Here is a 72,089-nt window from a genome sequence, read left to right on the forward strand (position 1 = left end):
GAGTGATGGAGCTACTAGGGTGGTTGGGAAAGCCATGATAAACGGGTGGATCTGGAGAGTATGGGGGATCATCTGGCACTATGACCGGTGTTTGGGTAAGAGTAGTATTTAGGAAGTTAGGTGGTGGCGGGGTGGTGCCTTCCCAGTCATCCAAGCCTGATACATGTCCGCCATGTGCTGTCTTAACATCTTTACCTCTTCAACCAACCCATTGTCATGTTCAAACAACTGCTTCCGGGCACCGGTATCAACCAACTCAGTTCTGTTGTTGTCTGCCATTGCCTTTTGACCTTATGTTGTAGAGAAGAGTTACCACTTTTAAAAAAAAACATAAACCAACCAACCTTCTGCTATGAATATAACAAAATGAAGCCATCATGTTAGCGTTAGGGCATTTAACATAAGATAATCTCACTTTACGTGCAATGCACCTAACCACAGTTATCGGTTCTAAAATGACTTCGAGGGTACAAAGGTCAGTTGGCATCATCCCAATTTATTCATTTCAACCTTCTCTTTTCTTTGTCTTTCTAGCACTTCTTGGCTTGCCCATTTTCCTTCATTTTTTTTATAATCACTCTTTTCTTTCTCTCATATCTCACATCCCACAATTGCACCTCTTTTTTTTTGTTTCCTTCTTTTTTTTTCCTTTTTCCCTTTTTCTTTTCTTTTAACAGTAAAAAAAATAATTCGATCGAACCATATGTAGGTTGCCTACGTATCATGACGCCGCATGAATCAGATCTTTGCGTAGTTTTGGAAGATCGGGAATAAAGTAAACAAACTAACGTTTCCATTTTTTGGTTCTTTTTTTTGAAGGAAATCTAAAGAATAAACCACAAAAAGACATTTTGAATCCTCATTTGATATCCTGACGCAAGATCTCGAGCAAGCAATGAAAAAGATAAAACATAATGTTTTTGGATTTCAATTTTGATTGCCTAAAGGAAAAATTCCAATGACAAACAAAAAATAAAGTATTATTTTTTTTATGTACAATATCCAATAGTTCTAATGAAAATAAAAGATTTTTTTTTTATTTTTCACTAATTTCCGAAAGAAACACCTCACAAGAAAATCTTTTGGATTTTGGAATTAATGTCTCAAAGAAAACTTTTAAAGAGGTACTAAAAGAAAATTCTTTTTTTTTCTTTTTTTTTTTTTGAATTTTGGTCCTAATATACTAAGGGAAGTATTAAAAAAAATTCTAGATACTAACTTCCTAAAATAAAACCACCTCAAACTTTTTTTTTTCTTCTTGATTTCTAGGAGTAGTATTTCTAAAGAAAATTCTAACGAAAATATAAAAATGCAAAATATTTTTTTTTATTTTGAGTTACACCACACCTTTTCAAATACAAAATAAAAGTACAATAACAAAAAACTTGACATTGTTGTATAAAACTAGAAAGTAAAAGACGACGTAAAAAACATACTCCAAACATAAAAATAAAATAAAAATAACAAATATAAAAAATCTCCTTAAGCAACTCCTGAATGCGGTGGTCCTGGGGTATCTGTCATGCTCAAACTCCGGTAAGTGAATCCACACCTGTATGAGAAAACTTAAACCAACACTATGTGAGACAATAACATTCCCTACTAGACACATGCAAGACATGATTGAGGCTATTTTTGCAAAATGACTTATTTGGTCAAAAAGTGATTAGAAGTGCAAAATTTGGCTAAGACCCCGCAAAGCCAAGAACCTAAGATTTACTAGGAAGACCGGACCATATGTGGGTTGCCTACGTATCACGTCCCGAAAGACGAGAATCAGGTATGCGTAGTTCGGACAAATTGGATACGGGCAAGAAAAAAAACAACTATTTTTAGAGAAAACCTTTTTTTTTTGTCTTTTTTTTTTGAAAAATGATGAAACATACAAAATCTTTTTGGATTTTCTTTTTCCTTCTTTTTTTTTGATTTTTGATTTTTCGAAAAATGATGAAAAAATGCAAAATCATTTATTTTTTGAATTTTCAAGCTCTCTTATTTTTTTTTCTTAACAAAATTGTGACACAAAACATAATTAGGCCCCACTCGCTTTATCTTCACACTTCACCCTCTCTTTTTCCTTTATTTTTTCTTTTTTTCCATTTTTTTCATTTGCACTCAATTATCGTTGGTCTGCCAAATGACCCTTTTACCCTTGAAGAAATGCAACATGTAGCACATAGGATGAATCAAGATGGTTTGTTATTTTGTGTACACTTGTCCTAGACGAACCCAACCCCTGTGTTGAGTCCCCTAAGTCAAATGCACATGATGCAGATAAGCGTTCCTGCTAGGGATCCGACATGAGGCTTTGTTATACTAGGTTTAAAACCTGGGTTTATTTGTTCTAGACCTGGCTTACCCGAGCGGACAACTCGAGCCGAGGAGGGGCTGCATACCGGTAACCAAAGGATCATCCGACTTTGCAACTTGTCCGAGCCTCGTTCTATTTGGGATTTGACACTAACAGAAAGAAGTCACGACCAACGTGCACTCCTCAGGAGAGAGAAAAGAGGGGTTTCGTAACAGTTTATATATACAGTTCATATAATATCAAAGCGATAAAAAGCAACATTTAGCACATTAGGCCCAAACATGTGAATAAAATCAGATAATAAATAAAGCCAAATACAACAATTCATCTAAGCTCGAATTCTTGAACCATGAATCAGAGATTCTGGGTTCGTTCCCCAGCAGAGTCGCCAGAGCTGTCACACCTCCTTTTTTTATCTACACCCCGTAAAGGGTATAAATATAAGGGAATTTTTCCAATTAAAGGACAATCGAAACGAGATTTATTGTTTTTTTAAATAAAATTCAGAGTCGCCACTTGGGAGATTTATGGTGTCCCAAGTCACCGGTTTAATCCCAAATCGAGGAAAAAGTTTGACTCTGTTTAATAGTCCGCGAACCAGAAATTCGAGTAAGAAATTCTGTTAACCCGGGAGAAGGTGTTAGGCATTCCCGAGTTCCGTGGTTCTAGCACGGTCTCTCAACTGTTATAATTGGCTTAATTATCTGATTTTAATACAGGTTTTAACCTATGTGCAATTTTAACTTTTTAACCGCTTTTATTTATTTTTTAAAGAAAATTGCAACGTTATTAAAACACGTCTCGAACCACGTCACATAAATGCACCTGTGGTTTTTGACATATTTTAACATCGTTGAGATTTGGATTTGGGTCACATAAATGTGCACCCGAATTTAGGAAAATAACTTTATTAAAATGTCGCACTTAAAGCAACTACATGTTGCAACTTTGCGAGGGCCCTGAAAATTAAACTAAATGGCACGCCGCGAATTTAAGGACTGAAATACTAACTAAGCGAGGATCATGCATTTGAGGTTTCATTTGGCACGACATCTCAATTCCAATTCTAAAAGGGAATTCAAACACAATTTTAGAGAGCCATATATTGCTAGAATTATATACTATGGCGCGCATCAGTTATTAAAGAAAAAGCACTCCACTAAGTGAACTACAGATATTCATATATAACATTCAACTATTAAAGAACACAAAATACTCGGATCTAAGTCTAGAGCTATTAAACGGATACCTCTACAGTAACTACAATCCAATTCCTGGTTCAAATTCTTTCTTGAGTCTAATTAAATCAACCCAACAATTTACGTTAACAAACTCTAAGCTAACATTCACATGTGACTTCTTAAAAGAGAACAACATAAACACATGGGAGCAAATTTTGATTAATCAAGAGAGCAAGCAATTAAGAAACTCAAACAAACAGTAATATCCTACATTCAGTGAAATTTTGCAGCTGAGGGCATATATCAATAAGCATGAATATAATGAGAATGGGAGGAATGAACCTTTCTCAAGCTTACGAACATATCAATAAGAACTAGTTGGCTTACAAAGGAGACGGGAAATTACCCCGACAAGATTGAGCGCAAATGACATCGTCGGCCCACGCCGGAAACCTTATCGAACCCTGACCGGATTGCCTTGCCACACCCGTTACCCAGACCTGAGCGTCTGCTCCTCCCTCGATATCTCACTCTGTTTTCACGACACCTCGTTGCTGCTGTCTTATGGGAAACGACGAGTGGTTGGTTCTTTGTAAAGAAGGGCTGTCATGGTGGTTATGAAGGAATCGCGACTTAGGGCTGGTTTGAATCGTGAGGTCGCTGGTTGGTGTTGGCTGGTCGTTTGTGACGTGTTCGTCGGAAATGGCAACTTCGCAGTGAACGGAGGTCCAGCGACGATGGTGAGCTGGGTGAGGTCGCTTGGTTCTGTTTGTCGCGTCTGGAACTCGTTAATCCGACGAGTTGGTGAAGCTCGTTTTTCCGGCGAGTTTCAGGCAGAGACGGGGTTGTTTGACGATTAACGTTCAGGGATCGTCAGTGTTTTCTCTGGCGAGCTGGGTTGTTCCCAGTTTTGTGGGCTGTTGGAGAAGCAGTTCTGGAAAAAAGGGGGGTTCGTTGGAGAAGATGGAGTCGGGGGTGGGGGGTGGGATCGCTTTCGCACAGCCTTTTTAGCTGCTGCTTTCAACTTTTGTTCGTTCTCAGCCTTCTTCGTTATTCATGCGCAACTTTTGCTGCTTTTTTTCGTTCCTTTTCGTTCAACTTTTTTGTTTTCTTTTTGCTCTTCAGCGTTTCATTTTCATGCGCAACCTTCGTTTCATACCCCCCTCCTCGTTAAGTGTTAGCTTGTTTATATATACATAGGTCTAGGTTAGTTTTTGTAGGGTTTTTAGGTTAGTGGGTATGAGCCTAAGATTTATGGGCTTGACAATTGTGGGCTAAGTCCAAAATTAGGCATAAAGATGGGTTGCTCGAGCCCAAGCTCTATTCTTTCGCTGCGAACGAGATTAAAAATACGGGCCCATTTGTTAATTATTCGTACTATTCAAATAATTATTAAAATAAAACTAACCATTAAAACAAATCTATTTTTGGTATTTTCAAATATCATATTAAAATAAAAATACGATACTATTTTTGTATTTTTTTAAGATTAAAAATGACTATAAAACATTAATGAACCTATTTTTGTAATTTTTGTTTTCTTGTAATAAAATAAAGTAAAAGAGTCAAAATTACTTAAAATATCTATATTATGCCTAAATTAAATATTTACGCGCTAAAATATGAAAAATCTTGGGGAGGGTCAAAAATCACATGTCTACAGCTCTGTCCCTTCTTGTATATATTTTCATTAATATGGTGCTTATTTTCATTATGCGTATACATTATCCTTCCCAGACTCCACAATGTTGGATAATACTGATATGCTGTTGTTGTTGTATCTATAGAAGAAATTAAAAATAATAAAAATTGGGGTAATTAGTATATTAAGATGAACCATGAAGAAATACATAGTTGTAACAAATAAATCATTATCTATGACTATGATAATTATTAAAAAAGAACCTACTTGAAATTGATTTTTCAAATATTCTTCACTCCCACACGCTTAAAAGAGAGTGTATCCATATTCTTTACTATTTCAACATCCAGGAGATAATGACTCTCAAAAACTAAGTTCAAGAGGATAATTAAGATCATGCCAATTTTAGGGGTGTAACTAATAATCTATGCCAATTTTAGGAGTTTTTAGGTATCCCCTCCCCCCCCCCAAAAGAGAGAGAGAGATCAATCTGAATGTGCTTGGGGCTCCTTTGGATTCAACTATGTACTCGAAATCAAGCATAGCAATGCATACCATTTTTATATATTAAATGACACACTCACTTAAATTATAGTATGAGTGTATGTATTATCTCAAGGGAGATAAAAACAAAATAAAAATACAGTGATTAATAATTTGGAAAGAAATAACTAAAATAACCCCTTATATTGAACAAACACTTTTATTAAAAAGTAAGTAAAATATGTATTGAAATTGTTTTATTGCTATTAATCCTTGTCTAGTCTTAGACCAAATGACCTAACTTTTTCAAGGTCGTGAATATATCACCAATAGTTATAGTGATATAGATAAGATTTTTTTACCCTTAATCAAATATTCTATACTTTTGAGAATGAAAAAAATAAGTTAAAAATATTTTTCTTTTAATGATTCTCATCGATATGTGTTTTGGATATAGGATGGGAAATCAAAACAAAAAAAAGGTTCTTGAATATTTATTAACCATGATTGTAAATCATCCACACAATTAAGGGCATAATTGTAAAAAACAAAAAGGATACAATGAGGGCATGATTGTAAAAAATAAAAAGGATACAATGAGCAGAAAGTAAGAGGCGGTAAAACGAGGGAAGGGGGTAGACAGAACCGCAACCAGTTCAACAATTTCGATTTCCCAAGTTAGAGAGAACAGCCTTTGCTACTCAATTTTAGTTTTTATTTAAATAACCCACAAAAGAAAACATAAATGAAAATAATAAATGCACGTAGATACTAAAATTAAAATAAATACTACTAGTAGCAATAAAAAGAAAAGGAAAATAAAATAAGAATCGGATGCAAAAGTTGAATGAAATGTGGCACAATAAGAGGGTTGAGATCCGCATACGTTCCCTCTCTCTCTCTCTCTTATCTCATCTCATCAAGAGAAAAAGAAAAGAGAGAAGAAAAACAAATTAAAAATCCTTTTTTCTTCTTCTTCTTTCCCTCTCTTCTCTCTATTCTCTCTCTCTGGGGTTGCCTCTTTTTTCTTTTGTCCCTTATCAACAAATACACTCTTTTCTCTTACCCTCTTTTTTTGGTTCTCTGATTCTCCATTGAAGAATCACCACAAGAAGCAGAAGAAGAAGACAGCAAGATTCGGCAAACTCTCTGTTCAATATTTGTTTTTATTTTAATTTAGGAAAACCCTAACCCTAGTTTACTTTTTCTTTTTTATGGTGGCGCGGGGTGTTTGGTGCAGTTTTGGGATCTTTTATTTGTCACGGCTGTTGTTTCCTTTTTTCTGGCCCTGATTTTTTGTGTGGGGTTGTTTCGATTTTAGTTTGGGTTTTTTGTTGTTTGGTTCGATTTTGGTGGTTGTTGGGGTGTGGTGGAATTTTTAGCTTGATATTTGTGTGTGTGATGCAATTGAGGAGAAAAAGAATAGATGCCGTCGGAGCCATTACCTTGGGATCGGAAGGATTTCTTCAAGGAGAGGAGGCAGCACGATCGTTCAGAACTGTTGAGGGGTGGGCCCCGCTGGAGGGAGCCTCCGCCGCGCCACCACTACGGTTCTTCTCGTTGGGTTCCCGCTGATTTTCGCTCTACTAGAGGTGCCCCTCCTGGTAAGTTTTTTTTTTATCTTCTTTCTTTACTGCTGCCCCTTAATCTAGGGTTTTTATTTTATCGTCCTTTGGGTCAGTTTATCGCTTTTGTAATAAATTTCTCGATCTAGAAATTCGTGCGGGTCTTATGGCTTTTGTTTTAGATCTATAATTATTTGGTTCTTTGGGGTTTGAGTAAATATGGTTTCTACGGTATATATGAACTTATGTCTAGGGCTGATCTGTTGCCTAAACTGCACAAAAGTTGACTTTGGGTTTGGTTTTTCTCCTTAATAGTGTGTAGATCTGTGATTTTCTTGCTTTATCTGTCGGTCTATTGTTTTGCACAAGTTAGAAGTTCATGTGAAATTCCTCTTTTTGCCTTCTAAAATTATGTATTTTGTTTGCATCTGTTGATTTTTGCCTCCTTTTTTGGTTACCTTATTTTTGGGGGTTTGAATTTTTTCTGCTGAAGGTCATGGTAAGCAGGGTAGTTGGCACATGTATCCAGAAGAATCCGGACATGGTTTCATGCCTTCTCGTTCCAATGAAAAGATTGTGGAAGATGAGAGCTGTCGGCAGTCTCGTGGGGATGGTGGTGGGAAGTATGGCAGCAGGAGTAGTAGCAGGGAAAATAGGTCTTTTGGTGGTCAGAGGGATTGGAGAAGAGGTGGTGGTCTCTCTTGGGAAGCTGCTGCATCCCCCAGTGGTCCTGTAAGACAGCATGATACTGCTACAAATGATCAGAGGCCAGCGGATGTTGTGGTCCCACACAATTCTGAGCATGTCAACAATACATGGGATCAGTCTCACTCTAGAGACCAGCACAATAAGAGTGGTAGCGCTAATGGAACAGCAAGCACGGGCCAAAGATTTGAGAGGGGGAACTCGCTGGGGTCAATTGAATGGAGGCCACTGAAATGGGCTCGGTCTGGAAGTTTATCGTCCAGGGGATCATTAAGTCATTCAGGCAGCTCGAAAAGCATGGGAGTCGATTCTAACGAGACAAAGCCGGAGTTGCAGCCTGGAAACTCAAAAGCTCTGCAATCTCCTACAGGGGATGCAACTGCATGTGTAACTTCTGCTGCCCCTTCTGAAGAAACTTCTTCCCGGAAGAAGCCGCGCCTGGGTTGGGGTGAAGGACTGGCCAAGTATGAGAAGAAGAAAGTCCCCGAGGATAGTGCTGCTAAGGTGGGAGCTTGTATCTCTGGTGATAGTGTGGAACCTGGTCATCCTCACCCCTTGAACACGGCAGATAAAAGCCCAAGGGTTGCTGTTTCTCTGGATTGTCCCTCTCCTACCACACCTTCGTCAGTTGCTTGTAGTTCTTCCCCAGGTATTATTCTCAAGTAATTCCTTATTGTAATGCTGTTAAATAGGTGCACGCTGTGGATTTACTCCCATCCTTTCTGTAGTGGCAAATTGCCAAAATATAAAAAGAATGCCCAAAAAACATGTAGTGGCAAATTGCCAAAATATAAAAAGAATGCCCAAAAAACATGTAGTGGCAAATTGCCAAAATATAAAAAGAATGCCCAAAAAAACAAATAATTGACAGGGAAAAGAAGACTGGAAAGTATACATTAACCTTATCCAAAAGAAAGAAAGAAGCACGCTGGAAACGATGGGATCAAAGTAGTTGTTTGTGTGTTAAAGGATCTGAACTGTCAGGAACTGTACTTAGGCTTTTTCTTTGATCTGCATCTTGGACACATTTTCAGTCTTAATTTGAATTGTACTTCGGAAAATGATTATGTAGTTCAATATAAGTGTAATATCCCCACTTTCAAAATTTAATTGGATAGGGTGAAGGTCATGGATTTCTGATTTGATTTAAAATCATCGAACTTTTGCATTTGCAGGCATAATATGTAATGCAATCTTCACCTTTATGAATACATTAAAAGGCAAGTTTCACAAATTTGCTAGTAACTAGAATGGTAGAGTTATTTTACTTGGTATGCTCCTAATTCAACAAATCCCACTATCTATTGCTTGATACTTTAGCTCTTTCTGATATTTTTGGCTTCTCCGCAGACCCAATATGTGTAGCGGTTCACTAACTTATAACATTTGTTTGGTGTGGGAGCATATACTTTGCATCATGACTACTGCATATCCCTGTCTTGAAAGATTTGATACTATTTTGTGGAGCTTTTGTAGTAGTCAAGAAAGATTTAGCTTCTATTGCTCCCATTCGTTGGTTTGCTGAAGGATCAAGACATGCATCTGATTATCTATGTTTCTTATCTGTATTATGGTTTCGTAGCAGAATCCTTCCTAGAATCTCCTTTCTCTGACTCCATTTATTAGAGAAAATTCGTATGTTCTAGACATAGGCTTGCCTTTTTATTTCTGTCCCTGTATTGTCTTTTTAAGTGGGTTGATATGATATTATGGTTTTGCAGTTGAATACCAGATAATGAGACTAGTTAACCTTTTTAAGTACAAGAGATTAAGAAAAGATGAAAATTATTCACATTTTGTTTTTAACAGGTCTTGAGGATAAACAACCTGTCAAGGCAACAAACATTGATCAGGATGTTGGTAATTTATGTGGCTCCCCCAGTATCATCTCCCAGTATCACTCTGAGGAATTTGCTTTTAACTTAGAGAATTTTGATCTTTCACAAATCTCCAATTTGAACTCTTCAATCAATGAATTGTTACAATCTGAGGACTCAAGTTCCGTGGACTCTGGTTTTATGAGATCAACGGCAGTGAACAAGTTGCTAATTTGGAAGAACGATATTTCAAAGGTGCTAGAAAAAACTGAAGTTGAGATTGATTCACTTGAGAATGAACTGAAGACATTGATATCTGAACCTGAATATACCCAGCTTGTTCCATCTGGGTCCTGTTCTCCACGAAAAGAGTGCAACTCAAACTCTCATGAAGATCAAGGCACTACTAATATAGCTTCTAGACCTGCTCCATTGCAAGTTGTTATACCGGAAGATGTAATTGGAGAGGAAGGGACTAATATACAGGAAAAGGAGCACGCTGAGGTGAAAGTTGAGGACATTGATAGTCCAGGCAGTGCAACTTCAAAGTTTGTTGAATTACCCTCAGAGAAAGATGTGGCACCTATTGGTGCCATGAAACATGTTGGTGGAATGTTGATTTCAGATGACAGTAAGTCTTTAAGTAATAATGTGAAAGTGTGCAGTTCCACTGAGGACAAAGCGAAGTCTAGAAGTTCAGATGTGAAAGTGTGCAGTTTTAGTGAGGATATGGCAAGGGACACACTTGCCTGCGTGGAGAGCTTCCAGCTGACTACCCGTTGTTCTCGACCTGTTTCTGATGGCAGTTTGAACTGCGGAAAAGATGCTTTATATAATTTGATATTAGCTGCCAACAAAGACACTGCATACAGAGCATTTGATGTATTCAAGAACCTACTGCCTGCTGGCAAATGCAGTTTTGATTTTTCAAGTGTGTCTTCTTTGCAAATTGATCATGCGGTTAAGGAAAGATTTGCTAGGAGGAAGCAGTTTAAACAGTTCAAAGAAAAGATCATTGCCCTCAAGTTTAGGGTACATCAGCACCTTTGGAAGGAAGATATGCGCATGCTTTCTGCGAGGAAGTTTCGTGCGAAGTCTCAGAAAAAGTTTGATTTCAGCCTGCGCCCTGTGCAGATAGGACATCAGAAACACCGTTCTACAGTTCGTTCACGATTTTCGACTACTGGTATGTTATTTCCTTTATTTTTTCTTCTGCACCATGAACCCCCTTGTTTTTTTTTTTTCTGTGTCAAAATAACCCGCTGTTAGTTTATTTGCTATGCTATGAGTGTACATTTTCGGCATTATAATCCCTTTATTTTATGCCTATAGTTGTGCTTGATGAAAATATGTGTTTGAATGACTTTATCAGTCTCTTGGCGCGTATCTTTTATAGATTCAAAAAATCTGCTATACCAAAGTCGAAGAAGTTTCAAGATAGGGATATTTTGGTGCCGTGCTGCAACCTTACACTCTTCTTGCCTCATTTTGGTTTCACTATCCATTGAGATGAACTTTAAGTGTGATACTTTTGTTTAATGTGTTGGTACAACATTCAACATTGTGGTTCAGAGTTAGGGTGTAGTTAGATGAATCAAAGTTAAGCTGCTATTCTATAATTTGGAATTAATTGTACTCAATTTGTTGTTCGTTGCCCGGAGGGTAATCAGACAATGTTATAGCTCCTACGAACTAGGTTCCGTGCCATTTCCGGTGGTCCTCGTTTTACTAGTTCATGGCATTGGCCCTCATGAATTAGAATCTATTTTGATAATCTAGACAGTTTCTACTTCGATTTTTTTTTTCAATCTTTACCACAATTTTGCTCTTTGATTTGAGAGGTACTTATTTTTTTAAGTTTTAAAATGTGGAATTCTATTTTTAAGCGTTCTTGTCTCTTTACGTGCTGGAGGTCTGATCCATAAAAAATGTTTATTAGGTTCTTGCTAAGTTGCTTGGACTCGGGTGCGGTACGGGTGCAGATCTAGAGGTTGAATCCTACATTTTGTAAATTTTAAGATTCATGGGTACGGATCCAAATAAAGGTCCGGGGATTTGGCTGTATCTTAAATAGAGCTATAAAAATATGCGTAAATCATGAGACATTATGTGGAGAACGTACATGTAGCTTGTAGAATCCGTATTATTCTCAAGTTGTAGGTAGCCATCTAGAAATCCACAGTAGCTTTTGTCCTGAGAAATCAAAATGCCAAATCTTTTCTCTAATTTTTCCTTAGATTGTGGTCTTTGGTCAAAGTACCAATGTTTATTGACCATATCCGGTACGTATCCCACACCCAAGACATTTGCAATAGCTTTCGTGGAGGACTAAAATGGGGCGATGTTTGAAATACTCTTGTATATTTAGTCATGTCTTGCAGGTTGTGCGTGGCTGTCTAATGCTTTCAATAAGTAGCACATTGTAAATTCTTGTTGGAATTTAGATATCTACAATCCCACTTCATGATTTTTTTTGTTTCTCACGTTGTAAGTAGTATTTTAAAGCAAAAGCACATAAGAAGATGGTCATGTGTGATTATATGTTAGTTGTTTGTTTCCAATTTAGCTAGTTCCTTAATTTTATTGCCGAGGGGATAACTGGGGATGACTGACTGGTTCAGGCGTATAAGTGACAACAGGCTAGCAACCCGAAGAACCCAGTTTTATATCCCAACTACAACATTCAGTGTGAGAGAGCCCATCTGTACCAGCTTCCATGGCAGGTTTACCCTTGCTTGTGGGAGAGCTGCGTGAAGCTGTCTTGGACGCAAAAGAAATTACAACTTCCTTGAGATATGCATACTATGTAAATATGTGTGAAGCTGTTTTCATCTTTTTCTTCTTTAGCTTTAGCAATATCCCAGTGGCTTTGTTTGCCTTCATGTTCGTTTTCTTTACAATACTGATTTTAAAAATGTCCATTGCCAATGCAGTTGGAAACTCAAGCCTGGTACCCTCGTTGGAAGTATTGAACTTTGCAAGCAGGCTGCTCTCAGATCTTAGGGCGAAGGTCTACAGGAACACGTTAAGGATGCCTGCTTTAGTTTTAGATCAGAAGGAGAGGGCGATGTCAAGGTTTATTTCAAAAAATAGTCTGGTGGAAGATCCCTGTGCTGTTGAGAAAGAAAGGTCTGTGATCAATCCATGGACATCAGAGGAGAGAGAAATTTTTATTGACAAACTTGCTACCTTTGGGAAAGACTTCAGGAAGATCGCTTCTTTTCTTGATCATAAAACAACTGCTGATTGCATAGAGTTCTATTACAAGAATCACAAATCAGATTGTTTTGAGAGAACAAAGAGAAAACCAGATTATTCTAAACAAGCAAAAGTTTGTTCTGCAAATACCTACCTTGTTGCTTCTTCTGGGAAAAGATGGAACCGTGAGGCTAATTCTGTTTCTCTTGATATCTTAGGTGCTGCATCAGCAATTGCAGCTAATGTTGAGGATAGTATTGAGATTCAGCAAAAGTGTACGTCAAAGTACTCAGTTCGAATGGTCACTGAGCACAAGACGTCCAGACACAATGAGCTGGAGAGGTCAAACAGTCTTGATGTATGTCATAGTGAAAGAGAAAGAGTGGCTGCTGATGTTTTGACTGGTATCTGTGGTTCCTTATCATCAGAAGCTATGAGTTCCTGCATTACAAGTTCAATTGATCCTGCAGAAGGAAACCAGGAATGGAAGCACCAGAAAGTGGGTTCATCGACCAGATTGCCCCTGACTCCAGAGGTTACCCAGAGTGTTGATGATGAAACCTGTTCAGATGAGAGTTGTGGCGAGATGGATCCTACTGATTGGACGGATGAAGAGAAATCAATCTTCATCCAGGCCGTGTCAGCTTATGGCAAAGATTTTGTTATGGTATCAAGATGTGTTCGAACGAGATCCCGGGAGCAGTGCAAGATATTCTTTAGCAAGGCCAGGAAGTGTCTCGGACTGGATGAGATTCTTCCTGGACCTGGCAATTTGGTGAGGCAGGATGTTAATGGTGGAAATGATCCTGATGCTTGTGTTATGGAGACTGAGCTGTTCTGTAATGAAAAATCAAGTTTGAAGTTGAAAGAGCTATCTGATTTATGTGTGAGTGCAGGGATTTCAAAGCCTGATATGACCAGCTCTGATGATAAAGATGGGGCTGGAGAACTGGATTCAGTAGATACTGAACTTGTGTCAAAGAATTCAGTTCAGGTAAATTGTCATGTGGATAAGCAAAGGGTGGAATTTAACAGGCATTGTGAGATTCAGGGTGCTTGTACTGAAAATGGTCTAGGGGATGAAAATATGGTTACGGTTTCTCAGGAAGGTGGTGTTCAAATTGATGGAGATGTCTCTGAGAATGGTCCGGATGACATATTGTGTGCCAATAAAGTTTCTGGCGAGCATTCAGGGGAAGAAATAAAGGGAGTGGTGCCTGAACATGATTTGAAAAATAGAAAGGCAGATAGCGCTGAAGTAAGTAGGTCAAACTTCTCTTTGGAAGATACCAAGTCCAATATGGTTTCGTCCGGGAGTAATTCACATCTTGCTGCTGTTAGGGGAGCTGAATTGTGCCCTCTTAATGGATCTCAGAATATGACTCTTCTGGAATCTGATTCTGAGTGTAAGCCTGGTGTCAATTACTCGGGAAGCAATATTTCAGTTCAGAGGAAAAAAATGCCTCGAGCTTCTAATGCCGTTTATTTATCAGAACTAGAACTTGAGAATGTTGGTGATCAGCAGCGTGAGAATGCTACTCAGTCAGCTGAGCAGCCCTTGCCGAGTACCTCACAGATAGCACATATTGAATCCAGGCAGATTCTTGGCAGCTATTCATTGGGGGAGTCAGCCACGAAGGAGAGTGGAGATGGCTGCAGTACATCAGCTGCATTGCAAGAAATCCAGAAAGTGGGTAAGAATCTACGTTCAGATACAACTGGTTTCTTTCTCCAGAGGTGCAATGGTACTAACCGAGAACAGACAGTAGGAGGTAGCTCATCAAATGTTGATAAACCTTGTAGGAATGGTGATGTGAAATTGTTTGGACAGATTCTCAGTAAACCGTGCCCTCAAGCGAATACCAGTTCCAACGCGCAGCAGAGTGATAGTAGCAATCAGCAGTTGAAAGTTTGTAGCAATATGTCCAGTGCAAGTCACAGTTTAGATGGGAATTCAGCCACTGCCAAATTCGAGCGCAATAACTTCCTGGGCTCTGAGAATCATCAAGTAAGAAGTTTTGGTTTCTGGGATGGAAATAGAATACAAACAGGGTTTTCTTCGTTGCCTGACTCTGCTATCTTGCTGGCAAAATATCCTGCTGCATTTGGTAATTATGCGATATCTTCCAGCAAAGTGGAACAACAGCCTCCTTTGCATGGGGTTGTGAAGACAGCCACTGATCGGAGTTTGAACGGTGTCCCTGTCTTTCCGACTAGAGATGTAAGTAGCAACAATGGAGTAGCAGCAGCAGATTATCAAGTGTACAGGAGTCTAGATGTGCAGCCTTTTACTATAGAAATGAAACAGAGGCAAGATGCGGTGTTCTCTGAGATGCAAAGAAGAAATGGGTTCGATGTGGTGTCCAGTATGCAGCAACAGGCAAGGGGTGTGGTTGTTGGTAGAGGAGGGATTCTGGTGGGAGGGCAGTGCACCGGCGTCTCTGATCCGGTGGCTGCAATCAAAATGCATTATGCCAAAGCGGAACAATTTAGTGGGCAGGCGACAAGCATTATCAGAGAAGATGATTATTGGTTAAGTAAGGGTGATATCAGCAGGTAGTTGATCGCAAGGGAGGCCAGTGGATGGTCTCCGTGGCAATTCTCTTTTTGCCACAATGTACAATAGTTTTTGTAATTTTAATTCAGGAAACTTATAGGCAGTAGACGGTAGTAGTTGCCGTCTTTTTTGTTACAGAATTCTAGGTGTCTGTAATATTTGCCAGTAGCTTTGTATTTGTTGTATTTGATGGAAATACAGCAATAATTTATCAGAAGCTTGGGAGGTGGAAGAAATTCAGTATCTTTTGCTTCTTCTTACAGCGTTTCTCCCTTTTTATCTATTTCGTATTTTTTATATTGCTGTTATTTTATTATGATTCTATTGATGGTATTAATATATCGTCTCTTGTTACTTTCTTGAGCCGAGGGTCTTCTAGAAACAACCTCTTTGCCCCCGGAATAGGGGTAAGGTCTGCATACATATTACCATCCCCATACCCCACTTATGGAACTATACTGGACCGTTGTTGTTACCTACACGTTATTAATTTTTTGTGCTGATTTTTTCCTGTTGGTGTTTGATATTGTTATTAAGGGGTTGCTGATGTTGTTCTGGGGGCGGTTATTTCTAACTGCAGAGGATTGATTACAAGGAAGGTTAGATTTAAGTTGAACATTAGTTTGCCTGTGGGAAGAGAAGCTTGTCTCTAGTGGATTCTTCACTTCGGATGATGATTGCATTTGGATAGATACTGGTTAGTGACAGCTGGCCTCTTTGACAGGTGAGATTAAAGGATAGGTTAAAAAAAAACACGGGGTCTCTTTTTAGCTGGGTCCCACCGCACCTATCACTGACTTTTGTTTCTTGGTTCGCCCCGTGATGACGGGTGTGATTAAAGTCAATAATCGTTTTCACAGGCCCAGCCGCAAAATATCTGGTAAAGATCCCACTAAATTTTTTTTTAATCTGGTCTAGATTTAAAAATTCCCCATCTCTTCTTTCCAAAATCTTTTGACCAAAGAAAACGGAAAATAGAAAAAACACGCTTCTAAGTTATAAACTTACAAGTCACATTAATCAACATTGTGTGTGCCATGACTTGAATCTTTTAATCATTCCAACGGTATCTGCAGGCCATAAGCTTGACTACCTAGTAGCAGGGGCACGCACGGAATATACTTCTAGCTGGAATTTGGCTGATTCGCCTTGCCTTCTTCTCGTGTTTGAAGGATAGATGGTAGCGGTGCTGTAATCTGGATAAGCTGCAAGATGAACAATTACTGTCAATAAGTTTGCTTTGAATTGAAATGCATAGCAACGTAGCCTTGTTTAAAACAATAATTACACATGATCCGCTTTTTATAGAGCCCATACAAAAGCTTCGGAACTTGACAGAGATCCATAGAATAAAGGTAATTCAACTATTGTTTGCAAAAGAGGATGTTGAATTTGGTCACCGATCCACAATTCCCATTACCATCGAAGGAGTAAATCACCAAACGACTCCAAGAAGTATGCACTTATACTTCCACCCTCACCTTACCAATTGTTTAAACGGAAAAGGGCCAAATTGCCCCTTTGCTATTGGAAATAGAACAATTATACCAGTTTGATTATAGTCCCAAAATTACCCTCGCCGTTAGTCAAATGGCTCGTTTATGCCCCTAAAAACTGACGGAGCTCTAGGTCTGATTTTAATCCACTAAAATAATATTTTCTTGCTGACATGTATTTCCAAAATCCATGGGAGGGGTATTTTATTCCAGCATATGGCCACATGGAAAGGAAATTAAAATATTTGGAAAGTCTTCCTCGTTTTCCCCTCCATGGCTGTCGAAACTTAAAAGAAGCAGGAATACACAAAAAATTGAAATCTTCATGCAGAATGTCAGTACATATATATACATATATATGAATAAAAACTAAATAAGCAATTGATAATAGCATTAAACCAATAATGGCTCAATTAGCTTAGAAGGGTAGTCAGAAACATATCCAATTCTTGGTCCAGCACCAGCTCCACCTTTTCTGGTGTTTCCGCTGGTGCTGTAGTGCCAGTTGTTCATCAGAGCATTTGAACCAAATGTTTCAATTCCTTTGAAGCTTTTTGTTCAGGATTTGGGAGTTCTTCAAACTTTGTTACTTTCTTCCTTGAGCGAATAAGATTCAGTAACAACAATTCCTTCCATATCAATTTCAATCTTCCTGTTTCCTTCGTCTCCGGAGCAGAAGATTTCTCCCTGAGTCCGGGGAAAGATATCGATTCAGGTTTGGGTGGTGGCGGCTTCCTTCTCCAGCACGAGAACATCAGAGACGACAATCTTTTGGGTTGTCATCGGCATATCTCAAAAGCTAGTTTATCGGCCCTCTTTGGGATATATACTACTATTAACTATGTTTTAGATATATTATTTATTCAATTTTAATAAAAATTTAAATAGATCATATATTCATATGTTTCTCCATTTACTTATATAGTACTCCATTCGTTCCAATTTATGTGTCTTACTTCTCTTTTAGTCTCTTCAAAAAAGAATGCCTCTTTCTATGTTTAGTAATTCCTTAACTCCAACTTTCCACATGGCATATTTAAGGCCACAAAATTCAAGGGCATTTTGGTACTTACACACATCTTTAGTTTAAGAACACAAGATTTAAAAATCTTTCTTACTTTCTTAAACCCCGTGCCAAGTCAAAATAACATATAAATTGAAATAGAGGGAGTAAATGATTTAACGTATAGAGTTTTAGCTTATACACGAAAGATTAAATTATTGATTTTTACAAGAATAAAGTTTAAGTTCACAATCTAATGATGAAATTGGACAAACCATCAGAATAATTAATAGTTTAATTCCGACTTCTTGCACTAGTATATTTTGTACGTATTAAACAGACCAAGTAGAGATAAATATTTTATACTGACTTAATAAAATAATCCTCTGGTCCATTAAATATAATTATACTCTTAATCTTGATATAATAATTATTAGTTGTGTATATTATTTATTATTCTAATTTATTAAAAGGCGAGATTCTTTTGTGAGTCAATGTGCTTGGTAAATTAGACAATAATGATATATATTGGCTATGTAATGATTAGTTGAAGGAATTCATGTCTCCATATTGAGATTGATGATACACCTTAACTCATCGATGAATTTTGTATCCGATACATAAAATAAGTTAAGTAAAAGTCTACAGAAAATAAGTAATAAATTAAATTGGCATTGATTAGTATATGAATCTTAACATGAGGAATTAAATAGATTTAATGGAAGAAATTTTAAAATTGAACTAAGTGCAATTACGAATTTTTAGTGGAATAACGCGTGATTTATTATGATAGAATTAATTCAAATATTACGAATTAATTCCATTATACAAAGGCTTATTAATTGAATTATGTGTTCCCTGTTGCACCTGAATATTAGGAAATAAAAGAAATTCTTTTCGTGGTGAAAAAGAAATTCCAATAGGTTTTGGAAAAGGGCGTTAAACCCTTAAAATGTGTATTATAAATACATGAGTTTTTCCCTCTAGAGGTCAGCGTTTTCTCTAGCCGTAATTGGGACATGTTTTCCTAGTGAAATTCGCTCACTCGAATTTTGCTATTTTTGGGTATTATCTGGGTAACACGGGTGAAGATCGTGGAACTGCTGGATCATGATCTTGCCGGTGAGGAGCAAACTTGGTGGTGCTTTCGCTGACCATCCGCGAAACTAGAGGGCTACTTCATCGACAAGTTGTGCTCGTGCTTCAAGAGGTAACCTGTATAACTTTGTATATGCTAATTGTCTAGATTACATGTGATTTTGATACTGGATTGCTTCTGCTTCATATAATAACCCATCAGGCCTTATGTGATGAATCTCAAAATCATATGAAAGACAAAAAGTGAGATGTTTTTATTTTTTTGAAATATTTTGAGTTCCTTTCCATGTAGACTTTTGCTGAAACAAAATATATGCGCCTAATTGATTTTGGAAACTATAGATTTTGAGAAGAAGAAAAAGCTTCTTGTATTTCAGTGTGTTTCTTACATCCCCAAGTAAAAGTATTTATATACTAGGTCCTATGACTATTTTAAGAAGGGAAATAAATTACAATTCAATCAGAATCAAATCTCTCATAATAATTAAAGCAATCAACATAATTAAATCTTTTCCAATCATTAAGCCAATCAATACCCCCCTCAAATTAGTGCAAAGATGACGCACATGCCCAACTTGCAAACCAGTGTATGAAAAGTCCGTTTTGTTTATTGAGACCCTTGGTAACACATCAACTAGCTGCTTTTCTGATGATACATGAAGTGATGAAACAAGCTCAAGACACAAATTGTAAATTTTCCTTTGATGATCAATTTCAACATGCTTTATTCGGTCATGCTGGACTAGATTATGAGCTATTCTGATGGAAGCCTTGTTGTCACAATATAAGAAATGTTTCCGCTTTTCAGAGAGTCTCAATTCTCTAGTAATTTTAGTAACCAAAGAAGTTCACAAACACCATGGGCCATAGCTCTATATTCCGCTTCCGCACTTGATCTAGCAACTACACTTTGCTTCTTGCTACTCCAAGTAACCAAATTCCCTCCTATGAGAGTACAGTAATCGGATGCAGATCTTCTATCATCTAAAGATGCAGCCCAACCCGCATCTGTATAGGCTTCTACCTGAAGGTGACCATGTTCGGAGAAAAGCAGACCTTTGCCTAGAGCAGACTTTAGATACCGTAAAATGTGAAAGACAACTTGCATATGAGGATCTCGAGGATCATGCATAAACTGACTCACCAAGCTGGTTGAATATGCTATGTACTCTAGTTTGTAACTTGTGATTATTTTCAATGGGCGATTCCGCTAGTTTGCAACCTGTCATACCAGTTTCTTTCAAGGGATCCAAAATATACTTTCTTTGAGAAATAAAGATTCCTCTTTTTGATTTAGCAACCTCAATTCCAAGAAGTACTGCAATTTTCCTAGATTTTTTATCTCAAATTCCTGTGCCAATAGCTTCTTCAGTCAGGTCATTTTCCCTTTGTCATCTCCTGTCATTACTATGTCGTCAACATAAATTATGAGAAGAGTGAATTTATCCTTTTGATGTCTTATGAAGAGAGTATGGTCATCATTGCTTTGTTGGTAGGCGAAGGAGATCATTGCTTTGTAGAATCTATCAAACCAAGCTCTAGGGAATTGATTCAGTCCGTATAGGGCTTTCTTCCGTCTACACACCTTTCCTTGACTTTGTTCAGTATCAAATTCGGGAGATATCTCCATATACATCTCTTCTTCCAAGTCTCCATGAAAAAATGCATTCTTCACATCAAACTGTTGTAAGTCCCAATCAAAATTAGCTATACAAGACAAGTTTCCTGATAGTGTTTATTTTTGCAACAGGGGCAAATGTCTTTTGATAGTCCACTTCATAAGTCTGAGTGAATCCCTTAGCCACCAATCTTACTTTGAATCTTTCAATCAGACCATCAGACCATCAGACCATCAGCTTTTTGCTTCACAGTGAAGACCCATTTACAACCAACCAACTTCTTATCTGGTGGTGAAGTGACAAGTTCCCAAGTCTCATTTTTTTGACAAGGCCTTCATTTCTTCAATCATAGCTTGCTTCTATTTAGGATCTGCAAAAAAAGTTTCCCTCCAATTCTGGGGAATAGACACAAAAGAAATAGACAAGGCAAAGGCTCTATAAGGAGGCAAAGAATTACAGGAGACAAAATTAGATAAAAAAATATTTGGTAGTGCAAGATCTGACTCTTTTTTGTGAGCAATAGGTACATCTAACGCATTAAAAAATGTAGTTAATTCACCGGTAGAAGAAGGTTCAGCTTCTGTAGATTGCATGATGGCTTCTTCTACTCTATTTCTTCTTGAGTAAGTTTTCAAGTCATGCCTATCCAAACGCCCAATAGTCTCCCCCTGAATTCTTTCTCCAATTTCACTTTCCCATGTGACAATATCATCAAGAGGTCTAATAATGGAACTAGGTAGAATCACCTCTTCCTCCTTACCGCTCTTCCCCTGAAGAGGTGATGAGGTAATACTGAAATAGGGCTCAAATTCTCAAAAGGTAACATCCATGCCAACAAAAGATCTCCTAGAGGGAGGATGATAACATTTGTAACCTTTATGTGTCGGAGAATATCCAATGAGAACACACTTTATAGCTCTAGGATCAAGTTTCCCAGAATTCCTAGTGTGGACAAAGCAAACACACTCAAAACTTTGGAGGAACTGTATATTCATTCTTACCCTTTAAAGCTTCCATGGAACATTGAAAATTGAGGGTTTTAAGTGGTATTCTGTTGATAAGATAGGCAACCACTAGAATAGCTTTTTTGGCAAATACATGGTGAACATAAGAGATCTTGCTAATTCTAACAAATGCTATTTTTCCTTTCAACGACCCCGTTTTTTGCACCAGTGAAAGGACAACTAGTCTGATGGACTATCCCATTGGACCCAAATAAGCACCAAATCTTTTATCCGTGTATTCGCCGCCATTGTCACTTATCAAGCTTTTTATTTTGGCATCAAACTGAGTACAAATCATCTTATGAAATGATTGAAAACGAGAGAAAACTTCAGTTTTGGCTTTTAACAAATATACTCAAGTCATCCTAGTGCAGCAACCAATTAAAGTAACAAACCATCGACTACCAGACAAAGAAACAGTTTGGGTAGGACCACATACATCAGAATGAATAGTCATAAAAGGAGTTGTGCTTCTATTATCACTCACATGATAAGAGTTTCTAGTATGCTTGACACATTCACACGCATCACAGAACAAAGATTAAAATTGAGTCCTTGAAAATAAATCGGGATATAACTTCTTCAAATCAAAGAATGATAGGTGTCCTAACTGGCATAGCCGTTGTATTATTTCTTGGTTGACATCCTTACTTTCCCTAAAAAGACTTGACCAGAGTTTTAAATTCCATCTAATATATATAAATTATCACGTAATCTACCACTGCCAATCCTTTTCCCTGTTTGAATATCCTGAAAAAATACAATGAACGGGGAAGAACTCGATTTTACAATTTAGAGTTTTAATGATGGCACTAACAGATAAAAGATTGACAGGGAACTCACGGACATGAAGCACAAATGATATTTTAATATTAGGAGTACTGTTAGATAGTTATGTGTAAATAGTTCTAGTCTCATATGTAGTAGGAGTGGAATATGTATTATATATAGGGACCATTGCATCATTGTTAATAAATAGATTTTTCATCTGTACATTCTCACATGGTATCAGAGCTTTAGTGAGAAAATTATCGTTGTGCGTCTTTCAACGACATCCGGGAAGAAAGATCTCATCGCCGTGCAATTTTCCGACAACTTCATCTTGTTCCCGGGGTTCATCACTGCTACAGTGGTACTGTGCATATGCCAGTACCACCATCAAATCCGAAACCCTTGTGCGACCAAACCCCTAAATTTTAGTCCCATCGGAACAAAAAAAGTCCGTCACCGTGCGTCTTTCTGGTTGACGACTCAAGATTAATTTGCGTTATCTCCTCATCGGTAAGTGTTGTGCGAAAACCGACACTACTATCTTGTTCGAAAAAGTCGGGCGACAAAACCCCAGTCATTCACTCCGGCAGAAAGTCCATCATGCGCCTCCACGCGCCGCTCGAACTAGGGTTCCTGCGAGCTACAGTAACTTTTCCAACCAGTTTTTGACAAAACTTCTTCAGGACAACTTACTCGTCCAGTGATTTCAAGTCTACCCATATAAATTACATCAAATTTTGGCAATATTTATTTTTTCCGGCGTGAACAATGCACTTTTTTTTCAACGTGAACAGTGATTTCCAGAAAAGTTCTGTTTCTGGTGTTGTTTTAGAACCTATTTTATAATGTGGAATTCGGCTTAGTCTCACTATTTTCAAATTTTTCCGGCGAACTTTCGACCAACTTCTATTTATCAACAACCATTTGGTTTTGATGCTCAGGGAGAGTCTAGTGGCCTTGTATGTCGAATGATCAGCTTACAAATATTTTCACCAAGTCCCTCACTGGTCCACGTATAAGTTACATATGTAACAAGCTCGGTACATATGATTTGTATGCACCAGTTTGAGGGGGAGTATTAGATAGTTATGTGTAAATAGTCCTAGTCTCATATATAGTAGGAGTATAATATGTCCTAGTCCTATATGTATTAGGAGTAGAATATGTATTATATATAGGGATCATTGTATCATTGTTAATAAATAGATTTTTCTCCCGTACATTCTCACAAGTACAAACGACAGAACTTGTTCCACGATTGGTGTGAAAGAACCATTGGCTATTTTAACATTATCTCTTTTGAGACACGGAGAATAGTTTGGAAAAGAGCTTGTCATGTGTCTAATTGCACAAGAATCAAAAATTCAAAAATTAAGGTGAGCAGCAAAGGCAATACTTGATTGCACATAATTAGATGTGGCAACATTAGTGGAGTCAAGTTTGTCTAGGAGGCGACGAAGAAGTTGAATTTCATCCGAAGACAAGATTTCTTCAAAAACTGTCTCCTTGATTGCCTCCATATTTTCTGCCTAACCAGAAGAAAATCTGAAGAAAATTGCTCAAAAATAATCTGCCTCGCCAGAAACCAAATTTGTCTCGACAGAACCTTAACTCCGGTGAACAGAAAAATCAAAACTGGTAGGGATAAGCTCGGAATGTTTCAGCAACCCAACAACAACAACAACCCAGTAAAGTCCCACTAAGTGGGGTCTGGGAAGGGTAGTGTGTACGCAGACCTTACTCCTACCCCGATAGGGCAGAGATGCTATTTCCGATAGACCCTCGGCTCAGGAAGATGGAAATAAAATAAGAAAACAAGAAAAGACAATTCATCAGTAACATCAACATAGCCATAGAAATAATGACAACATCCTAAAAACCATAAAATAGATGACATGCAATAACAATAACCCGCAACTAAGGTCCAGAGCTATGGAAAACAGTAAGGTTAGTGTGAACTCTACATTAACAACAAGCCGTCTTGGACCAACCTACTCAAACTTGCTTCATCCCCGGAATGGAGAAGGAGAAGCTCGACTACCACTCTATCCTACAACCCTAATGCTCGACCTCCAGACCTTCCTATCAAGGGCCATGTCCTCGGAAATCTGCAATCGTGCCATGTCCTGCCTGATCACCTCTCCCCAATACTTCTTAGGTCGTCCTTTACCTCTTCTTGTACCCCATAAAGCCAGAAGCTCGCACCTCCTCACCGGAGCATCCGGGCTTCTCCTCCGCACGTGCTCGAACCATCAGAGCCTCGCTTCCCGCATCTTGTCATCCACAGAGGCCACACCTACATTCTCCCGAATATCTTCATTCCTAATCTTATCTATCTTAGTGTGCCCGCACATCCACTTCAACATCTTCATCTCAACTGCCTTCATCTTTTGGATATGAGAGTTCTTAACTGGCCAGCACTCTGCCCCATACAACATGGCCGGTCTAACCACCGCCTTATAAAACTTACCTTTGAGTATCGGTGACACTTTCTTGTCACATAAGACTCCAGATGCTAGCCTCCATTTCATCCACCCCACTCCTATGCAGTGAGTGACGTCCTCGTCAATCTCTCCATCCCCTTGAATACCCGACCCAAGGTACTTGAAACTACCTCTCTTGGGGATGAGTGTGATCCAAGCCCCACATCCATGCCTACTTCCCTCGACTCGGCGTTGAACCTGCACTCCAGGTACTCTGTCTTAGTCCTGCTCAATTTGAAACCCTTAGACTCGAGAGCCTGTCTCCAAACCTCCAACCTCTCATTAACACCGTCCCACGTCTCATCAATCAGGATTATGTCATCAACGAATAACATACACCATGACACTTCCCCTTGAATATGGTGTGTTAATGCATCCATTACTAAGGCAAATAAGAACGGGCTAAGCGCTGATCCTTGGTGTAACCCCATAACAACCGGGAAATGCTCCGAGTCGCCTCTCACAATCCTTACCCTAGTCTTAGCTCCATCATACATGTCCTTGATCGTTCTAACATAAGCTACCGGCACACCTTTTACCTCCAGACATCTCCATAGCACCTCCCTAGGGACCTTGTCATATGCTTTCTCCAAGTCAATAAATACCATGTGCAGATCTTTCTTCCTATCCCTGTACCGTTCCACCAACTTCCTAATAAGGTGGATAGCTTCCGTGGTCGAGCGACCCGGCATGAACCCGAACTAGTTGTCAGATATAGACACTATCTTCCTCACCTCCACCACCCTCTCCCAAACTTTCATGGTATGACTTAGTAACTTGATACCTCTATAGTTGTTACAACACTGAATATCACATTTGATCTTGTACAACGGAACCACTGTACTCCACCTCCACTCATCCGGCATCCTCTTCGTCCTGAAAATAACATTAAACAGCCAGTCAGCCACTCCAAGCCTGCTCTACCCACATACTTCCAGAACTCAACCGGAATTTCATCTGGCCCGGTCGCTCTGCCCCGACTCATCTTACGCATAGCCCCCACGACCTCCTCCAACTTAATACGCCTACAATACCCAAAGTCTCGGAGACTCTCCGAATGCCCCAGATCCCCTAGCACTATATCACGGTCCTCTTCCTCATTTAGAAGACCCTGAAAGTACATCTGCCATCTCTGTTTAATCTGGGACTCCCCCATCAAGACTCTACCGTCCTCGTTTTTGATGCACCTCACTTGATCCAAATCCCGAGCCTTCCTCTCCCTCGCTTTAGCCAATCGAAACAACTTCTTATCCCCGCCTTTTCCCCCAATTCCTCATATAGTCGGCCAAACATTGTATTCTTAGCCTCCTTTCTTACTATCTTGTACCTCTCTCTATTCGCTCTCATCTCCTCCTCGCATGTGCTCCCTACCAACTTCATATACGCTTCCTTCTTCGCCTCCACTTTGCCTTGGACTATGTCATTCCACCACCAGTCGCCTTTCAGCAACCCCAACATAAAAGAAAATTCCAACCAAAAACTGACAAGGAGTTTATGTAGCGAACAGCCACCAAGAGAAAGAAAACTCGACCTCTTTGATAAAAACGAAACCTTAATGCTGCGAGGGAGATAATTCATATCAAAAAGGCAGCAATGGCTCTGATACCATGTAGAATTTGAGAAGAAGAAAAGCCTTCTTGTATTTTCATGTGTTTCTTACATCCCTAAGCAATGATATTTATACACTAGGTCCCATGACTATTTTAGGAAGACAAATAAATTACAACCAATTAGAAGAAAATTAAATCTCAGTTAGAATCAAATCTTTCCTAATAATTAAGACAACAACAAAAACCCATGTTTGCAAGTAAACATTATTTTAATGGGTTAAAATCATAGTTGGAGTTTTTAGTTTTTAGGGGCATAAATGAGCCATTTGACTAATGGCGAGGGTACATTTGGGACCATATTAGACGAGGGCATGATTGCTCTATTTTTAATAGTTTAGGGGTAATTTTGGCTCTTTTCCCTTGTTTAAATCTCTAATCAATCATATTTGTTTTTGAATGATCCTTCCATACACCAACCAGCCAAATAATAGCAATTTTCCAATCTCTCATGTGGATGCATTTCGAGGCTAGAAGGGTAATTTTACAAAAGAAACAAAATAATGGAAAAAAATGAAAGGCCAAACTTGGAAAAAAAATAGGCAAAAGAAAATCACATTGAAAAAAGGCATTTGGAGCCATCCCTCCCTCTCTCGGAGCACCACTATAACCTGACATCCACCCTCTTTTACCTCGCCAGTCTCCTTCCCACACTTCATCCCTACTAATTGCCCTTCCACAACCCTTTCATTTTCTCATTCCCCACGCGTGGCATTCGCTCCGAATACAACATCAAACAAAAAATCTTGACATCTATAAGAGTAAAAGCAAAGACTAAGACTACTGCTTATACCCTTCAAGCATATCAAACTCAGCTATGAAGCTGGTGGGTGATTAGTGTGCTAAATTAAACAAAACTTAGGATCCGTACATGTCCTAGCTTCCCACCATCCCTATTCAACAATAGAATATCCTAGAAACTGACTTGGCCTTTGGGTCAATCCGTGGGAGCTTGCAAGTGATGGTTGGCAATCGGCGTCGATTTTGGCTCCTCTCTAAACTTCTCAAAACTGCACATTCCCCTCCTGCCCCCACCTTGCAAAATACACAGCTCCTGACTTCTAAAAATTGCACATTTGTTTTCCATATTACATTAGTTTATGAACTCTCATCAAATTACTCATTAGCCATCTCCTTTATTATACCTCTTCTTATATTTGGAAGTCAAAAGGAAGAATATCTATCTCACTGAGACCATTCGCACGCTACTTATACAATTAGATGTTCCGTCCTTGTAACTTTTGAACAAAGATGTTTTATACCTTCTATTGGCTGATATCACCTTCTTGAAATTTAGCCTCATCTGATACCTCCCTTTGAACATCTCAACACCTCCATGGTTTTACCAGCAATACCACTAGAAGATTCTACATTTATCCTCCATCTCTCTTCACAACATAGATACTGTTGACCTTGTTTTTTTTTGTTTGTAAAGATCAACACTTTTGACTTATCCTCATTGCTAGCGTCCTATGCTATGTTTGGATGATTCACATCTTGCATCGGATCCTTCGCCTACAGCTTGTCACCTACACATAACTCACTAGTGGTTATTTACAAAGGTATCCTACTACTCGTAATTGTTGTGACCGTATATATTGTTGAGTAAACATTGTTTGTCATTACCCGTCATGCCTTTTTGGGTCGTATTTGTCCTTTATTTCAATGCTAAATCTAGAGAAGAAACTTTTTCTGATTTCGTCCGGTCACAATTTATGTTTTAGATATGTTAGATTTACACTCTAGTGATATCTTGGAGCTCATTCCTACTTCTAGGTAAATCAATTGTTGGTTGCCAATGTGTGTTATGTTAGTGAAGGTTAATCTTTAAGGACAGGTTAATCGGCTTAAGGCACATTTGGTTGCCAAATGTTATGCACTGATTTTTGTACTAGCTATAATGATATATTCTCTCCCGTGGCTAGGATTGCTTCTATTAGTTTTTTCCTATCCATCATTGTTGTTTGTGATTGGTCTCTTCATCAACTGACATCAGAAAATGCATTTCTCCATCAAGAACTTGAAGATAAGTATACACGGAGAAACCACCAAGTTTTGTTGCTCAAACGAAGTATAGTGGTCTTGTGCTTTGATCACTATATGATTTGAAACAATCACCTCAATCATGGATTGGCAAGTTAGCACAGTTATTAAGGAGTTTGGCATAACCCACAATGAAAGTTGATCATTCAGTGTTCTTGTGCTTTGATCACTATATTTGGTAATGTATGTGGATGAAATGCGTGTAAGGATTTGGAGGCATTACCAAATTGAAACATCATTCAGTCAGTATTCTTGTACCATGATCTAGGCAAGTTACATTGAGGTATTCCTAAGCACTCACCACAATCCCGATTAGGTATTGCCAATTCATAGAGGGAGTATGCTCTCGATATTCTTGAAGACATAGGCATGACAGATGTTACGCCTATTGACATCATGTGTATGTTAAGCTTATAGCGGGTGAAGGGGAGCATCTTCGTTTTCCAGGAGGTTGATCAAAAAGTTAAACTATCCCATCATAACTTGACCTGGTATTATGTTCTCAATAAGCATTGTAAATTAACTCTTGGATTCTCTGTGTGCAGTGTGCACCTATTGGGATGCAGTGATTCGCATCGTTCATATAAATCTACTCCATGAAAAGTAATGCACTATGAGGATTGAGAAAACTGTTGCGTACACGGGCACATTGAGCAGATCAATTTTAAGACGTTATACTTCCAAATAATGCTTTCTAACTGGTATCTTGGTAGAGTAGAAACAAAATGTGGTTTCAAGATCCAATGCAAAAGCAGATTATTGAGTCATAGTACTACAACTTATGAAATTCATATGAATGATGAATTAATCGACTAAGAAAGCTGAAGTTCAGAGAGAACGATTGGATGGACTTATGCGTAATAATCAAGTCAATTCATATTGCATTTACTCCAAAAGAGAGGACCCCAAGCACCCAGAAATCATTTGTTATTTTGTCTTTTCTCTCGGGACATAATACATATTGTCACACAACTTATAAGGTCAAATCACCAAGTCCCTCGACGGTCTTTGAGCTAATTATAAACATAGATTTCAATACACCATCTTGAGGGAGAGTGTTATATAGGTTGTATAAGTGCTCTACATCGGGAGATGTAATTGTATACTTTGAAAAGCATGAATATAAAACAACCCAGGTATAAGACATTTGTCTCATGCTTTCTCCCAAATCTCTCTCCCATGTCTCTTATTTCTCACCAAGCAGTTTGAGGGCGATAGACAAGTCATTGTTTAGATTATCAACAGTAATTGGAAGGATTATTTAGAGTCAAATGCAAAAAATTGAGGATCAAATGAGAATAATTGACAGAACGAGAATCAGATCATGACTAAGGTCATACTCTTGGGACTCGTTTGGAAAACTTCCCTTCTTTAGGTTTCAAGGGAGAGGTTAGATTCATTTAATCTGTGCATATTGAAGGCCTTACATGCAAAATTTTGTCCAATAAAACGAGCAATTAGTGGGGCTTAATGGAGCAATATATTGAATTTACTTGTTTAATCTAGGTAGCAAAACTTTTATTCATCCATAGCTTTCATTTTAAAAGAATTATTAGAGGATATATGGCTAACTGCTAAACATCAAAACAAGCATCTTAGTTAAGTATTCCTCTGATCAGTTATGTAAAACTGCAAATGACTAACGTACAATTTTTATTTTTTTGTGGCTAGGTAATGACTAGAATTGAAATTACTGGCTTCTAAAACAATATTGTGAAAAACAACTAACCTCATTTGTGATTGGGTGTATAAGAACTATTTGATGTGCATGCAGGTTATATCCACAGTCTCCAGGAACAGGATTCTCAGGTCTTTGATAGCCGCTAATGAAAAAGTAAAGCCAACTAAATTCAGGTCACGATATTAGCAGCATCAGCAACTATTGTTATTATTTAAAGTGATTAGACAAAACAAAAAAGCTCAGGTATTTTCTGTCTCAATTTTAAGTAATTTGACTATCTTCAAAATTAGCATAAAGAATAAAGCTTCTTTTCGTCAAAATAGGCATAATTTATATGCTTTTAGAGAAATCTGTAAGCTTGTTGTCCATAACTGTCATGAAAAAGGGCTGTTGATTACTACTTCCTTGCTTTAATATGATAAAGCTGTGGAAGCAGGGTACTATAAATAGCACACAAAACTAGTATTTACTACCATGAAAACAATAAGATGTCTGACCGAGGGACTAATTAATATTTTAAAAAAATGCGACAAACAGAACTCTAATTCCATACCCATCTTTCTCAAAACTTTCATCCATTAATTCAGGATCAAAGCACTTTGGTTGCCCGCCAGAAACATAAAGAGGATCACCTGGTAAGATATACAATATTTTATTAATCATAAAAAGAAAGGAACCAACAGAATAGCTGCTTGACTACATAACAAGAGCAGAAGAACTGCTGTAGCATTCAGAGAAATGTTACAAGAGCAGTCCAGCCAAAAACTAATCGATTTTGGTTGGTTAGTTTGTTCAAGGTATACAAATTAAGATTTCAGAACCAATCTCTTTCAACAGACCCAGTAGGTCTATGAAGGCAGTAGGATTATTACCTAGAATTCAGCTTCGACAGATCTACAGTTAGCTCAGGCTAACATTCTTAGCTTTTGCATTGACCAGATAGTACAGGGGGATACAGGGGGAGCATACACATTATAAAATCTGAACACAAGATACTTGTTGAGGAAATTACATAATGGATGATACCATAAGGAAATGGTAATTGTTCCTTTTTAAGCTTGGAAGTGTTTGTCAATGGAATAAGCATCTAAACCTGCAATTTTTATTGTTTTTTGATAAGGTAAAGGTTTATTAATTAATGTACCAAGATGGTACCAAAGGAAAAATAAACCTGCAATATTATAACTATTTGATAAGCCAATCATATTTGCTTGGCTATAACCCAGAGGATGAAAACACATTCCAACCCCCCATCGTTTCAATCACATATTTTCTAGAAGTAGAGGGCCTCATATCATCTTCATCAGAATGATCATTGGCATTTCTGTAACAAAAGAAGATGCAAAATCCACAGACTTAGTTGAGGAAGTATTCCAAGATCATTCTCTTATCATAACCCAATGTATAGTCTGAGGTTCTTCAATCACCTTTTCTCCATTACTCGTGCACTAAGGTAGATATTACTGATATGGTTTCATAGAACTAAGAACTATGAACGTGTGCGTTGCACCAAACCAGAGTCGAAGTACTGGTCAACATATGGTTTGGCCATCTGAAGTTGGTGAACTTTATGTGTCATCTATTCTTTTTTTTTTTTGGGCATTTCTTTTAACAGACAAACTGAGTTCTACTTCTATTTTTCTTTTTATCTTTTTGTGATGGAGGAGAATGTCTTATAAAATTTCAGATTACCAATTAGTGGAAGTCCAATGAAAGAGAGGTGGATACGGATTTGGTGTGGCCTTCCAGATTGAATTTCAACCTGTTCATAACACACAACATGTAGGAAAGAAAATATTAAGGTTCCATCTCCTTCTCCAGGGTAGGGAAGGTTAAGGAAGGTGGCTATAGTAATAAATTTCTTATGTCTTTGACTTCTATTACCTGGACCAATGTGCTGTTATTCTCTAAATCTCTTTCAAGAACGCGAACACTGCTCAGAGCTGGCTTCCCTGGAAACGAAGTTCAGAAGGAATTTAAGCCAAAAATAGTGTCTTTTGAAGCACCACTGGAAATGGTAACAACTGAAGGAATCTTTATAAAAACTAATCCAGGAGACTGTTTATCCAAAATAAACAAATTTGAAAACCTGAAGGAGAAGCAACATACAACCCTTTAGCAACTCCAGGATATTTAATCGTCCCAATTGGTTGCTTGATGACAACCTATCAGTCAAAATTACTTTTAATTTCCAATAACCCAATGGATTGGCTACCCTAGAACAGACACTCCAACGGACAAAATGAAACCAGACAAACTGAGGCGAGAAAAAGTGTTAGAAGGTTACAATGTAAAACACGCATAGAAGGATAAAAGGGGGAATGTAAGTGAGAATAATGCTATAATAATACCTCATCCATATCAATCACACCACTTACAAGCGCCCGATATATCTTGCTAATTTTCCTCATTTTCTTGCACTCTGAGTTGGTGTATCTATACAAATAAAGTTCACCATCTTTAACATAATGAAGGTGGCGATAAAAGCTTCTCATTAAGAGTAAAATGGGAAGTTTAAGTTAAATTGTTTCCAAATTTAGAATGCTATTATTCTTTTTGAAACGGACTAAAAAGGAAATGTTGCCACATAAACTGGAACGGAGGGAGTATTATCTTGGGACTGAAAAGTGTTTTATGTTGATAGCCAGTGACAATATAAAGATAGTACGCAGACTAGCATATGTTTCCACAATTTTCTCCAATCAAGAGAGTTTTGCATGCTTAATTAACAATCTCTTTCAGAACATTAATAACATTAATAAGACAACTCGATGCATCAGTGTCCGACACTGGAACATAGACATCAAGCTGCCTTTATTATTTTATCACTCTGAATGAAATTAGCAATAGCAGCATAAGGCATGTCAGGAAAATAGGGCATGTATAATTGGTGAAGCAGATTCAACATACTTGTCTTCAACAACCGACGTCCCCTCAGCAAAATATGCCGCAAGGCGAGATTTAGCGAGCTTTGTTTTCGCACAGAGAAGTATTCCTGGAACATCTCAGAAAAGGAATAAGATTGTTTTTTCTTGCTTGGTTTCAGAAAAAGAAGACAGGGAACTGTCAAAATGAAAATTTTATATTGTTCCAAAGTTTTCATAATTCCAGAAAGAAGCTCTGTAGCATGATGACTCGACTTCGTATCGGTTGCTAGATCTCGAGAATACGATCATGATTAAACTACTACTAGGTCCTATTAAGAAAAAGGGGGAGACAAAATTCACATTTCTTGAAAACTAAAACTAGGCAAGAATAACATGCTGCCATGACGGAGCACAATTAAAGCTCCATCTTTTGGAAATTACATACAGAATACCATGGAGAGTTTCTTCTAAGATGGACTAATATACTGACTTTTAGATCACGTAAAAATTCGAGAGCGAAGCTGGAAGCCAACAATCAAGACACTGATTGTCACATTGAACGACAATTAGCATTGAAGGGACAAAAACTATTTCAAAAACCATATCATTATCACTTCGCTTCAATGTTGTCCAGAATCGGTGATTAATGTGTTTCTGTTTTCTTTGCTGGATGGAGGTGAAAGATAGCTTGAATGTTAATTTTTTTACATTTAGATTTAGTATTTCCATTCAGTTATTCAAATATAAAATTCCCTACTACCATTGATACAGGTTTATGTAATTCTGTTCTTTTTCAGTAAAGGAGATACCATGACATAACATTAAAGCCATCTTTCATATTTTACTTGTAGCAGAAATTCATTCTTTATTCAATAAGTAAACTTGGAGCAGAAATTCATGTACCCGTGATAACTCACCTGATGTACCCCTTCCTAGGCGATGAACTGGGACAGGATGTGTTTTTCGACAACCCGAGGAAGAGGTTGTCAGCTTGCTCACATGCCATTGGAGTTGTGTCAAGACAGTCCGCTGCTGGAACAACCCTCCAGGAAGGACTTGCAAACCAGAAGGTTTATTTAGAGCAATCTGAAATGTGAGAATCCATAACATGAATATACCCTTGGCCCGTATAGGACAGTGAGAGAAATTCTCTACGAGCTATGCTACAATATGCTCTTTGTTTCACTTGTATTTGTTTCATTCTCTTTATGTATCCACTTACAAGATTTCCAACTGCAGGCTTATTTATTTTAACTTGTTAAAATTTAAATTTTTCGTTCAAGACCAAAACAGGGCCTGTAGAAAGAAGATCTATGAGTTTACAACTAAGCCTCAATTCAAACAAGTAGGGTCACAATATAGATCCTTTATATCAATTATGGTCCATTTGGGCCTATTTTATTCCAATACTGGAATTTGCCTTTAGACTGAATACTCGAAACCTAGGAATTCTTTCAAGGGAAAAGGTCCGAATTTACCCCTTTACTATGGTATATAGTTTACGTTTGTCCCCCATTATACTTTCGTCCAAATCCACCCCTACCATTAACAAAGTTTGCACAATTGCCATTTGCCCTAACGTCCCTCCACCGTGGCATCTGACTCCTCTAATATTTTGTCCATGTCAGCAGCCAAGTAAGCAGGTTCCACTAATTAATCCAACCCTTTTTTTATTAAAAAATTCTCATCTTCTTCTCCCTCTCTTAACTCATAAACCCACACACTCCAAAACCTCCAAAAGATAGTTCTCATCTTCGTCTCCCTCTATTAAATGTTCTCATATTCTTCTCATTTCTTGTTATTTCTTTTCTTCTCACCAAACACTCACCTAACCAAAAACCACTACTGGCCGGTGACAAATGGCTAGAAACACACTTGAAATACAGATTTAGACCATAAAACATCATATCCGAGCGAAGGTGAACCACTATAGCCATGAAAGACGATTTATGTTAAAAACCAAGGCCAAAGCCAAAGCAAAAATAGAGCTCTGCCTACCAACAAAGAAGGTAAAAACTCAAAAGATTAACAGTTGCGTTGTTGAGTTTTGACCTTAAAGTGCGCTCAAAATCGGATTGTTGTCGTCTTGGTTTGGATTAATTTTGAAAAAAAATTAAAAACCCATTTCGGGTTTCCAAGTTCACGGATCTGAAAATTTAATGGATGTTCAGCGTTTATTGCTTAAATCTTCTAGAAATCATTTATTTGTGTTAGATTCGGAGCTTAACACTTATTTTATCAAGATTTAAGAGAAGAAAACTTGAAACCTCCATTTCTAAATAGTGAGAAAAGTTGAAGAACTCATCAAATTCTTCGAAATCTGGAAAAGTCGTGAAAAAAATGAGAATCAATAGTTGTTGTTGTTTTGGGAAATATGAAGTTACTTGAATCTGATTTGGGTGTTGTTTGGTTGTAATGGTAGCTGGAGCCTTGGAGGTATTGGTGGCTTTGAGTGGGGGTGGAAGAAGAAATGGTTGGGGAAGAGGATGGCGAGGTGGCATTTGGTCGTGTGACTTGGAGGCTGACATGGAAAAAATAAAGTGGGTCAGCTGCCACGGCAGAGGTTCGATAAGGATACGTGCAAATATTTTAAGTTCATTAATGGTAGGGACAAATAGTATAACGGGTGGCACAAGTAAACAATATAGTATAGTAGAGGGGCAATTTGACCTTTTCCCTTCTTTAAATCTCACATTTATTCCTACACGAACATACAAATCCCTAACCAAACTAAAAGGATTTTTGGCAAACACAAATCCTGTAAGTGTAGCAACAATGACTAAGCCTTAATTCCATATTGTTCGCATTGCGTATGGATATATGCTTCCATTGTGCTATGTTCTTTGCTAAATCTGTATGGATGTGAAGGGATTGTAGGTCCATTGAGACAATGTCCCTCCATTTGATTTTAGGTCTACCTCGGTTCTTTTGACAAATCATCTTAGTGACACACCTCCGGACATTTGGAGGTGTACACAGGATACAATCAAAGATCTTAAGCGGGTGTATCTAATTTTATCCTCTGTGTATGCTGCACTTTCTATGGGATGTGATTACTTGTAATTTTTCTATTGTTGTAAGATAGTACATCCATCTTGACATAAGCATTTCTACAATACTCATCTTATGGATATGTCAAACTTGAGAGGCCCTATATTCTATCTACATTAAATCTATAGTCTATGCTTCCCTAAAAGGCTAACCCTAAATATCTGAATTGGTTGCATTCAGATGCCATAATCCCGTCTAATCTCACATCAAGTTCATTCTTCTTCCCTGAACTAGTAGTGTATATATATTCTTATTTTTACTTATCAAAAAACTCTTGCTATCTGGAATATTTCTCAATAATTCAAACCATTGATTGACCCTTTCGAATATTGTTTGCAAATGGTATTCACGGTGGAATCCCATCATATATACTACTCCCTCTGTTCCAATTTATGTGAACTGTTTGACTGGGCACAAAATTTAAAAAAAAATGAAGACCTTTGGAATTTGTGATCATAAACAAGTCAAAAAGAGGCCAGCATATTTGTGTGGTTATATATAAAAGCTTCTCATTAAGGGTAGAATTGTAAGTTTAAGCTAAATTGTTTCCAAATTTAGAAAGGGGTCATTCTTTTTGGAACGGACCAAAAAGGAAATAGGTTCACATAAACTGGAACGGAGGGAGTATCAGTTAATCTATAAATAGGATAAACTAGTATAGACACAAAGTAGATCCCTGGTGTAAAGCCACGATTATGATATCATAAATTGACTAGTTTTGTGCTGGTCGTCAATCTACAAACTTCTTCTAAAGAAGCAAAGTAAGGTACTATGAAATATAAACTTCCAAAGCTCAGTGATAAATGCCCCTTTAGTTAAGTGATCACATCACTGGACAGGATTTTGCAGAAGATAACAAGAATTGCATCTAAAGTTTGAGTACCATAGAAATACCAAGGCGGTTCTTTAATTTTTTCCTGCCAATCAAGTTTCATATAAAACCTCGACAAAATGGTTAACCAGCAGCCATTTTACCAAAATTACAAGGAAATTGAGTAACTCCTTCGATTTGTTACTTACCTTCTCAAAAAAAATTGAGGAAATCGCCTTTATTTTTTTTTTATTTTTTTTTTTTTTGGGGGGGGGGGGGAGGGAAGGGAGAAGAAGGAGGATAGATCTAGTGCAAAGATTTCAGTCTTTTACTTTAAGGTTGGTTAAGTCTGGAAAGAAATGCCATCATTTCCTCCTTCGTGCATTTTTGAATTGCTCAAGCCCAATATGCATCTAGGCGTCTTTAACTTTTCTATTATTCACCTATGTACTTGCATGGACATCAATTTTTCCTCTTGAATTTCCTAGTTTTTCCAGATATTTTTCTATTAACCAATACAAACCTTTTTGGACGAACATACAAAAAGTCTCAAATTCATCAATGATACAAAGAGCTAAGCAGTGATGTCAGTCCGACACTTCGATTGGCAGTGTCAATAACCAACATCATAATAATCGAAGATTCTTCCTGGAGTGATTAATACGATCACATTAATAAGTTATAAAACTTTGATAATAAAACAGAACCTCAATTTTAATTTACCAAATAGTTATCTTCAAATAGTACTTGTAACAAGTAAGGTGCATCAGGTTCTCTCCAAGGAAGTCGATGATATACTAGTTCTGTACCAGCTCTGCTCATCCAAAAACTACACTTCAGAATTCAGATATTGAATCACGCAACATAACGTAGGCTAAGTATTGCGAAAAGGAATTCAGTTTACAGAAGTGACCTGAGTTCAGTATCTGGTATAGTAACAACTTTACCGTCAACTGTTATCTGTAACAATTAAACATGACCAAGCTTCATAATCTCAATAGTCCATGTGCATTAAACATCCAATTTAACCATTTTCCTTGAGCAATTTACCTGCTTATTTTGAATTCTCTGCAACCAACTGCTTTACAAATTAGTGTCTAAATCTTCAACAATACTGCACAAAAAAATTATTAATTTTTTTTATAAGCTTACCCTTGTAAAGGAGCTGAACTTTTGTACTTTCTGGAGTAGAATTCGATCAGTGTAAGACCTGTAGATTTTGCACAAAAAAGAAAGCCTAAATTACTTTAAGAAAAAAGTTTGTTGGAAAATAGGTGCATTTTTTGTAAGTATACCAGCATCGATGCGTCGGACAATGTCATGGTAAGTTAATCCGTCATTAAATTCCCGCCAGGTCTCTCCGAAGTACGCCGTCTCCGCCGCTGACGGCGGCGCAGCTAGTTCTGCTTTCTTCGACATTCCTAAGTCGGAGTCGGGAAAATGTTGCCGGAAGCCACTTACAATGACCTGCGCGTGTATGGCGAAAAATATTTTGTTTTGCCCCAACACTTCTTTTTAACACACACTATTATCTCAACTTTTAAACTTAAATATCATTAAGACACAATTCTAATCTAAAAATAAATTAGTGAATTGTTTCTCAAGAATTTAAGTTACACCGCAAATACGTTACTAATCAAAAATTATTTTCGGAAAAGGTCTAAATATACCCATGTAGTATGAGAAAATATTTAAATATATCTCTCGTTATACTTGTCACGACCCAAACCGAAGGGTCACGAGGGGCACCCGGTGCCTTACTCAATCGAGTACCAACGTAACATATCGATAGGATTTGGATAAATGCAATCTCATCCCTTTCTCATTTTTATCGCATTCTTCCTTTGACATTCCATAGTTACTAGAACCACTTGATTCTAACTTAATTCCACATCACTTCATATTCCCCTCTAGGGGGGTACTAAATTTAGTGCTAAGATGATCTACATATAAATATTTTACCTCTTCATCTTCGCGAATTTACTTATTACTCATTTGAAATAGCATAATACTTATAACCTCCAAATATTCTCACTCCCGAGCTTACATCAATTAACTTACAACGAAACTTTAACGTACGAAAATGCGGGATGTAACATTTCATTTCCGAGCTTATATCAATTTACTTATGGAGTACTTCCACGTACGAAAACATGGGGTGTAACAATACTTTGAGTTCAAATATACCCATATCGTTATACTATTGGTTCAAATTTAACTTTTCTTCCGTTAAATTTGTCCAAGATGGAAATCCAATCCTACATGGTACTAACATTTGATGAGGTGGATGTCACGTGGCATGCTACCTCCTCAGCACCCCTAACCCATTTCCCCCCCCCCCCCTTTTTTGTCCACCATTAAATTTTTGTTCCCTCCACCACCATTGGTGTGACATGCAATGTGGCATCCACCTTATCAAATATGAGTGCCACATAGGTTGAATGTCCACCTTGGACAAACTTAATGGAATAAGGGTATACTTGAACCAATAATATTATGACATGAGTATATTTAGACCCAAAGTATAACGAGGGATATATTTAAACATTTTCTCATAGTACAAGGATATATTTAGTTCGTTTCTGAATTATTTTATATGTAGCTTTATATATTGAATATCCAAATAATTTTGTTTCAAATTTCTTGTGCCATCGACAACTCCCACTCCCCGAGCCCAGCTTTGCCCTTTTTCCTTGAGGAATGTGTCTTAGGGATAAGGCAATATTGTTACTTTGCAGTGGTTTAGCAAAGAAATGAAAATCTTATCACTTTTGAGGTGTTAACTCTTTTTCTAAGAAAAAGATAATAAAAATATAGCATAATTTGCGAAAAAATAAGAGAGAAAATCCAACTGGTTAGTTTATTTAATGTTCATGTGTTTTGTTTTATAATCATTCTATATAAGGTTGAAATCGGGCTCGTCGACGACATGGTAGATCGGGCTCGGAACATGAAGGACTAAAGATCAACCCCAAGTCCCACCGAATCAGAGCCCGAGGTCAGAATGTCTATCTTCGAGAACATTGAGTCCGCGATCCCGGAATCAACCCTGACCCCGAACGAGCTCGAAAAAACATTGTTAGCGTAACCAACAGAAGACCTAAATATCCGTGATCGGTCGGATATTACGGCGGGAATCTCGACACATATCAATAAGGAACCGACAATCAGCAAATCAAGAGATTTTTACCTTTTATAGAATTGTACCTAAAGTAGGATTCCCCCACCATATAAAGGGAGTTTGATAATTCGTTTAGGATATTGTAACATGCATTCCAAAGCAATACATTATTTTTCTATTTAGGCTATTATTCAAGTGTGTCTTGATACCGATCGAAGTGCATCCAGTTCGAGGGTGGCTAACCTCTCAAGACTGTAGCTGCTCAATTCGTGTGGTTTGAATTTACTTTATCCTTGTTCATTTCAATTGCAATTTAATTTATCGCTTTGTATCAAGTTAATCCACGTATCCTTAAAGCCACTTACAAATTCAATTGTTATCCGGTTTTGAGGGTAAAGAGTTTGGTGCCCACCGTGGGGCAAGTATAATAGTGGTTATTTGATACAAATTTCCATAACACACACTACTTTACACTTGTTCTTTAAGGCATTTCTGATTTCAGGCTAAAACTCAAAATGTCAAACTCTCAATCGACACCCCTACATATTGACAACGAGTCTGATCATCATGGTGAAAATAACAAGATAGCGCCCGGTGACGAGGTACTGCCCGTTGATCCTATCGGAATTCCAATCGCGGACCCGTTTGACGGTAACTCGCATGTGGCTATCAACAAAAATCTGCCTACTGACCCCAAGAATAACGTCTGTGGTGGAGCCCGATCAGCAGCTTAAAATATGCAAAACAATGGAGGAGATGTGATCAATTTACGAATGATCTTCGAAATGTTATAGGCTCAACAGGCGGCGATAGCTTAGTTACAGAACCAAAGCCATGCACCGAGCAGAACTAAACCCAATCCGTCTCGAGAAGTTACCCGCAGGGATGAACCGGTCGTCAAGAGGTCGAATGAAAATGAATCGGGGACCAATACCGAGATCATGAAAATGCTTGAAGAACTAACGAAAAGGATGGAATCGGGGAAAAAGAAAATCAAAGCAAATGACAAGAAGGTGGAAACCTACAATTCTAGGATCGACCAAATCCCGGGAGCACCGCCAATACTGAAAGGCCTGGATTCCAAGAAGTTCGTTCAAAAACCTTTTCCTCCGAGCGCGGCTCCAAAGCCGATCCGTAAGAAGTTTTGCATGTCCCATATTCCTAAGAACAACGGAACGACTGACCCTAACGAGCATGTCATCTCCTACATATGTGCCATCAAAGGAAATGACTTGGATTATGATGAGATCGAATCTATCTTGTTGAAGAAGTTCGTAGAGATCCTGTCAAAGAGAGCTATAATATGGTATCACAACTTACCTCCTAATTCTATTGACTCATTTGCTATGCTTGCAGATTCTTTCATGAAAGCACATGCCGGGGCCATCAAGGTCGGGACCAGGAAGTCAGACCTTTTCAAAGTAAAACAAAAAGATAATGAGATGCTCAGAGAGTTTGTGACCCGGTTTCAAATGGAACGGATGGATCTACCACCGGTCGCTGATGATTGGGCCATTCAAGCTTTCACCCAGGGACTCAATGTTCGAAGCTCGGTGGCTTCACAGTAGTTGAAACAAAATCTGATAGAATATCCGGCTATTACTTGGCCCGACGTGCATAACTGATATCAGTCAAAAATCAGAGTCAAAGATGATCAATTTGGGGCCTCTTCCGGGTCCGTATACCTTGTCAGAACTATTGACAAAGTGAAGAGACACACCTATCGGGAACCGAGATCAAATAGAGATCGGTATCAGCAGTACAATAGAGATCGATGAAGCAGTGGGCCTGGGTGAAATTCTATTCGAAATGAAAGGAGAAATGATTGAGGTCAGAGCAACCGGGGACTTATGAGCAAGAATGGTTTCGACAGGCCTATCGGTCCTAAAGAAGCTCTGAGGTTATTAGAATACAACTTTAACGTCGATGCTACTGCCATCGTATCTGCTATCGAACGCATCAGGGACACCAAATGGCCTCGACCTCTAGAATCCGATCTAACCCAAAGGGATCCTAACCAGAAGGAACCTTGTCTTTCAATGACGAAGACGCACAAGGGATCATGCAGCTCCACAACGATGCACTGGTAATATATGTGATCATAAGTAAATCTCGAGTTAAGCATGTGTTAATTGATCCAGGTAGCTCGGCCAACATCATCCGATCGAGAGTCGTAGAGTAGCTCGATCTACAAGATCAAATTGTTCCTGCAGTCCGAGTTCTAAACGAATTCAACATGGCATGTAAAACCATTAAGGGGGAGATAACATTACCAGTGAATGCCGCCAGGACCATCCAGAAGGCCAAGTTTTATGTAATCGAAGGAGACATGAGGTATAACATTCTGTTCGGGAGGCCATGAATCCACAACACGAGGGCGGTGCCCTCGACTCTTCACCAAGTGTTAAAATTCCCAATGTTAGGAGGGATAAAAACAATCTATGGAGAACAACCAGCAGCAAAGAAAATGTTTACGATCGAAGAGGTGATTCTGATATCCGCACTTGCAACGTCAAACGAACCAAGTTCGTTCGCAAAGCAAGAGGCTAAATAGCAATTACCGACACCGGCCAGGCCCCAACCGGAGAAACAGGGGACTGATGAAGACGATGATTATGGGGTTCCATATCTTTTATAGTCCCTTATGATTCCCACGCCACTAAATCAACGGTCGAGGAGCTGGAACATGTCATATTGATCGAGCATCTACCCGATCGAAAGGTATACCTAGGCACGGGGTTAAGTCTGAGCTCAGGAAAAACTCATTCAATTTCTTATTGCTAACATAGATTGTTTCGCTTAGTTCCATCTTAATATGACATGGATCCCGCCAGAGATAACCACTCACAATCTAAGCCTGGACCCAAAATTCCACCCGGTCAAGCAGAAGAGGAGACCCTAGTCCGAGGTTAAACAAGCTTTCATCAAGGACGGGGTATCTAAACTCCTTAAAATAGGATTCATTCGGGAGGTTAAATACCCGGATTAGTTAGCAAATGTAGTGGTAATCCCTAAAAAAGGGAATAAATTAAGAATGTGTGTAAACTATAAAGATTTGAATAAGTCATGTCCCAAGGACTCCTTCCCTTTGCCTAATATCGATCGCATGATCGATGCCACTATTGATACCCGATTTTTTCCTATATATTTTTATAGACATATACACTTTTAAAATAGTATATATATATATATATATATATATATATATATATATATATATATATATATATATATATATATGCATATATAAGCGTGCACAAGGTTTTTACAATTCTTCTATAATTTTAAAGGCTTTAAAATGATTTAATTCTTCCCTTTTTACTTATAAAATTTCCAATAATTATCTTTTAAATTATTGTTGTGGTAATTTAGCCATCTAAATCCTATATTTAGGCAAAATAGTGCTTAAGTATTTTTTGTGCATTTTTATAATTGCATTTACATTTTTAAAACTAATTTGCATATATTTGCAATACTAGCCCTATTAATGCATAATTATGTTTATATGCATAAAATGGTCTTCTATATTTTTAAAATGTTAAATATCTATTTTAAATCATTTTACTACACGAAATTATTTTTTAGAAACCATCTATTATTTATTATAAATTATATAGGGTTAAATTGGCTATTTAAAACTTAGCCAAATTGTATTTCAATTTTAGCCTAAATTCAACCCAATACCCCAGCCTAATTCCTAATTGAATTACCTGACCCAGGCCCCAAACACATCCTACCCGACCCAAAACCCATCATATCCTAGTCGTTGATCTTTCTCGTTTGTTCTTTCCTTTTTAATTCCAAACGACCCCCTAACCCTAATCATTTCTCCACATCCGCTGCCCTAAGATCCTCTCCTCTCTCAAAACACTCTCAACCTAACCCTAATCTTCAATCGCCGACCTCCCATCTCCGGTCATCTCCGATGACCTCTCATCGTCTCTTAAGCCTCCAATGACTTCTCTCATGTCATGCTTGCCTTCTCTAAGGTCTTCAAGGGCCTAAGGCCATGCCGACTTGCATCTAAGGTTCATCTCCTACCTGTTCCTGGCTATTCCAGTGTGATTCTAAGCAGAATCATTCTATATCTGCCACGATCTTTGAGTTTCTGGACAGGTTTCTTCGTCTAAAAAGGGTTCTTCTGAAACCCTAATTTCTTTTCTATACCTCCTAGATTTGTACAGATCTAGGATGATCTGAGTTTTTTTCTTGAATGTTTTACACTGTCCTTGAGGGTTTTTACAAGAATCATGTGGTTTCAAGTGTTTTTCATCTTCTTCTAAAACTAGGGTTTCAGAACTTCTTTTAAAAAAACCTTGTTTAACTGATTCTTTGTGTTTAAACTTCTATTTCTCACATATCTTGACTGATTCTATGAGTTTACTACATCTTTAATTTGTCTATGTTGAAAGCCCTAATTTTTTAGGGTTCTTTGTTGGTTTTGTGTATCAGCATGACTGACCGGTTCTCGTTTTTGAGTTTCTGTGATTTCTCGTGACTATATTGCCTTGATATGTTTCTACTGAGTTTCTTAGCCTGAATTTACATTGATTCTATATGCATATGTTCATCTTGACTGTTCACATCAAGACTTGCTTCTTTCTCACTGAATCAATATTGTTTGGCTCTCATGTTTGCTAGAGCTGTATGTCGACTCTTGACTATCCATGTCTTAATTTATTTATATGCTAAATGCTAACTCTTTTCATGACTTTATCTTTGATTGATTCTGAATTCCCTATTTCTTGGTCTGATTTGAACACTTTCATGTAAACCTTCGATTCCTACCTTTCTACTCGATTTGATTGATTCCCTTACCTTGTCTGCATTATTACTTGATTCTTACCGACTATCTCCTTAATTAGAATTTTTTTGAACTTGGCCCTAATTGTTTACCCTATACCTACTGTATTTGAAGTTTGTCCTTATTGGTCGTACATTGATTTTTTTCCTTATTTGTTATTTAACTCCTTAATTAAAGGGAAGTACTTACAATGATTAGTACATAGTTCCACAATTATTGCTGAACTATGGCTCTTGCCTTATTTTCTACATGTTTTCAAACTATAAGTACCCTGCTCTTTCATTAACACAACACACGAACACATTGGTTCAAAACTCTCTCACACTCAAAAACTTTCTGCTCTCTCTCTCTCTCTTTGGTTACTTGCTATTATTCTGAGTTAGCCGGCTACAAGCCAAGGCTAACTATTGTGCTCTCCTATTCCTCACTTTGTGTTTACTATCTCTCTACTGGTATGTTCTGATTTCAATTCAAGTCCCAAAACCAATATGTTTCTTTTACTGCTTCAGTTTACCATATTTCTAATTTGTTTCTATCTATGGTTCTGTTGTTCAACATGCAATTGACATGTTTACATTACTGCTTCATCTAGCATGCTAGTCTAACCTTCTTAGGGCCTTTCAGAACATGTTATACCCCCTAGTGGTCTGTCTCAACATGACTCTACCCTGTTTTGAATGCTTGTCTATTTGTTATCCAGTTTTGATATGCAAGCTGATCTGTCACTTTAAATGACTGATTCTATAACTATTTTTGAAGTTCCTATTTTATTGGTACCTATAGCTATCCCCTAATCCCTTAAACCCCCACAAGAACTGCTTTCCTCCTGTATACTATGTGCTCTATGTGTCCCCAATTCCCATTCCCCTGTGTGAAGGACTATTATTTGAGTGTTGCTGAACTTGTTTGTTTGACCCGCTGTTTGTTTAATTATACAACTGTTTTCAAAAGCTGTTTTACTAAACAACTCTCTTGTTTACAAAATTATTTCAACTAAGTCTCTTTTACACTGCTTTCCTGCTAAAATCTTTTCAAAATTATGTCAACCACTCTCACTCCACTATTAGATCCTTAAGTTTTGCCCCTCCAGTGTGTGACTGCCTTGGGATCCCTATGAGATCCTTCTGAACTCTAATGCACTGGAGCTGGCTCTTCCATACTACACTTGCTCAGTTCTAGTTATAAAGTCTAGGTGTTAGCACTGCCCGGGATCCTTGAGATCCTTAGGGAACTCTAACGCACCTAGACAATGATATTGTCTATGGAATTTGGCATTTGAGGCTATTGGAGGGTTGGGAAATCATTTGGGCCCATTTTCAGGTTCCCTATAGTGTAACTTCTTGTTTTCTTTTCTACTTATGTAATTCATGTAGTATTGGTCTGTAATAATTTGTTGTAAACAAATATTGGGGGTTGGCTAGTGAAAAGGAAAAAGGGTAGTCATATATGTTATCAATATCAATGGGTAGAAACCATGCCTTAGGTTTACATTTCCCATATGTGTATTAGAATCCATGTTTAGGACCAATATATTCCAAGCATGCCATGCATTAGATATCATGTTCTTAGGTTTACTGTTTTAGCATTTCGCTTGACATTGTTTTATCGCTTAGAAACCCTGCTTTAGGCTAAATAACAACAATAACATAAAATTGTTGTTCCTGCACACTTGACAACATGCTATATAATGCTATAACCTTTATGCATTTAGAAATCCTACTTTTTAGGAAGTTCTACAACTATGCCGTGCATTTAGAAATCCTGCTTTAGGAATCTTGCATATCAGTCACTCTATACCTTATGTTTGCATATTAGATACCATGTTTAGGTTCTTATTCATCCTCACTCAGCTATGCCTAGTTAAACTACTGATGCATAAAAAGGAATATAAACAGTCTCACACTACTTTAAACAAATTAGTAATAACCCAGTATCTTTGTAACACATAGAACAACATGCTATTAGGCAAAAATGACTTCTGAACTTCTAATGGTTCTAATAAAGACTGTGCACTATCCCACGCCTAGGCAAGCCTTAGGTATTCAACACTTACTAGAAACTGCCTTTTGTGTGTGTTGCCTAATGATTAACGGGCTTAAAACCAGTAGACAAACTGATTAGGGCCCTGCTTCTGGGTTACAAAATAAAGACTACATATCTCATGTGTTCTGATATTCGCCTAGACAACATGTCTTAGGATACTGTTTAACAATATTGCTCTTATTTGTGTTTGAGTCGTGTTGTTTACATGCATTATCTGTGGGGGGTGAACCTGAGCCTCTTATCTTCTATTTCATGCCTTTATTTGTTGAAGTCCTATGTGTTCCTACTTGTCACCTTAGTATTTTCTCCTTTAAACCTTAGGGGTCTATCTAGAACTGCCTATAAGTAGAGGTCCTAAATTCCTCCAGGACCATTAAGAAGGGACGAGTAACAGCACGCAATAGAGATCGCTAATCAACACTCACTTTAATAACCACTAAAGGGTGGGAAAGGGTAGATATGGGATATGATGACTACGCGTTAATGTCACGTGTAGCCCCTCATTGAGGAGTGTTTACCGGACATTGTGTAGGGTGATCCTGTAGGCTAACCAACCTAGGACCCCTCCTTTCTCAAATTCCTTGTATTTAAAGCTTTATACGAACACAACTTGTTCGAATCTTTTGTCTATTATCTGAGTCATACAATGTCCAACCTGCTCTTATTTGCAATTATGTGTTGAAAACTATTTATTTGTTAATGGACTAGTTCACAAGTATAAGTTCGGCGGGGACCCACCGTTGTGGACTGAGAGGGGTGCCTAACACTTTCCCCTTAAGGTTATTTCGAGCCCTTACCCTAAATCTCTAGTAATACAAACCAATCCAGGAGTTAATCGCTCTAGGTACCCTAACGCACCATAATTCGTTAGGTGGCAACTCTTCAAAATATCCAATTCCCAAAAGGAAATAAGTTATTACCACCTCCCCTTCCATGAATGTCGAAACCTGGACCTTCTCTCCGCGAAGGGAAAAAAGGGGGTGCGACAACCACGACCGGCCATGAGATCCTCAGTTTTCTCGACGCCTACTCCGGGTACAACCTGTGATGACCCAAAGGGTCATTTTGTATTTTAGAATCCAAATCTGGGTTCCGAGGCCTTGAAAACCTCATTTCCTTTCTCCTCGATTTGCATGCGCAGTCCAAACGCGTTTCCGAAAAGCTTTTATGTGAAATTTAAGAAAGATATTGAATTTGGCCTTCAAAATTGATTAAAGTTGACTTTGGTCAATATTTTTGGTAAATGGACCCGAACACGTGATTTGATGGTCCTGTAGGGTCCGTAGTAAAATACGGGAATTGGGCGTATGCTCGAAATCTAATTCCGAGGTCCCTAGCCCGAGATTTTTTTTAAAGAAAATTATTTGCTGGAAAATATAAGGACTTTTCGAAATGAAATGATGTGTGATCTTGATGGTATCAGGTTTGTATTTTGGTTTCGGAGCCCTATACAAGTTTAATATAATACGTAAATCGTATATGTGAAATTTGGTAAGAATTGGAGTTGATTTGACGTGATTTAGACGTCCAGTTGTGAAAATAGTAAATTTGAAGTGTTCTTGAGGAAAATCATGAGTTTGAGGTTAAATTCATAGTTTTTGATGTTATTTTGTTGAGTTCATCGCACGAGCAAGTTCGTATGAAGTTTTTAGACTTGCATGCATATTTGGTTTGGAGCCCTGAGGGCTCGGGTAAGTTTTGGATAGGCCACGAAGTGTTTTGGGACTTAGAGAATATTGGGTGTTGCATCTGGTATTGTTGCAGGCCCTGATCTCGCAATTGCGAGGTCAGGCTTCGTAATTGTGAGCCTAACATGCTTGGCAATTTCGAGGGCTTTATCGCAATTGCGAAGAAGCCCAAGCCTGCCTTGTTCGCATTTGCGAAGCTCCCTTCGCAATTGTGAAGTCATTAGGGAGGGGCCAGTCATCGCAATTAAGACAAAATGCTCACAATCGGGATATATTGTTTCTATTATTTGGGTGAGGAAGAGTGTAAAACACGAAGGGTAATGCCGTGCATGATATTGTGAGTGAGTGTTAATGCACGAAGGGTGATGCCATGCCGATATTGTGAGTGTTAATGCACGAAGGGTGATGTCGTGCCAGTATTGTGAGTGTTAATGCATGAAGGGTGATGCGGTGCCAATATTGTGAGAGTTAATGCATGAAGGGTGATGTCGTGCCATGATTATGAGAGTTAATGCACGAAGGGTGATGTCGTGCCATTTCTGTTATTTCTTATGGTGAGAACGAGAGTAAAAGCAAGAAGGGTAATGCCCTGCACGTGATACTGTTTCATTATTCTTGTTGATACAAATATGGTGTTCATTATGCTTCTCTATTGAATTACTGTTAGAATTTGATATTCCCTGCAACATGTTCCCCTTCCCATCTTTATTTTTTATTTTCTGTTATTATTGTTCTGTTCGTATATGATTTAACTACACATGTTTATATGGTTGTAGTGTCCTAACCTCGTCTCTTCTTCGCCGAGGTTAGGCTCGACACTTACCAGTACATGGGGTCGGTTGTATTGATACTACACACTGCACTTTTTATGCAGATTTCAGTGCCAGACCTTGTGAGTAGCTTGAGGTTGTTGCCTTCAGTTCAAGGAGACCAAGGTAGATCTGCTAGCATTCGCAGAGCCTGAAGTCCCCTTTTCCCGCTTTAGTTTCTTCTGTCTCTTCTATTTCGAGAACAGTTGTACCTCTTTAAGATTTATATTTGTAGTAAATCTTAGTCGTTCATGGATTGTGACACCAGATCTATGAGGTAGCTATGTAATTGAGTTATGGCACTGTTATATCACTTTCACATTTCTTAGTTATTTTGTTTTATCTATTATCTGTCCCTGTTTGGTTAATAATAATGGTAGCAAAACTATAACTATCGGCTTGTTTAGCTTTCACGAGTAGGCGCCATCACGATTCCCGAAGGTGGGAAATCCGGGTCGTGACAAGTTGGTATCAGAGCTCTAGGTTGCCTAGGTCTCACAATTCACGAACAAGCTAGGTAGATTCTGAGATATCAGTACGGAGACGTCTGTGCTTATCCCCTAGAGGCTACAGAGTTTAGGAAAACTTTACATCTATTCTTTCCTGTCATCCGACTTGATTTCTTAATACTAATTGAACTTCCATTCTGTTCTTTCGCAGATGGTAAGAACACGTACCGCTTCATCAGTTGACCAGTAGCCCGAGCCCCCAGTGGCAGCTCCTACGAAGGGCAGAGGCCGAGGTCGTGATAGAGGCCGAGACAATGGCAAGGCTCAGCCTAGAGCTCGAGCTGCAACACCAGTGGCGGAGCCTCAGGTAGAGTTTGAGGATGGGGTTCCAGACCAGACAGTTCCAGCAAGGCCAGCTCAGGTCCTAGAGGGGTTCATTGCCACCCTGGTAGTCCAAGATTCTTTGGTCCGTCTAGTGGGCTTTATGGAGAGCGTCACTCAGGCAGGCATATTCCCTATTGCCCCAGCTATCTCTCAGGTTGGAGGAGGAGCCCAGACTCTTGCTACTCGCACTCTGGAGCAGATGACTCCCTAGTTTCAGACTCCAGCAGCTCAGCCAGTTGGAGTTGTTCCACCGAGTTTTGTGGCATAGACCGGTGATGGGTCAGCTATGTCTGCTGATGCCTTGTAGAGACTGGACAAGTTTACCAAGTTTTTTACTACCACCTATGGCGGCACATCTTTAGAGCATCCCCAAGATTATTTGGATAATTGTCACGAGGCTCTACAAAACATAGGGGTAGTGGAGACCAACGGGGTCAACTTTGTTGCTTTTTCGTTTGTCAAGTTCCGCCAAGAAGTGGTGGAGAGATTATTGTTTGTCCAGACCAGCTGGGTCACCAGCTCTGACGTGGGATCAGTTCTCTCAGCTATTTTTGGAAAAGTTTCTCCCTATCACCCAGAGAGAGGATTATCGGAGGTAGTTTGAGTGCCTCCAGCAGGGTTCTATGACTGTCACCCAGTATGAGACTAGATTTGTTGATTTGGCTCATCATGCTCTTCTTATACTCCCCACCGAAAGAGAGAGAGTAAGGAGGTTCATTGAGGGACTCGCTCAGCCTATTCGATTGCAAATGGCTAAGGAGACAGGGAGCAAAATTTCTTTTCAGGATGCGGCAATGTGGCCAGGTGGGTTTAGATGGTTCTAGATCAGGGAAGCAGTCAGGGGTCTGGCAAGAGGCATCGTCATTCTGGTAGGTTCAGTGGTACCTCGTCTGGAGGCAAGGATTCTTTTGGTAAGGGCCACCCTCCTAGGCCATTTCATTCAGCACTTTAGGCTTCTCATGGTGCTCTAGGTGGCTGTAGTTCTCATATGCAGTATTTAGATCAGCTACCCTATAGTGCATCACCAGCTCTTATCAGTACACATCTACTCTAGAGTTTTCAGGGTGATTACTCAGACCGTTAGAGTCAGTAGTCCCAACAGCCGAGGACTTGTTATACTTGTGGCGATCCGAGGCACATTGCTAGATTTTGCCCTCGAGCCTCGAGCAGTTCTCAGCATCAGGGTTCTCGTGCTATAGTTTAGGCACCGGGTGTTCCACCGCCGGCTCAGCCAGCTAAGGGCAGAGGTTAGGCAGCTAGAGGTGGAGGTAGAGGTGTTAGAGGTTGAGGTCAGGCTGCTAGAGGTGGAGGCCATCAAGCAGGAGGCCATCCCAGGGATGTAGTTCAGAGTGGTTGGGCTCATTCCCAATGTTATGCTTTCCTAGCCAGGCCTGAGGCTGAGGCATCCAATGTCATTATCATTCATACGGTTTCAGTTTACAGTAGAGATGCATCAGTTCTATTTGATCCAGGGTCTACATACTACTATGTGTCATCTTATTTGCTACGTATTTGGTTGTGCCTCGTGATTCTTTGAGTGCTCCTATATATGTGTCCACATCAGTGGGTGATTATATATTGTAGATCATGTCTATCTCTCGTGTGCTTATTATTGGGGGTCTTAAGACTCATGTATATCTCTTACTTCTGGATATGGTTGATTTTGATGTCATATTGGGGATGGATTGGCTATCACCTTATCATGCCATATTGGACTGTCATGCCAAGACCGTAACCTTAGCTTTGCCGGGGTTGCCTCGATTGTAGTGGAGAGGCACTCCTGGTCATTTTGTTAGTAGGGTTATTTCTTATATGAAGGCTTGGCGTATGGTTGAAAAGGGGTGTTTGGATTACTTGGCATATATTCGTAATTCTAGTGCTGAGGTTCCTTCTATAGATTTCGTGCCAGTTGTTCGGGAGTATCCAGAAGTATTTCCTACAGGCCTTTCGGGGATGCCACCCGATAGGGATATCAACGTTTGCATTGATTTGGCTCCGAACACTCAGCCCATTTCTATCCCGCCATATCGTATAGCCCCGCCAGAGTTGAAAGAATTGAAGGAGCAGTTGCAAGACTTGCTGGATAAGGGCTTTATCATACCTAGTGTGTCGCCCTGGGGTGCGCCGATATTGTTTGTTAAGAAGAAGGATGGGTCGATGAGGATGTGTATAGATTATCGGCAGTTGAACAAGGTCACCATCAAGAACAAGTATCCATTGCCGAGAATTGATGATTTGTTTGATCAACTTCAGGGTGCCAAGGTATTTTCGAAGATTGATTTGAGATTTGGCTACCATCAGTTGAGGATTAGGGCATCTGATGTCCCTAAGACAACGTTTCGCACTCGGTATGGGCATTATGAGTTTCTAGTAATGTCATTTGGGTTGACAAATGCCCCAGCAGCTTTTATGGATTTGATAAACCAGGTGTTCAAGCCTTATCTAGATTCCTTCATGATTGTCCTCATTAATGATATTTTGATCTACTCCTGTAGCCGAGAAGAGCATGAGCAACATCTTTGAGTCGTTCTTCAGACTTTGAGAGACAGTTAGATGTATGCTAAGTTTTCAAAGTGTGAGTTTTGGTTGAGTTTAGTTGCCTTCTTGGGGTCACGTTTTATCAGCAGAGGGTATTCAGGTGGATCCGAAGAAGATAGAGGCAATCAAAGACTGGCCTAGACCCACATCAGCTATAGAGATCTAAAGTTTCTTGGGTTTGGCAGGTTATTACTGTCGGTTTGTGGAGGGTTTTTCATCTATAGCAGCCCCAATGACCAGGTTGACCTAGAAGGGTGCCCAGTTCAGGTGGTCGGACGAGTGTGAGGTGAGCTTTCAGAAGCTCAAGACAGCTTTGACTACGGCGCCGATATTGGTTTTGCCCACAGGTTTAGGGCCATATATAGTATATTGTGATGCATCTCGTATTGGACTTGGTGCGGTGTTGATGTAGAATGGCAAGGTTATTGCATATGCTTCACATCAGTTGAAGATCCACGCGAAGAATTATCCAGTTCATGATTTGGAGCTAGCAACCATTGTTCACACGTTGAAGATTTAGAGGCATTATTTATATGGCATGTCATGTGAGGTGTTCATAGATCACAAGAGTCTACAATATTTGTTCAAGCAGAATGAGCTAAATTTAAGGCAGAGAAGGTGGTTGGAGCTATTGAAAGACTATGATATTACCATCTTGTATCACCCGGGGAAGGCCAATATGGTGGCCGATGCTTTGAGTAGGAAGTCGGCTAGTATGGGTAGCCTTGCGTATATTCTAGTCGGTGAGAGAACGCTTGCTTTGGATGTTCAGGCTTTAGCCAATTAGTTCGTGAGGTTGGATGTTTCTAAGCCTAGCCGTATTTTAGCTTGTACAATCGCTTGGTTTTTCATTATTTAAGCATATCAGGGATCGACAGTATGATGATCCTCACTTGCTAGTCCTTAGGGGCATAGTGCGACATGGTGGTGCCAAACAGGTTACAGTTAAAGATGATGGAGTTTTGAGGATGTAGGGTTGAGTGTGTGTGCCTAATGTGGATGGACTTCGTGTGTTGATTCTAGAGGAGGCCCATATTTCCTGGTATTCTATTCATTCGAGCGCCGCTAAGATGTATCAGGATTTGCAGCGGCATTATTGGTGGAGGAGGATGAAGAAGGATATTGTTGTATATGTAGCTCGGTGTTTGAATCGTCAGCAAGTAAAGTACGAGCATCAGAGACCTGATGGTTTGCTTCAGAAGATTGAGATTTCTGAGTGGAAGTGGGAGCGTATCACTATAAACTTCGTTGTTGGACTCCCACGGACTCAGAGGAAGTTCGATGTAGTATGGGTTATTGTTAATAGGCTAACTAAGCATTTCATTCTTGTGGCAGTCTTCTATTCTTCAGAGAGCTTAGCTGAGATCTATATCTGGGAGATTGTTCGTCTTCATGGTGTGCATGTGTCTATTATTTCTGACCGAGGTTCGTAGTTTATCTTGCATTTCTCGAGGGCACTTCAGCATGAGTTGGTCATGCGGGTTGAGTTGAGCATAACATTTTATCCTCAGACGGACGGACAGTCCGAGCGTACTATTCAGATTTTGGAGGATATGCTCCCCGCTCGTGTTATTGACTTTGGAGGTTCTTGGGATCAGTTCTTGCCATTAGAGGAGTTTGCCTACAACAACAGCTATCATTCGAGCATCCAGATGGCTCCCTATAAGGCATTATATGGTAGACACTATCGATCGCTAGTTGCGTGGTTTGAGTCGGGGGAGGCTTGGTTGTTGGGTACATATCTAGTACAGGATGCCTTGGACAAGGTTAAGATCATTCAGGATAGGCTTCGTATAGCTTAGTCCAGGCAAAAGAGTAATGCCGACCGTAAAGTTCGTGATGTGGCATTCATGGTCGGAGAGCGAGTGTTGCTTCGGGTGTCACCCATGAAGGGCGTGATGAGATTTGGAAAGAAGGGCAAGCTAAGCCCTAGGTTCATCGGGCCTTTTGATATTCTTGATCGAGTAGAAGAGGTGGCTTACAGACTTGCATTGTTGCCCAGTTTATTGGCTATGCATCCACTATTTCATGTGTCCATGCTTTGGAAGTATCACGATGATCCATCCCACGTGTTAGACTTCAGCACTGTCCAGTTGGACACGAACTTGACCTATGAGGAGGAGCCGATAGTTATTCTAGACTGGCAGGTTCGTTAGTTGAGATCGAAGAAGTTCCCTTTAGTTCGTGTGCAGTGGAGGGGTCAGCCGGTTGAGGCAATGACCTGGGAGTCCGAGTCCGATATGCGGAGCCGATATCCCCATCTTTTCACCGATTCAGGTACTTTTCTATGTCCGTTCGAGGACGAACAGTTGTTTTAGAGGTGGAGAATGTGATGACCCAAAGGGTCATCTGGTATTTTAGAATCTGAATCCGAGTTTTGAGGCCTAGAAAACCTCATTTCCTTTCTCCTCGATTTGCGTGCATAGTTCGGGCGCGTTTCCAAAAAGCTTCTATGTGAAATTTAAGAAAAATATTGAATTTGGCCTTCAAAATTAATTAAAGTTGACTTCGGTCAATATTTTTGGTAAACGAACCCAAACCCGTAATTTGATAGTCCCATAGGGTCCGTAGTAAAATATGGGACTTGGGCGTATGCCCGGAATCGAATTCTGAGGTCCTTAGCCCGAGAAAAGAATTTTTAAAGAAAATTATTTTCTAGAAAATATAAGGACTTTTGGAAATGAAATGGTGTGTGATTTGATAGTATCGGTCCCGTATTTTGGTTCTGGAACCCGGTACAGGTTTAATATAATAATTAAGTCGTATCTGTGAAATTTGGTAAGAATTGGAGTTGATTTGACGTGATTTGGACGTCCAGTTGTGAAAATAGTAAATTTGAAGTGTTTTGAGGAAAATCATGAGTTTGAGGTTAAATTCATAGTGTTTGATGTTATTTTGATGATTTGATCGCACGAGCAAGTCCGTATGATATTTTTAGACTTGCGCACATGTTTGATTTGGAGCCCCGAGGGCTCGAGTGAGTTTTGGATAGGCCACGGAGTGTTTTGGGACTTAGAGAAAATTGGATGTTGCATCTGGTATTGTTGCAGGCCCTGATCTCGCAATTACGAGCCTAACATGCTTGGCAATTGCGAGGGCTTTATCGCAATTGTGAAGAAGCCCAAGCCTGCCTTGTTCACAATTGTGAAGTCATCAGGGAGGGCCAGTCATCGCAATTGCGACAAAATGCCCGCAATTGCGAGAGGAGCAGACATGCAGCAGGTTCGCAATTGCGAATCCTGTCTCGCATTTGTGATCTTTGCAATTGCGAAGCTCCTGTCGCAATTGCGACATCTGCACATGAACAAAACATTATTTAAACGGGATTTTCACTTCATTCTTCAAAATTTCAAAACCTAAACTCCTAGGAGCGATTTTTCTAGAGCAAGTTCTTCCCCAAATCATAGGTGAATGAATCTTAACTCTTTTTTTCAAATCTATTTCATCTTTTTACTTGATTTCTCTTTAAAATCTAAGGTTTTTCATGGGAAACTGAGTGTTTTTTTGGTAGAAATTAGGATTTAAGAATTTTGGGGATTTGGACCTCAATTTGAGGTCGGATTTCAAAATCAATTGCATATTTGAGTTCGTGGGTGAATGGATAATCAGGTTTTGGTTCGAACTTCGAGTTTTAACTAAGCGGGCCCGGGGTCGGTTTTTGACTTTTTGGAGAAAACATTGGGAAATCTATATTCATGCATTAGAATTGGTTTATTTAGCCTTTATTTATGTTATTAAGTAAATTATGACTAGATACAAGCGGATTGGAAGAGGAACCGAGAGGTAAAACGGTAATTGAGGCTTGATTTTGTCCGTGGAATTGAGGTAAGTATTTGGTCTAACCTTAGCTTTAGGGAATAGGTGTTGTGGTCTTATTTGCTACGTGTTAGAGTTGAGTACGACGTATAGGTGTGGTGACGAGTATCTATACGTTGGTGTCAAGCATGCCCGTGAGTCTTATACCATGATTATTGTGACTGTTATTATGTACTGCCCATGCTTAAATTGATATTTATCAATGTTGAACAAGACTTGTGATAATTTCTTAGTAATTGACAATTGTTGAGTATTGGCTCAAGTTGAGATTTATGTTGTGAAGTAATTGTTGGAACGAGATTGGTTATAGCTGATTCCCTTGCTAGGATGTATTTGTTTCTATTGTTGATTTCCTTGCTGGGATGTATTATTTCTATTATTTGGGTGAGGAATAATGTAAAGCACGAAGGGTGATGTAGTGCATGATATTGTGAGTGAGTGTTAATGCACGAAGGGTAATGCCGTGCTGATATTATGAGTGTTAATGCTCGAAGGGTGATGTCGTGCCGATATTGTGAGTGTTAATGCACGAAGGGTGATGGCGTGCCAATATTGTGAGAGTTAATGCACGAAGGGTGATGTCGTGCCATGATTATGAGAGTTAATGCATGAAGGGAGATACCGTGCCGTTTCTATTGTTTCTTATGGGAGAACGAGAGTAAAAACACGAAGGGTGATGCCGTGCACGTGATACTGTTTTGTTATTCTTGTTGATATAAATATGGTGTTCATTATGCTTCTCTATTGAATTACTGTTAGAATTTGATATTCCGCGCGGCATGTTCCCCTTCCCGTCTTTACTTGTTATTTCCTCTTATTATTTTTCTGTTCGTATATGATTTAACTGCACATGTTTATATGTTTGTCGTGTCCTAGCCTCGTCACTACTTTGCCGAGGTTAGGCTCGACACTTACCTGTACATGGGGTCGGTTGTATTGATACTGCACTTTGAACCTTTTGTGCAGATTTCGGTGCCAGACCTTGTGGGTAGCTTGAGGTTGCTGCCTTCAGTCTAAGGAGACCAAGGTAGATCTGCTGGCGTTCGCAGAGCCCGAAGTCCCCTTTTCCCGCTTTAGTTTCTTCTGTCTCTTCTATTTCAAGAATAGTTGTACTTCTTTCAGACTTATATTTATAGTAATCTTAGTCGTTCGTGGATTGTGACACCAAATCTATGGGTTAGCTACATACTTGAGTTGTGGCACTAATATATCACTTCCATATTTCTTAGCTATTTTGTTTTATCTATTATCTGCACTATGATATCTCTTCCGTATTTCTTAGTTATTTTGTTTTATCTATTATCTATCCCTGTTTGGTTAATAATAATGGTAGCAAAACTGTAACTGTCGGCTTGCCTAGCTTTCACGAGTAGGCACATCACGATTTTCAAAGGTGGAAAATCCAGGTCATGACACAACCAAATACGGATAAACCCGGATGATCAGGAAAAAATCTCCTTCATTACTAAGTACGACACATACTGTTATAACGTGATGCCATTCGGATTAAAAAAGGCCGGTGCCACTTATCAACGCCTAGTAACCAGATATTTGAGGAACAAACAGGAAAATCAATGAAGGTTTACATTGACGATATGTTGGTCAAGTCCCTGCGAGCAAAGGACCATTTAAAACATTTGCAGGAAAATTTGAGCATATTGAAGAAGTACAATATGAAGTTGAACCCAGAGAAATGTGTGTTTGGAGTCGGATCAGGTAAATTCCTCGGATTCATGATATCCAATCAAGATCAACCCCAACAAGATCAAAGCAATCGAGGATATCACAATTGTGGACAACGTGAAAGTTGTGCAAAGATTAACCGGGAGTATAGTAGCCCTGTGGAGATTTATCTCGAGGTCCTATGATAAGATCCACCGATTATTCCAACTACTGAAGAAGAAGAATTACTTCTCATGGACCCCGGAGTGCCAACGGGCCTTGGAGGAACTCAAGCGATGTCTATCGAGCCCGTCGCTGCTTCACAGGCTGAAGGCAAACGAATAATTATACCTATACATGGCGGTATCGGAGATAGCGGTAAGTGGAGTCCTGGTCTGGGAAGAGCAAGGTACACAATTTCCAATTTACTATGTTAACCAGACTTTAGGTGAAACCAGACTTTAGGTGAGTTCGAAACTAGATACCCTCACCTAGAAAAATTGGTGCTCGCTTTGCTAAGTGCCTCTAGGAAGCTAAAACCAGATTTTCAATGTCATCCTATATGTGTTGTGACTACCTACCCATTGCGAAATATAATGCATACACCCGAGCTCTCGCGGAGATTGGACAAATGGGCCGTGGAAATCAGTGGGTAAGATATTAAATATCAACTCCGGACAACCATTATATCTCAATTTTTTGGCAGATTTCCTGGCCAACATTATGTTGATCCTAATACCCGAGGTCGAATGAGAGTTGTTGAGAATTCGGGGACGTCTTCGGGGATCTAGACTCTCTTTATGGACAGTGCCTCGAACGCAAAAGGGTTCGGACTTGGCATTATATTAAATCCACCAACATGCCAAAATCTTAGGGGCGGAGGTGATCGAAGCTAAGTGTGATTCCCTCCTCGTGGTGAACCAAGTTAATGGGATATTCGAGGTTAGAGAAGAATGAATGAAAAAGTACCTGGATAAGTTGGAGGTAACATTACATGGGTTCAAGGAGTGGACTTTGCAACACGTGCCTCGGGATCAAAATAGCGAGGCCAATGCCGTTGCTAACTTAGGGTCGTTGGCCGAGGACGACAAGCTCAACTTGGGGTTAGTCGTACAACTTATGAGATTGGTGGTGAAAGAGGGTCACACTGAGATAAACTCTACAAGCCTGACTTAGGATTGGAGGAACAAATATATAGAATATCTAAAGACTGGAAAACTACCCTCGGATCCGGAAGAATCGAGGGCCCTCTATACTAAGGCAGCCCGGTTCAACTTGTCTGAAGATGAAACCCTGTTCAGAAAAACGTTCGATGGCCCACAAGTGATATGTCTAGGACCAGGAGATACCGAATACATTCTGAGGGAAATTCACGAGGGCACCTGCGGAAATCATTCAGGCGCCGAATCAATAGTTCGAAAGGTAATCAGAGCCGACTACTACTGGATTGACATGTAAAAAGACGCAAAGGAATTCATACGAAAAAGTGATGAATTCCAAAGACATGCTTCAATAATTCATCAACCTGAGGAGCTACTGCATTCAGTTTTGTCACCATAGTCATTCATGAAGTGGGGAATGAACATCGTTGGCCCCCTTCCATGGGCACCTGGTAAGGCTCAATTCATACTATTTATGACTGACTATTTTTTTAAGTGGGCGGAAGCTCAGACATACTAGAAGGCTAGGAAGAAGGAAGCCATCGATTTCATTTGGGACCGCATCATATGCCAATTCGGAATGCCATCCGAGATCGTGTGCGACAAAGGAAAAGAATTCATCGGCAGCAAAGTACGACCACCCCGTACGACCTGGAAGTCCAACACCGGGGCCACCCCGTTCTCGCTGGTTTACGGTGACGAAGCTCTAATATCGGTCGAAGTCGGAGAACCAAGTCTGAAGTTCCGGTACGCAACCAAGGAAACAAATGACGAGGCTATGAATATGAGCCTGGGTCTATTAGACGAAAGACGCGAAGCCTCCCTTATTTGGTTGGCCACCTTAAAACAGCAGATCGAGAGATATTACAACCGAAGGGCTAACCTTCGAAACTTCAATGTCGGGGACATAATATTAAGGAAGGTCACACTAAGCACCCAGAACCCAAAATAAGGGAAGCTGGAGCCAAACTGGGAAGGACCATATTAAATTATCGAGATCACCGGAAAAGGATCCTACAAACTCGGAACGATGAACGGCAGGCAACTACCGAACAACTGAATATAACTCACTTGAAACAATATTACTGCTAAAGTACGGCCACACTCATTTCTTTTATTTACATTTTGAACTGACACTTGCAGGTAACCAACAAGGAACGGTACAAATTTTTAGGTCTGAAAGCACGTGTTGCACTCTTTTTTCCTTGGACCAGTTTTGTCCTAAATGGGTTTTCCACCAAGGTTTTTAACGAGGCAACAGTGGATCGTGCTAACTTAAAATCGAAGGTCGATTATGAATCGGTGTCAAAGATCACATCAATAGTATTCGAGGCTTCTCTATGATCAACCTCGGACGCCAATGGCATTACACTCAGATAGCGACTTTAGTAAAGAAATTGACTTTGTGATCACACGGTCTCGGCTCGATCGATAGGATTTACTGTAAGGGCCAAACAACCAAATGAACCGTGGCTGCATAGACTGCTCGAGCCCTAGCACAAAGCTTGTACGCATGTGTAACTATTACGCACAAGAATAAAAAGAAGTCTCTACCTTGCGGATAAATATCTTGTCCCCTAAATGTTTTTTGCAATTCTTAAGGAATTTCCTACATCCGATCCCCTAAAGATACCTTAATCCGAGTTCAAATGATCACTCCCACTCGGGGACTGACGTCTGAAGACAAACTCGAACGGTCCGGGATATCAGAGCTCGGGGCACAAGACCCATTAGGCAACACCCGAATTTTAAAGGTTACATCCATCCCCATTTGGGGAGTGTTATCTTAGGCAAGCCCAGATAACTTGGGGTAACAAGCACACTGGGTAGCACCCAAACTAAATAGGTTACGACCATATTAAAACCCTTTGAGTCTTCACCATCCTCGTAATAATCTAAATTCTTGGCCTTGGCTTCAAGCCCCTTCTCAATTTCAGCAGACAAGTCGAAACTCCGAGCATGAGTTTCCTCAAGGGCCTCCATTTGGGATTGCCGCTTCGCGTGCTCAACGATATCTTTCGCTCGATCTTGGTCTGCCTCGGCATCGGCCTTATATTGGGCCACCATCTCTTCGGCATCAGCTTTAACCACCACGGCCACCGACTTGACTGTTTTAAGCTGCTTTGTCAGAGTTTCTCGATAAAAAAAGGCCGGACTTAGCTGAGACTGGAGCTCCTCAATATTTTTGGCCTGCACCACGACCTTTTCCTTTGTCGCCCGAAGATGGACCTTAGCCGAAGCCAGTTGTGCCTGGGAAATTTCCTTTTTCGAGGCTAAGCGGCCCATTTTGCTTTTCCATTCTTCGGCCTCGACCTTTATCACATCCATCTCGGCCCAAAGCTGGTTTCCGATCAAGATTCTGTTGGACCTGTGGGTTCAGAGTGTTAGTCACCAAGCCTAGCTCATCTTTACTAACCTCAAAGACTTTACCTTTTCCACTAGGTCAGCGTGCTCCTTTCGAGCCGCCTCTAGCTCAGCTTGGAGGCTCTTCGCCTCCCCTCCACGTTACTCACTGAGAAGTTTGTAAAAATCTCTCTTTTCAGTGAGCCCTCGAATCTCGACCTCATACTGGTTTAGCTCTTCCTGATATTGGAGAAAAGTCTCTTCATGAAGCATCGAGGCCTACAAACACAAAGAAAAAAATTATGATAAATTAATCTAAGTACAAATTAGAATTCATAAAGAGGCATCTGAAGTTACCCGGTTTAACGCTTGTTGTGCTTCGTGAACAGGTAGGGCGCGTCCACCTCGTTCATCTTGGCTTGGTCTTCCTTGGTCACCAATCATCGAAGGTAATTGGCCACCCCTACGGGGGCAGAGAGAACCCGAGCATCCTATGGAATGGAGATGATGATTGATCGCTTCTAGTGAGGATTCACACTCGGAGCTGGGAATTGTTTGATTACTTTCAGACTTGAGGAAGGCCCGCTTATTCCCAAAGATGGACTCTTCTTCGGCACCTCTAAGTCACCCAATTCGGTGACGTTCTCCATGGTGGCAGAATCCACTCCATCAAAAAAGTCGTGGAGGGGGTCTTCTACTCCTTGGGCCCCCTCATTGAGACATTCTTTCACCATCCGAGCCTCGTTGTACATGGACTTAGTGAACGAAGGCGACTCGGAGATGTCTATCACACCGAGTGCATCCTTAAAGGCATTGCTCACTGCTTGGGAAGCCCCAACCACAGCCTCTTCTTCGCCTCCCTATCTTGAGGCAAAACAACCTTGCGTCTCTCTGGTTCGGAAGCCTCAACCACGACCTCCTCATCAGCCTCCCTAAATTGAGGCAATTTAATTTGGCCTCTCTCTAATTTGGAGGCCCCTTGCCCCTCGAGCTGCAACGACTCTCGGGCCACTAGATCAAACTCTTCTTCTTCTTCAGACTCGTCCCTCAGCCGGTGGAGTGAGTCCGATGAGGGTGCTTGGGTACTGGTTCTTTCTTTGGATTTGCGCACCAGCCTTCTCATTGGTTTCTTATATTCTGAGTTCGGAGAATTCTGAGGCCTTTTCCTTTTCTTCTCATCGCCTTGTCCCGGAGCAGGGGACTCGGCGGAGAAATCCTCATCACCAGATGGAGGCATTAGTGTGATGTCCTTGGATAAACCTGCACAGGAAAACAAAACAAGTAAGAACTTATCAACACAAAAGAAACCCAAGTATTACTCACTCGGGAAAGGAATCTCACCATCAAAACGGGCCTCCCACCGGCTCTTCAAAAGTTCGCACCATGCGTGCTCAAAATATGGCCTTTGTAACGCGATGCTCGACCCACTCCTTGAGTCGAGGGACTGCATTCGGGACCCGAGCGATAGCTGCACCACCTACAAGCATCGATAAGAAGGAAGAAAAACAAAGTAAAAAAGTAAAATAAAATTTTGAAAATGAAATTTTACTTTCGTTTTATATTCCACTTCTTGAGGACGGCATGTGCTCAACTAGGATCAGGTCCGAGGTCCACACTCGGATAAAACAGCCTAGCCAGGCTCGATCACGATCTTGATAGATACTCGAGAACAAGGCTTTACTATCCCGACGCGCGAGCTTGATCAGTCCCCCTGAAAGAGTTGGGGACTGTATAGGGGCATGAGGTGGTCTACGGTGAACGAGCATCCACCGATCTTGCTCACAAAGAACCGAAGAAGGATCACGATCCTCCAGAATGAAGGGTGAATTTAACCGAGGCATACCTCGTATCTTTTGTAGAAGTCGATGATGATCAAATCCAATGGGCCCAGCGTAAAGGGATAGGTGTAAATAGTTAAGTATCCCTCGATGTGGGTGGTGATATCTTCATCGGGTCTGGGAACCACCATGTGCTTGTCAACCTAGTTGCAATCCTTTCTGAGCATGGAGAGGATTTCTTTAGTGATCGAGCATATGTATTCGAGACCTTCTCACACCGGCCTGGTACGGAGGAACGTTTTTCAACCTTGAAATCGGCGGTTGCCGAGCACCCACCAGTGATGAATGTGTTACATGGGGGTTTTGCTACTATTTCCTCGATAGCAGCACGTGGAATAGTCTCCTCGATAGTAAGCCATGATTTAGAAGGAGTTTTTTTTTGGGAATGGTTTTTGAAGTTTTTGCCATTTCTTTTAAAATGGAGGGAAAAAGAGAAAAAAAAAGGAAGTTAAAGGAGTACTTGATGGTTTGGAATGAAAACAAGAAAAAGTTCTCGCAAAAGATCTCAAAAAACTAGGATATAAATGCCAGAAAGTATAGAGATTTCTAAGGAACAAGGGTATAGAGTTTGGATGTTAGGTTTGAATGAATAAAGAAGGGGTTACTTATAGTTTTTCAAATGAAGGTTCGCATCCAGGAGTGGTCGACCAGCAACTTACAAGCATTTAATGCATTAAGACTTGACTGGCCTGACGTTTCTTTGTTTTGTCATTTCAGTCACGGGGTATCGAAGTGAGAATCGAAAGCTCATGTGGTTTCTCGCCGTCTACTCTCCGAAAAATGAGGGGGATATCTGTATAAGGTCAAAATTGGGCTCGTCTACGGCACGGTAGATCGGGCTCGAAACATGAGGGATTGAAGATCGACCCCAAGTCCTACCGGACCAGAACCCGAGATCAGAATGTCTGTCTTCGAGAACATTGAGTCTACGATCCCGGAATCGACCCTGACCCCGAACAAAATCGAAGAAATATTGTTGTAACCAATAGAAGATCGAAATATCCGTGACCGATCAGATATTATGGCAAGAATCTCGGCACGTATCAATAAGGAACTGGTAATCAGCAAATCAAGAGATTTTTACCTTTTATAGAATTGTACCTAAAGTAGGACTCTCCCACTATATGAAGGGGGTTTGATAATTCGTTTAGGACCTTGTAACACGCATTCCAAAGTAATATACTATTTTTCTCGTTAAGTTCTTATTCAACTATGTCTTAATACCGATCGAAGTGCATCCAGTTCGAGGGTGGCTAACCTCCCAAGACTGTAGCTGCTCAATTCGTGTGGTTTGAATTTACTTTATCCTTGTTCGTTTCAATTGAAATTTAATTTATCGCTTTGTGTCAAGTTAATCCATGTATCCTTCAAACCACTTACAAATTTAATTGTTATCCGGTTTTGAGGGTAAATACATTCCTAACAAAGTTGTTACTTATTTGTTAGTGAAAGGGGTATTTGAACTTACTTCTAATTAAAATGACAAATTTTAAAACAACAACTTGTGCTTTAAGTACAAAATTAAATGGTTAATAAATATAGAAATTCTAAAAATATATTCAAATAATTACTTTTCTTTCTAGAGATTGGAATGCAATGTTTTACATATTGATATCACGAGTCACGAGTCACAATCATATCATAATTATGATTAAAGTTATTTTTATGTATTTAATTTTGAATTAATTCAAATGCTTATATGTACACAATAGGTAGATAATGTAATAGACGTCAAACTTACATAATTACTAAGAACCATACTACATTTTAATATTAGTTTTTGGAGATTTTATAAATCATCCTAACTTTAAAAGCTATGCATATATTAGAGTCTTACTATTTACATCATGAAAACTCATAATTTAAATGGATCAGAAAAAATAAATTCCAAGACAATCATGCTCGCTCATAATTGTATATTCATTGATTAATGTGATTGGGTTATTTTCTAGTTCGATCTAATAATAATTTTCAGTCACAACAGAAGGTAATGGAGCATTGCTACACCCATCAAATCTATTGGCCATTGATTCACCATCAAAGCCGGAGCTAGAGTACAAAATATGGATTCACGGGAAGCTAATAGCTTTTGCTCAGTCATAATTGTATTTGAACTTGATATCGTCATAGAAACAATATAAATTTCAAATTCTGGATCCTACTTTATTCACCTTTGAAGTTGAAAGAATGTTAAACGAGTCTATAATTAAAAAATAATAACAATGGTCTACATAGCATGTAATGTAGAAGAGCTAAAGTGAAAACTGCTTTCCATTTTAACCTCTAACCTTCCTTCGTACCACATATCATGTAAACCGATTTTTGTCAAAAATAAATTTTTATTTAAGGTGAATGTCTATATTTTAGAGATTATTACTTGGTGGTTAAGTCACCTTTTCTTTATAAATAGAGGGGTTCTATTCCATTGTAAATCATCTCAAATCAATAAGACTTTTCTCTCCCTACTTTTCTCTGCAATACTCTTTTCTTCTTTTATTATTTCATAATACATTATCAATACGAGATTCTAACCAATTGAGTAGAGGCTTTGGGATACGTGCATGGTGATCAACTGATACATAATATTGAGTATAATGTGTTACATCATGTATTTTAATATTAGGATAAGTCGTAGTAACCCATATGAGCTTGAAGGGATTAAGACTATTCATGAGGTTATAAAGAATTTGTGACTATGTCATTATAAGACCCCGTAAGTTTAACAACCTTGATATCGTTATATATAAAATGATATGGAATTTTGAGTGGAATTTTTTTGTAAAACAGAGTTATTGATATTACTACTTTCAATTATATACATAATATGAGAAAGCTTATGAGAATTTCTTTATCGTAAAGATATAAATTATTTTGTCATAAGAAAAGAATGTTACCTTTTTACCATTTTAAGAATTAAGCATACAAAAGTTTTTAGTCTTTATATGAGATTAGAAAAAAATTAGAAGTTGAAACATATATATATATAAACATGGATAATGAAATAATAGTATATATATTAATTTTATATGTTACCACATGATCATGATAGTAGAGTATATATATATATATATATATATATATATATATATATATATATATATATATATATAAAGTATATTAAAAATGAGTAGTATTTTAAATAATTTGAAATAATTCTTAATTATATGAGTGATTGGTTAATTATCGGATAACGAGACATTACCTAATTAATTGATGAATTATAAAATAGGATAAAGAATCCCCGTGGCAGCACCACCCTAATCCTAGGAATGACTCATATGTCATTAGTCTAGGTGGCAACTTGTCCTGTGACTTTACAAAGAGAATGATATGTCTTAAAAGTAATTGTCCTATGACTCATACGTAAATATACATACAAGGTCTGAAAGCCCAACATACTGCACTAACTGACAAAATATATCTACAAGCCTCTACTAATGGATATACTGTGATCGGAACGGCTATCCGACCTACTCATAACATATATACGTATATATACAAGATATACATAACGCTCTAGACCCGGAAACTCCGAAAGGCATGGAGCTTACCGATCAAGCTGAGCTCGGGCAACACTTATTGAAGAGGCCTACTCGTCTATCTGTGTGACCTGCACGCATGAAATGCAGTACCCCCAGAAAAGGGACGTCAGTACGAAATAATGTACTGAGTATGTAAGGTAATATACTGAAAGCTGAAACTGAACTGATAATATAATAACTGCAAGTAGCTGGAAGTCAAATATAATCTGAAGATATGCTTACCTGTTGATACTGACTCAATTCTCTCAATATAGTAAGTAAAATAGTTGTCCGGCCCTATAAAGCTCGGTATACATATATATCTGCTCTGCCATAGTAGGCTCGCTCATAAACGTTCGGCCATACTAGGCTCTGATTTCGACCAACTAGGCTCTCTCATAAGCGCTCGTCCACATTAGGCTCGGTATATATATAACTGCTCTGCCGTAGTAGGCTCGTTCATAAGCGCTCGACCATACTAGGCTCTGTATCTCAACCAACTGGGCTCGCTCATAAGCGCTCGGCCACAGTAGGCTCGGTATATATATAACTGCTCTGCCGTAGTAGGCTCGCTCATAAGCGCTCGGCCATACTAGGCTCTGTATCTCGACCAACTGGGCTTGCTCATAATAGCTCGGCCACAGTAGGATCGTCATATAACTTACCATCTGATTAGAGGTTGCCCAATAGGGGCCTGCCTATCCATTATATCTCGATGGTAATGAAAATACTTTTAATACTATATATATATAACTTCTCTACTGTCTTGACTGGAAGAATGAAATGCTCAAATGAATATGAAGTTCCGATAAAGAGAATATTGTAACTTGCGAGACTAGCAAAATATATGTAAATTTTGGGATATGAATTTTTCTTTATGCTTCGTTATCAAACTTGTGTAATGACAAGATCATGCCAAAATGAAGGAAGAGCTTAGCCTTAACATACCTTGTAAATTTTGTACCTTCTTTCCTTTGTTTTTTGAAAAACGATAGCTACTATCGTTTCTTCAATCCATCTACTCAGTCTCTGTTAACAACTCAGTTCTTTTAAAAGGTAAATGGCTGACAAGAGGTTTGGCGTAGTGCAAGTTCATACACAGTGAAGAAATTTGTATGATAAGGTTTATAGGAAAAAAAAGTAACTTAACTGAAAAGGGGGTTTACAATATAGAAGTATTGCCACATTGTAGATTAGAAAGTATTTTGATCCAACCATAAGACAACATTTTTTCCAAAACTAAGTATCCATCTCAAAATCACATCTTTTATACCTCGTAATGGTGCTAAGAATAGCTAAAACCAATCCTTAGAAAGGGCAAATAAGTTTTATAAGATATGGATGTATGTAAAATCATATTTAGAAGGCAGTAGTTGTAAATAGTCCAGCTCACTCACCCCCTCCATCTCCACAAGAACTAGACAGAGAGAAAAGAAAGGAATTGATAGCAATTCTTGTGGAGATGAGGGAGACAAGAACAGAGTTTTTGTGGTTAAAAGGGATTCAATTTTACAACCTCAAAGAACAGTTCGAAAAAAAGTTTATTCTAAAGTGTCCACCGGAAATGGTTACATGCAGCCTCAATTTTCGTCCAACCACAAATCCAGAAGTAGGAAAGTACGCTATGGTGATCATACCAACACTTCTTTAACTTCCACTGAGCTGGATCCTCCAGTGACTCAGACTCCCTTGTCCCAGCCCAAGAACCCTAATTCCTACATGAACTTCTTAGTTTGGAACTGTAGAGGTTCTCACAATCCAGAGTTTAGGAGGCACTTTAGGTCTCTACTAGATAACCATAAACCAACTTTTGCTATCCTACTTGAAACTCACATGCATGACCATACAAGACTACATCAGGAGTTTAACTTTAGTAACATGGCTCAAGCTCCTGCAAATGGGCTCATAGGAGGCTTAGTGGTGTTGTGGAATGCTGAGCTTATTAATGTAACAGAAATGAGGCTTTGATCAAGAGATACACTGCATGGTCCAGGTTAGTCCCAATAAACCCTCTTGGATATTGTCTGCTATTTATGCTAGTCGACACTACCAATTACGTGATATTCTATATAACAACCTAGTTAATTTGCATGATAATACTTCTACGCCTTGGTTAATAGGGGGAGACTTTAATGAGATATTAGAATCTAAGGATAAATTTGGAGGTCTCCCTATAAGTAACATTAGGGCAGATAAATTTGCAAACTGCATGTATCATTGTGGCCTAATTGATTTGGGCTATTAGGGAAGTCGGTTTACATGGACTAATAAACAAAGGAATGGTCATACGATTTTAGAAAAGCTTGATCGGTTTTTACCTAATTATGATTGGTTAAATATGTATCCAAATACAACTATGGTACACTTGCCTCGTACCCACTCGGATCATTGCCCCTTATTAATTCAATTGGAACCCCCTCAACCTATACAAAAACGAATCTTTAGGTTTGAAACTATGTGGCCATATCACCCACAATTTCAACAGCTAGTGCATAGGACTTGGTCGAATAATTTGTCCTTATTAGATACTACTGCTAATTTTAAAACAATAGCCACTAGATGGAACCACAATAACTTTGGAAATATTTTCCAACAAAAAAGGCACATCCTAGCTAGATTAGCAGAGTTTCAATCCTCAGTTCATTACCCCACAAGTATCGTTTTACAAAATTTAGAAATACAATTATCTTTAGACTACAGTCATATCCTTCGTATGGAAGAGGAGTTTTAGCAATTAAAATCTCGTATAAATTGGTTAAATGAAGGGGATGTGAATACTAGATTCTATCATCTATCCACACTCCATAGGCATCGTAGAAATAGAATTACTGCATTACAAGATAACGTAGGTAATTGGGTAAATACGCCTAAGGAAATAAATGATTTAATTAATACCTACTTTAATAATATTTTCCAAACTGAATTACGATCATCTGATAATTTCTTAAAGGATAATACTTACACTTGTGAATTACCCTCTGATGATATCATTAATCTTGATATACCTCTTAAACAAGATGAGATCATTACTGCCCTGAATAGTTTCAAGGCTTACAAAGCACCTGGTCCGGATGGGTTACATCCCTATTTCTACCAAATATATTGGTCGGATGTGGGTGATAAAGTTAGTTCGTTTTGTCGGGATATTTTTCACTCAAAAATCATTCCTCCTGAGCTTAACAAAACTCTTCTATGCCTTATTCCCAAGGTAAAGCATCCTACAAAATTCAGCAATTTAGACCTATTAGCCTCTGCAATACTGTTTATAAAATTATTACAAAGATAATTGTTAACTGACTTAAGCCTATTATTAGTAAAATTATAGGACCTACACAATCTAGTTTTCAACAAGGCAAGCGAGCTTGTGATAATGCTATAATAGTGCAGGAATCGATTAATTATCTAGCCAGAACCGAGAGGCAAACACCCTTCTATATTATTAAAACTTGATTTAGAAAAGGCCTTTGATAGACTTGAATGGTCTTTTATAAGATGTGCTCTTTATTTCTTTAATATACCTCCTCCTATGATCTCCTTAATTATGTCTTGTGTAACAACCACCTCAATCTCTATATTAATTAATGGCTCAAAAATCAAATACTTTACACCTACAAGAGCCATTCGTCAAGCCGATCCTCTATCACCTTATTTATTTATTATGTGCATGGAACTATTATCACGTAACATTTCCCTCTCAGTAAATTATTTAAATTGAAAACCACTCAAACTGTCCAATAAAGGCCCTCCTCTATCTCATCTTTTCTTCGCAGACGATATTATTTTGTTCTCTAAAATTACTGAAAAAAGTTATCATGCAATCATAGATGTGTTAAATGATATTTGTAATCATTCTGGACAAAAAATCAATTTTGAAAAATCAACTCTTCTTCTCCAAAAATTGTAGCTCTGTTGATAAGGATTTTGTTATTACTTCTTTTAATATTAAAGAAGGTACCTCTTTTGGCAAGTACTTGGGATTTCCTATGTTCCAGGCTAGACCTAAAATGCTGATTTCCAATTCCTCCTTGACAATTTTAAAAATAAATTAGCAGGATGGAAATCAAAGTTTCTTACATTAGCAGGAAGAGCCACATTAATAAAATCTACTCTTAATCAATTACCAAATCACATTATGCAATACATACACATTCCGACATATATCCTTAATAAAATGGATCAATACCAAAGGAACTTTTTGTAGGGTACTACATTAGAAAGAAAGAAATTACACCTTGTTAATTGGAAAGATGTTACCAGAATTAAGAAGGAAGAAGGCTTAGGGATTCAAAAATTATGACAAAAGAATAATTCCTTGCTAGCAAGCCTAGCTTGGAGATTATTTCAAGAACCACATGCTATGTGGGCTAATGTCCTTCTAAAGAAATATCTTCATACTTCTCCTACCAATATACACTTGTAAGCACGTGATTTTTGACCCTCCCCGAGAATTTTCACATTTTTAGCATGAATATGTGAAATTGGGTCTAGTATAGCTATTTTAACTATTTTTATTTTATTTCGTTGCAAAAAGAAAATTTCAAAAATATATAATATAAATTTTAGTTTATGTATCTCTCATAAACTTGAAAAATACAAAAATTGTACTTTATTTTGGTGCTTTATATAAATTCGAAAATTACAAAAAATATAGTTCTATTAATGTTTGCAGTCATTATAATTTTGAAAAATGCAAAAATATTACTTCATATTTTTGTCTTTATCAAAAAACGAAAATTACAAAAAAATAGTTTTATTAATATTTTATAGTTTTGAAAAAAGTACAAAAATATTACTTCATATTTTATCTTAATATTTACGAAAATTACAAAAATAGTTTTATCAATATTTTGTAGCTATTTTAAATCTTGAAAAAATATTTAAAAAATATATAGTTTTGTTTGAATACTAGTCTTATTTTTG

The 72,089-nt window shown here is 38.8% G+C and overlaps 2 protein-coding genes across 5 annotated transcripts; one reads left to right on the top strand and one right to left on the bottom strand.

Annotated features, from left to right (window-relative positions):
* The first annotated feature begins 6,541 nt into the window (after positions 1–6,541).
* Positions 6,542–15,719, top strand: LOC104248943 (uncharacterized). The gene is made up of 4 exons (XM_009805296.2): positions 6,542–7,221; positions 7,676–8,536; positions 9,697–10,890; positions 12,638–15,719. The coding sequence occupies exons 1-4, from the start codon at positions 7,044–7,046 to the stop codon at positions 15,460–15,462; spliced, it is 5,058 nt and encodes a 1,685-aa protein (XP_009803598.1). The 5' UTR covers positions 6,542–7,043; the 3' UTR covers positions 15,463–15,719.
* A 616-nt stretch (positions 15,720–16,335) lies between these two features.
* Positions 16,336–38,488, bottom strand: LOC104248944 (RNA pseudouridine synthase 5). Of its 4 annotated transcripts, none has more exons than XM_009805298.2 (14): positions 38,289–38,488; positions 38,146–38,203; positions 38,044–38,071; positions 37,907–37,953; positions 37,717–37,807; positions 34,049–34,217; positions 33,175–33,259; positions 32,616–32,700; positions 32,354–32,429; positions 32,149–32,216; positions 31,957–32,026; positions 30,818–30,896; positions 30,313–30,406; positions 16,336–16,664 (listed from the first exon to the last, which is right to left on the bottom strand). In XM_009805298.2, exons 1-14 carry the CDS (start codon positions 38,410–38,412, stop codon positions 16,584–16,586), a joined length of 1,155 nt encoding a protein of 384 aa, XP_009803600.1. In that variant the 5' UTR covers positions 38,413–38,488; the 3' UTR covers positions 16,336–16,583. The 4 variants fall into 4 exon arrangements, with proteins under 4 accessions (XP_009803600.1, XP_070030662.1, XP_009803599.1 ...); XM_070174561.1 differs by having other exon boundaries at positions 37,717–37,822; XM_009805297.2 differs by having other exon boundaries at positions 38,146–38,230.
* Positions 38,489–72,089: the final 33,601 nt, after the last annotated feature.

Source organism: Nicotiana sylvestris, chromosome 5, assembly GCF_000393655.2.
Source record: "Nicotiana sylvestris chromosome 5, ASM39365v2, whole genome shotgun sequence".
In the NCBI taxonomy this organism is placed as follows: Eukaryota; Viridiplantae; Streptophyta; class Magnoliopsida; order Solanales; family Solanaceae; genus Nicotiana; species Nicotiana sylvestris.

Excerpts from the sequence above, each read along its gene's own strand:
- LOC104248943 (XM_009805296.2), top strand. The coding sequence starts at position 7,044 with ATGCCGTCGGAGCCATTACCTTGGGATCGGAAGGATTTCTTCAAGGAG. Across the intron at positions 7,222-7,675 it reads TACTAGAGGTGCCCCTCCTG|GTCATGGTAAGCAGGGTAGT; the intron begins GTAAGTTTTTTT and ends TTTCTGCTGAAG. Across the intron at positions 8,537-9,696 it reads TGCTTGTAGTTCTTCCCCAG|GTCTTGAGGATAAACAACCT; the intron begins GTATTATTCTCA and ends TGTTTTTAACAG.
- LOC104248944 (XM_070174560.1), bottom strand. The coding sequence starts at position 38,412 with ATGTCGAAGAAAGCAGAACTAGCTGCGCCGCCGTCAGCGGCGGAGACG. Across the intron at positions 33,260-34,048 it reads CCTAGGAAGGGGTACATCAG|GAATACTTCTCTGTGCGAAA; the intron begins GTGAGTTATCAC and ends GAGATGTTCCAG. Across the intron at positions 32,217-32,353 it reads GTATGTTGCTTCTCCTTCAG|GGAAGCCAGCTCTGAGCAGT; the intron begins GTTTTCAAATTT and ends CTTCGTTTCCAG.